Source organism: Diospyros lotus, chromosome 4 (genome assembly GCF_014633365.1).
Source record: "Diospyros lotus cultivar Yz01 chromosome 4, ASM1463336v1, whole genome shotgun sequence".
Lineage (NCBI taxonomy): Eukaryota > Viridiplantae > Streptophyta > Magnoliopsida > Ericales > Ebenaceae > Diospyros > Diospyros lotus.
The window spans coordinates 3208492-3280580 of NC_068341.1; the positions used below are offsets into that span (position 1 = coordinate 3208492).

The window sequence follows — 72089 nt, forward strand, 5'->3', positions numbered from 1 at the left end:
AAAAAATGAAAAAAAAATATAATCATTAACCATAATTAGTTACTAAACACAAGCAAAATCTCAATTTATTTCAAAAAAGTACAAAAGCCAATTAGTCCATGACCTTAGCAAAATTCAACTCATCTTTGACTCACAAAAAGAAATTAGTTTCAAATTTATTTTTAAATTATCGAAGCAAAGTAATCTCCAAAGAATTCATTTTTTTGTCAATAAATACTGTTTTTGATTGAATTTTCAAATACACAATTGTTTGAATTTTCTTTTTTTTCCTTAATAAATATAGTTTTGATTGAAATTTCAAACATTATATTTATGCTTCTAATTTAAAAAAAATTAAATTTTCTCATTTTTCTATTGGGTTAGTGATTATAATTTTTCATTTTTTTCTTTATTTTTATCTCTCAAATTATCAACTAGTGCCACTTTTCACTTAAGGGTTAGTTAAGGATATTTTTATTTTAATTAATTTATAATAATAAAATTATGTGTAATTATTTAAAATTAATGAAGGCATTCTAGTCATTTTATTCTCAAATGCGAATCAAATTTTTTGACTAAAAAATAATATCAAAAAAGAATTATCGATTAAAACTAAAAGGATTAAAGTATAAATTAGTAGACCATTTTTTCAATTGTAATCAATAAAACTTAATTTTAAAAGTAATCTGAAATAAAACTAAAAAGAAGATAAAATATTAATGACCTGGCAGCAAGTTTATCTCCTTCGTGAAGAACTTAAGGCTACGTTCTCTTTGATTTTTAATTTTTAATTTTGAGTTTTGAATTCATTTTCAGTTTTCTGTATTGATAGTCTGTTTTTAGAAAGTTGAAAATACGTTCTCTTTGTCATTTTGAAAAACTATTTCTCAAAATAGAAAATTAGAAAACGCGTTCTCTTTGAAATTTTGAAAATAATTTTTTAATAATATTTTATTCAATAAATTTGATTATTTAGTAAATTAAAAATATTTAATATTTATAAATTATTAAAAAAATATTTACATTTTAAAGTTAATGCATTTTGTAATATTTTTTTCATTATAATAATAAAATATGAATAAATAAATAAATAAATGTGTTTTGAGTTTTAAGTTTATTTTGGATGAAAACACTCAAAATAATTTTTTTGTTGTTTTGAGTTTTTTTTACAAATTTTGTTTTGTTTTCAAAAATATATTTTTAAAAATAATAAAGAAAATATATTTTCATTATTTTAAAAAATTAAAAATTAAAAATAATTTAAAAATAAAAAAGAGAACGCAACTTAAAAGTTTGCAGCTGACTTGTCTATAAAGTAAGGGACGAAAACAATCCAATTCCACCAAGCCGGAGTCTTCCTCATTTCTTCATTCTCCGGAGCAAGATTGGTAAACCAAAATGAAGAGATGGCGCTTGGCAGTCACTGCTATCTACTGTTCAAGGGCCTTCTCGCATTTGTACAAACACGTTACGGCCACCAACAAGAAAAAGGTTTCCCCTGCTTCATCTTACGGCCGCCTGGATATCATCAATGTTGTTGAAGAATCGGTCCCCTGTTTTTCCAACATTAGCCACTCAACCCTTGCCAGTCTTGTGAAGCAAAAAGGCCTTGACGATCTTGTCGACTTCGGCGGGGTCAAGGGTATAGCTTCTGCTCTTAAAACCGATATTAAGTATGGAATTCGAGGTGATCCCGAAGATCTTTCTCGGCGCCACGAGGCCTTTGGCACCAACAAGTACCACAGGCCACCCGAGAAGAGCTTCTTCCAATTTGTGTGGCAGGCTTTGACAGATTTCACTATTGTAATTTTGTTAGCATGTGCAGCTCTTTCTCTTGGATTTGGCATGAAGGAAGATGGTCCGAGAGAAGGATGGTATGACGGCGGAAGCATATTCGTGGCCGTGTTCCTTGTCGTTGCGGTCTCAGCCGTAAGTGACTTCAGGCAAAGCAGGCAGTTTGTGAAGTTATCCAAGGTCAGCAGCGATATCCTGATTGATGTCATGAGAAATGGAAGGCCACAACAGGTTTCAATCTTCGAGATCGTTGTGGGAGATGTAGTTTGCTTGAAGACTGGAGACCAGGTTCCAGCTGATGGATTGTTCATAGATGGTCACTCGCTGCAAATCGATGAATCCAGTATGACAGGAGAAAGTGATCACATTGAAGTTAATTTAGCCCAAAATCCTTTCTTGTTCTCCGGAACCAAAGTGGTTGATGGCTTTGGCCGAATGCTAGTCACCTCTGTTGGGATAAATACGATCTGGGGCGAGATGATGAGCACAATCAGCCACGATTCCCATGAGCAGACGCCCCTACAAGCACGGTTAAATCAGCTTGCTTCATCAATAGGTAAAGTTGGTTTGGCAGTTGCTTTCCTAGTTCTCGTTGTGTTGTTGGCGCGCTACTTTACAGGAAATACAGAAGATGAGAATGGAAACAAAGAATTCAACGGCAGCAGGACGAAAGCAGATGATGTGGTCAATTCTGTGCTGGGAATCATTGCCGATGCAGTGACCATCGTCGTTGTCGCAATTCCTGAGGGCTTACCGTTAGCTGTGACGCTTACTCTGGCTTATTCCATGAAGAGGATGATGGCTGATCAGGCTATGGTTCGGAAGCTCTCTGCATGTGAGACAATGGGCTCTGCCACCATCATATGTACAGACAAAACCGGCACACTCACGCTCAACCAGATGAAGGTGACAAAGTTCTGGATTGGCCAAGAATTTGTTGATGATAGAGGCTCCAGTCCAATTGCAGCCGAGGTTCTTGAATTGCTCCACCAAGGTGTCGGTTTGAACACGACTGGTTCTGTTTACAAGTCTCCTTCGGGATCTGAACTCGAGTTCTTTGGCAGCCCTACGGAAAAGGCAATACTTTCTTGGGCTGTTATAGAGCTAAACATGGACATGGAGGAGCTGAAACAGAGTTTTTCTATTCTCTATGTTTCAGCCTTCAATTCAACAAAGAAAAGAAGCGGTGTCCTGATAAGGAGGAAATCTGATAATAGAGTAAGCTTGCACTGGAAAGGCGCGGCAGAGATGATACTCGCCGTGTGCTCGTATTACTGTGATGCCTGTGGAAATATCAAAGCTCTTGACGACATTGAGAGGAAGAAGATTGAACAAATCATCCAAGGTATGGCTGCTAGTAGCCTGCGATGCATTGCTTTTGCATACAAACAGATCTCTGAAGATAAGAATGAACATGAAAATATGCTGCAAAAGATGGAAGAGAACTGCTTAACCCTTTTGGGGATTGTAGGTATAAAAGACCCCTGTCGACCCGGTGTGAAGAAAGCAGTGGAAGACTGCCAATATGCTGGAGTGATTGTCAAAATGATTACCGGTGACAATGTCTTCACTGCTAGAGCCATAGCCACAGAGTGTGGGATACTCGGGCCTGATCAGGACACGGACAGTGGCGCCGTGGTAGAAGGACAAGAATTTCGCAATTACACGCCAGAGGAACGAATGGTGAAAATCGACAGAATCTGTGTCATGGCAAGATCATCCCCCTTCGACAAACTTCTAATGGTGCAATGCTTGAAACAGAGAGGCCATGTCGTGGCAGTGACCGGCGATGGCACAAACGATGCACTGGCTTTGAAAGAGGCTGACATAGGCCTTTCGATGGGGATCCAGGGCACTGAGGTGGCCAAAGAGAGCTCGGACATTGTCATTTTGGACGACAATTTTGGTTCTGTTGCCACGGTGCTGAAATGGGGCAGGTGTGTTTACGACAACATTCAGAAATTCATCCAGTTCCAGCTCACAGTGAATGTGGCTGCGCTTGTCATCAACTTCGTGGCCGCAGTTTCAGCCGGAGAAGTCCCTCTAACAGCAGTCCAGCTCTTGTGGGTGAACCTGATCATGGACACCTTGGGAGCTCTGGCTCTTGCTACCGAAAAGCCGACCAGAGAGCTCATGGAGAAGCCGCCAGTTGGCCGTTCTTCCCCGCTCATCACCAACATCATGTGGAGAAACCTGCTTGCTCAAGCATTCTACCAGATAGCCATTCTACTCACCCTACAGTTCAAGGGAGAATCCATCTTTGGGCTGAGCAGGAATGTTAATGACACTATGATCTTCAACACTTTTGTGCTATGCCAAGTCTTCAATGAATTCAATGCCAGGAAGCTGGAGAAGAAGAATGTATTCGAGGGTGTACACAGGAACAAACTATTTATGGGGATCATTGGGATAACAGTTGTTCTTCAAGTGTTGATGGTTGAGTTTTTGAAGAAGTTTGCTGATACAGAGAGGTTGAGTTGGTGGCAGTGGGGAGTCTGCGTTGGATTTGCAGCCATGTCTTGGCCTATTGGCTTGCTTTCCAAGTGCATACCCGTTCCAGACAGACCCTTTTTCAGCTACCTCAAAGCGACAGCAAGAAATTTCAAATCAATGTGTTTTGTAACATTAAATAATTTAGTAGTTTGAACAGTTACAAAAAGAGAGTGGAAATAAATTAGTATTAGATGTTCCAGTGTGGAAAATAAGGGGTAAAATTAATATATATTTATTGAACTTTAAAATTATAATTATTGATTCACGAATTTTAAATTATAAATATTTACTCATTATATTTTTTTAAACCTCAACCATCTATCATTTATTACAATTCTGTCCAATGTTATGAATGAAAAATACTAATGAAATCCAACGTAGCTAACAAAATTCAAAATAGTCTAATCAAATATTTATTTTTAGCCAAGTCAGGTCCCGTCAGCTCTAAGTCCATTTGCCAACGCATTTAAGTGAGTTTAATTTACTGGAAGCTTAGAGACGGAACTCTAAGCTTCCAGTAAGTGACCAAATTGAAGAATATAATTAAAATTGAGGGTTCCCGCACAACAATGTCGAGCGGTCAAAGGAGGAGTCCAGAGAGGGGCACCATTTTGCGGCGAGGCTGATCTGGTTTGGTTCGCCGGAGTTCAAGCACTGAATATTTGACTTGAGACAATCGGCGAAGTGGTCGGAAACGCGGTCGTGCAAGAACTGGTAATCTGGGTCATGGCTGTACTGCTGGATGGCTACTCACTGGAATGAGTTGGCAAATGAACTTCAGCTGACAGAGAGCTGACTTGGCTGAAAATAAATATTTGAGTGGGCTATTTTAGATTCTGTTAGTGAATTAGATTTCGTTAGCATTTTTCATTTGTGACATTTAACGGAGTTATTACGTGTAATGGATCATTGATGTTAATAAATTTTTAGTAAATTAATAGTTATAATTTAAAATTTAATAAATAAATAATTATAATTTTAAAATTCAATGTATATTAATTTTACCTAAAAAATAAGTAATGGTGAATTGATGTGATAAATCATGAACAAGTTTGCATATAAATTTCTATATATATGTATATATTTTTGTCAATTATTGGCGGGATAAATTGTATAAATGGTCACTAAACTTTACATTAAGATATAAAAAGATTATTGAATTTCAATTTATAGCGACAGCGTTGTTAAATTTTAATTTAGTATATAATTCTGTAATCATCGTCAATTACTATTAAAAGAGACTAATGAAATATTGACGTTTTTGTATTTTAGTACAAAGTTTAAAGATATTTTTATATTTTAGTGTTATTTTTATTTTTTTTGTAACGTTTAATAACTTTTTATATTGTTTAGCTGTCTACGTTGTTAGTCAAGTTAATATCTCATTAATTAGTTATAAAATTATACATTAAATTAAAATTTAGTGAGCTTTTAATTATAAATTAAAATTTAATAATTTTTTTATAATTTAATACAAAATTAAGTGATTATTTAGGTAATTTAGCCAGCATGTGTATGAATACTTTTCGAGAAATAAAAAGTAAAACCCGGCAGAATCAGTCTCTACTTTTTCATTCTAGAATCATGACTAAGGTTTAGCATCCGTAACACTTGCTCACGCCATGACAAAAGCGATCTTTTAATTCCCAAAACGACGTCGGAAAGTGTTACCGGCGACCGCCACTCCAAGTAGAAGTCAAGCCATAAGAACATAAATATCTATTATGATTGTAAATCTTACTTTACGCATTACATTTTAGATGTTTGATGAAATGGTTTCTTTGGGATTTATTTTTAACTAACATATGATTTTTTTTGTCTCTAATATGTTCCCATTCTCTGTGATTGTTATTGTAAGATAATAATTGTGGTTCCTTGAGGAACTAAATGAGATTCTTTACAAACTCTTATTTCATGACCTTTTGTATTGTATGAAAAAAAAATTAGTTTTAAAAATATATTTCATTTTGAGTTTTTATTTACATTTATAATCATATATGATTATACTATTTTACTCTACACGACTTAAACTTGAGGTGACGTGATTGAAAACTTTCTAGAAAACATTTCTAGCATCGGGTGAGAAAATTTTTAGAATGAAGCTAACATGGTCACAAATGGGACTGCTGAGTAAAAACTTACATTTTCCTTACCGTTTAGGTTCAAGGTGATGTAGTCAGAGACTTTCTAAGAAATACTTTTAGTATAAGTTGAGAAAGCTCTTATAAAGAGACTGATATGATCACAAGTGACATTATAGAGTAGAAACTCGGTCAATAAAATTTTAGTTAAATGGTAACAAGTGAGTATTGCATTGGAAGTGAAATTATCTTGTTATCTTTATAATCATTAATTATCATGTGTCACATGTATTATCAAAGGTCAGTCTAAAGTCGTTACATGTTTACACTACAGAATTTCATGTGTCTCATAAATCTCAAGTTCTAGCTCCAAAGAGACTCTCTAATTCAACTTGAACTAGATTAATTGTGAGCATAGTCTACTAGATCCAATTTATTATCATAGATTAAGTTAATTAAGAATTTCTCTAATATCTCAAAAATCTCTCAAATATTTTAAAAATCTTGAACCAACTATCAAACTAGACGCCCAAATGTCACGGCACATCACCTGTAAATAAGAATGAATTTTTAGAGATATAATCATAATAACGGAAGTTCATTTTATATTAACTCATTTTCACCTAACAAGCTTAAACATCCAAGTTCTCTTGAAATACAAATTAAAGTCTCACCTTCGCAAATACTCGATCGATTGGAGGCAACCCTCGACAATCGATCTAAGCATTGCATGTGGTAAAGCAAAGATTCTGAGATCATTTAGATTTTATGTTTGAGTTCTACTTCGTGCAGAGTAATTGGTGAATACTTTCTTCAACTTCATATTCCCGCTGTGGTGGCAACTTTGGGTAGAACGCGGGCAGTTTTTCATTTCATACACTTGTGCTCTCTTAATTTGGAGAATCTTTATATACACTTAGGTAGGCTTTGTTTGTTTAGGGAAAAGCATTTTTCAGGAAAATACTCTATTTTCTTTTAGTGTTTAAAAGTGAAAAAACACAAAAGTCAAAGAAAAATCAATTTCAATGATCTAAAAATTTACCTTAAAACAACACATAAGTTGAGGAAAACGCTTATTTCCCAACTTCTTTTACTCTAAAGCTGACAATTAGCCTTTTTTCGTATTTGTTATCACCATTTGTTTGCGCCACCATCTACCTCATCATTGTCATTTATGTTTGCCATCTGTCTCATCATAGTCGTTTAAGTTGCCATCTCGCTCCATTGCCAACTCTCTCTTTAGTGCTCTCTCGATTTAGTCTTCTCTATTTCTTTTCTTTTAACTCTCTATCTCTCTATTTGTTTGATCACAATAAATATTTAAATTCTTAAATTAGAGTTAAAATGACAAAAAAAATATATTTTTAAAAAAATTTAAAAAGTTATTTTTTTAAAAAACTTTTTCTCCCAAACAAAGAGCCTTGGTATGTGCGTCCCCCATCCGTTAAATGGTTAAAGTTTTATCATGTTAATCAACAATTTCATATATTAACTAGTGTTATGAAATTTTAATTATTTAATATATAAGTCACTTCAACACCAAACCTATCCAAGAATTTTTTTAATAATTTGTGCCTTTGCCTTGTGCGTAAATTTTGGTGCTACCCATCATCAACTGAAGTGATGTGAGGAATGATACCTGTCACTGACGTGTGGACACGTGGGGGCCATAGTAGAAGCACACGATGGTTCGCCGTGCAACAACCTGCAGGAAAGGTGCCAACTTACCAGGCAGGGAAGAGGTGGTGACAGCGAGCAGGCTGACAGTGGGGATGGGGAGGAAGCACGCGGGCGAGGGGAGACCCTAAGGACAATTGAATTAAAATTATTACAATTATTTATTACTTTTAACTTATTTGTTTTGGGTATTGAAACAATCTTGAATCGAACTCAATTTGAATTAAAATTTAAACACTCACGTGACACCCAAACTTCTTGGTTACCTAATCTTGACAATGTGGGGAAGGATAATGCTACATGTCCTGGAAAAGTTACAGGAAGTTTTACAGGAAATTTTTTAATTTCTTTTTTGATTTTTATTAATCTTTCTCGGCATTTACGCCGCCCCCACCCTATTTAAAGACTTAAAAAATCTGATAGAAAACTTGCTCCCCCACCATATTTAAAAACTTAAAAAGTCTGATAGAAAACTTGCTATCAGATTTCTTGAGCTTATTTAAAAACTTAAATATGATACTGTACAACAAATATTAAGAAATCTGATAGTATAATGCCATCCGCATAATAAATATTTGAAAAACTTAAAAATATTCAATATGAAGCCCAATTTCTTTGCCTTTTAATTTTTTGGCTGCTCATTTGGAGACCTAATCTCTTACAACATTATCAACAATCATGTGGATATGAAAATGAGTTTAATTTCAATTCTTGTCATTGTGCATTTTGTAACTGCCATTTGGTAAAAATTTTAAATAAGGATTTTGTTGGATATGAAAATGAGTTTAATTTCAATTTTTGTTGGCACTAAACACTTATTAAATATATTTTACCTTTTAACGTCAAATTGTTTACCTGGCCTTTTAATTTTTATCTTCTTCCCTACTTCTCTCTTTCTTCCCTGTGCCTTCTTCCTCCTCGTTCGCTCGGCTTGCGTATGATCGAGCTGCCACCACCGTTGTTTGCAGCGGCAACTGCCTCCTTCACCAGTCGCCAGTCGCATCGCCCGTCAACGCCACCCGCATCGATTGGATCCAATTAGACCCGACTAGATCCAACCTAACCCGATTAGATCTAATCCGACCCGACCCAACTAAATCCGATCCAATCTATTTAATAGCCAGATCTATCATGCCAAGACCCTGATCTCGATACGGTGTCTGCATAGTCTTGTATGTCCAATGCACCCCACAGTGCTTATTTACCCCTTACTTTAGCCATGAGAAGTGTGCTATTGATTTTTTTGTCATCTACAGAATTCTTAGTGCAAAAAATATCTCAATTCTCCTGACCCAGCTTTTAGCAAGGGATCTAGGCGACAGCTAGAAAGAGGGGGATCACGGATTCGATCAGTGGAGGCTTGGCATGGGTGAAGGTCGATGACGATCGTGTGTAGGCCGAGCGAACGAGGAAGAAGAAAGCATGGGAAAGAAAAAGAGAAGTGAGGAAGAAGTGAAAAAAATAAGGAAAAAGAAAAAAAAATTAAAAAAATAAAAGGCAAAGAAATTGGGCTTATTTAAGTTTTTAAATAAGCTCAAGAAATCTGATAGCAAGTTTTCTATCAGATTTTTTAAGTTTTTTAAATATGGTGGGGGAGCAAATTTTCTATCAGATTTTTTAAGTCTTTAAATAGGGTGTGGGGGGCGGCATAAATGCCGAAAAAGATTAATAAAAATCAAAAAAGAAATTAAAAAGTTTCCTGTAAAACTTCCTGTAACTTTTCCGGGACATGTAGCATTATCCATGTGGGGAATAATTAATCGATTGACCCTAAAGAAAGGACAGTTGACTCCATTTGTGGGTGGGGGCAGAAGTTCCGTGGAGTTGAGGGTTATTGACGTAGTGAATTGGCGTCAATCCCGCGTTAAAGATGACAAGTCCTGGTTATGATAAAGATTGATATAAGACTTCAGCCAAAGACTTTAGTACCTAGCTCGGTCTTAATTAAATATATTTGAATCAAAACTGGAGAAACATTAACCATGTAGAAGGTCTGTAGATGGAAATCATTAGTGACAGAAAACAAAAAGTAATTTTCCCTGAAGTGAAAGAAAAGAACCTAGATTGTTTAGAAATTTAGATATCGATTGTTAATTAAAATATAGATTCAAAAAAATGAGATATAAAAAATATTATAGATGAAAATATTTTTTATTATATTTATTAAATTTATTTAGTATTTTTTTTTTAAAAAATAACTTGACTTTTTATGTGAAATAAATTAGTTAAATTTATCTCTCCCATCTTTAAATGAATTTATTTTGAACCTTACATATATATATATATAAATGACCTATATGTCACTCAATACATTTAAAAAAATTAAACAAAATAATTTAATAAAAATCTTGTAATACTTCTTAACTTTATTTTAACTATTTCATATCTTAATTTAAAAAATATTTTAATTTTATTTTTATATAAATTTATTTTATCCGCTAACTTAAAACAACAAAGAATGTGAATGTATTCACACTACTTATTTCCTTCACGCCCACAGCTAGATGTGAATGTGTACGCATGTCCCTTTTCCCCACTACTTCCAACTTCCAACCATCTTTGTCAAATTGGAATTTGTTGGCTAGAATTTGTCAACGGTCGAGTCCTCCTTAAATGATTCTCTATTTAAGTATTTTTTTTTTTTTTTTTAGATGATTCTCTATTAAGTTGTTACTATATCTTTGTTTTATATTTATTGTATTATAAGTAAAAACTCAATAAAAAGATTTAAAAAGTTTAAAAGATCAAAATATTTTTTTAAATTAAAAAGATGTAATTTTCTCCTAATTTGGGAGAGAAAAGTGATCATACATAATGCACAATCTAAATAAGTTTGACATTTAAAAATCTCTCTAAGAGGTATACGAATAAAGAGTGTTTATTTTTTAAAATTAAAAAATAAATATTTTTAAACATAACAAAAAAAGTTTATATTTTTTAAAAAAATTAATAATTTATAAAAATAATGCACATGCAACATTGACGGTAATGCTATAACTGTTTAGCCACATCATCCGAAAATTTAATATAATTTTCTTTTCAAAAGCCCAATCCAGATGAAAATATCAAGACTGGGCCGGGCCTATCCAAAAGCCCAATCTAGTTTCACTTCGTTTTATCACCCAAAATGGGGGACACAAGCAAAACGCCTGGTCAAGTTGATGAATGGTTCCAAGCGATTTATATATTTCTAAACGAAAACCCGTGCTTGAAATAGAAAAATTAAAACACGTGTTGAAACACAAATGCAATTATTAGCCCATCTAAGCTAAAGCCTTTGGACCATCAAACCCAAAAACTAAAAGACTATAGACTTTGCATCAAAATTATTTTATTTGACAAGTTGGTTGACAGTAAGTAAGCTTAATTAGAAAAAAAAAATAGCTACAAGAGAAGAGACTCGCCAATTCAAGCTAATTCAAATTTGTTATGAGCATGAAAAACCCTAATAGACCCAGTCTACTCTTATACACCTGATCAATCGAAAATTTCTCTAGTATTTTAAAAATTTCTCTAATCATACGAGAATTTGAATTCAATAACCAAATTACACTCTCAAGTCACTTCACATCCTTTATAAATAACAATAAACTCTTATAAATATAATCATAATAATAGAAATTTATTTTATGCTAGACCACTTTCTCTTTATTAGTTTGAGCGTCGGAATTCTTCCAAAAGAGAAAAATCTTACCTTTATAAATACGCAATTCGAGGTGGAACTTGGTCATTTGTTCGATATCATCAGGTGGTAAACCATAGATTATGAGATAATTTAGGTTTTATTCTTGAGTTTTACTTCGTGTTGAGTTTTTTCTGTACTGTCCACGATGAAAATTTTCTGAACATTCTCCCAATGTATCGTTGGTTTTAATTATTTATTTATTTCTCGCAATCTTGTTCTTCTTTATCTATTAATCTTTGAGATCTGTCCATAACCTAAATTCCCTGGTTGTGGTGGTGACTTTGGGTAGAACCTGAGAGCTATTAAGTTTTTCATTTCATGTACTTATACTTGTGCTCTCCTAATTTGGAGAATGTTTATATATAAGCTCCATATTTTCTCTATTTTTTAGTGTTTGAAAGTAGAAAAATATAAAAGTCAAAGAAAAACTAATTTCAATCATCAAAAAACTTAACTTAAGACACACATAGGTTGGGAAAAATGCTCATTTCTTGACTTTTTTTGTCCGAATGTTCCTCAATTAGCCTCTTTTGTGTTTGTTGTCACTATCCATTTGTGTCACCATTTACCTCGGTGTCTTCGTTGTTTCTATTTGCCGTTATCATTTAGGTCACTATTTAGCTCCATTACTAACTCTTTCTTTGATGCTTTATCTATTTAGTCTCTCTCTCTCTCCTCGTTTGGCTTTTTTTTTTTTAGCTTTCTATCTCTCTCTTTGTTTGTGCACAATAAACATCCAAATTCTTAGATTATAGTCAAACAACAAAAAAACACATATCAAAAAACTTTTTTCTCTGAGAATTATTCTTTTTAAAAACTTTTCCCCCAAACAAACAAAGTCTTAGTATATGTCTCCCTCCATCTTTTAAATGGTTAATGTTTTTATCATATTAATCAACATTTTTATATATTAATTAGTGTTAGGAAATTTTAATTATTTAATATATAAGTCACTTCAAGTATCTAAGAATTTTTTAATAATTTGTGCCTTGCCTTGCGTGTGCATTGTCACTATAAGTGAAAATTTTGGTCCTACCAATCATAAACTGAAGTAATTTGAGTAACGACACATGTCACTCGTGTTTGACGAAGATCGTCGCCCGCATCAGGCAACAGATTATTTTTGATTATTTATAATGCTTAATTTGGAGGGGTGAAAGGAAAAGAATTGAAACGACTGAGGGTGTTCATCCAGTTCAGACTAAATTGATTTTAAATATATTATCCAAACAAACAAACGAGGTGGTTGGCAGGCCACGCCGCCATCGCAACGACACGTGGGGGCCGTGGTAGAAACACACGATGGTCCGCAGTGCTACAACCTGCAGGAAAGGTGGCAAGTTCCCAGGGCAGGGGAGAGGGTGGTGACGGCGAGCAGGCAGACGAGGGAGACAGTGGAGTAAGGAGGCAGGCGAGGGGAGATGTCGACAGCTGGCACAAATAAAAAAACCAAATAATATTATATGCAACAATTTAACAAATAATATTATATGTATATTATTATTAACAAATAATATTATTATAAGAATTTAACATCAAAAATAAACTACGATCAAACCATTACTTATTTGTTGTTGTCGGAATACAACAATTAAAGCTTATTTGTTTCGAAAAAACTTGACAAAAAGTCAACAAAACCTAGTGAGAAGATGGAGTAAAACTTGTGTTGTAGGATGGCATTGGAAAAGGGCCAAAAGCTACTGGAGGGATGACTCGATCCATTGTTTGGAGAGAGCAAATGCACGGGGTGAGACTCGATTTGAAACAACCTAAAAATCACCTCGAGGAAGTCACCCAAAAAAGAGCCACCTGAAGGGTCTTCAAAGTAGAGAGGACCTGAAGGGTCTTCGGCATGGCCACCGGGTGATGGGTCTTTGGGAAAACTATGAATGCCTCTAAAAAAGGGTGTTTGGGAGCTCTAAAAGGCCTTCCAAAAAAGTTATTGTTGTTTGAGAGAGTTGATGGGCATTAAGAGGTGATGCTTGGTCTTTGGATCTATAAGGTAGGAAGTAGTCAAAAGGTATTTAGAGATCTCTCTTGCGTGGGCCCTTTGATGTCTAAGTTAACTATTGTGATGATGCAAGTATAGTATGATATGCAAATGTGGGCTTTGAAAAAGTAAGTACTCTTTGAAAGAGATGCTATAGAGGTGTATGTGCGTTGGTCTTAGGCTTTGAGATCAAGATCTAAAGGGTTGAAAATAGGAACCCCAAAGATATATATAGGTATTAAAACATAGCTTTAACAACTTTGGCTATAAAAAGAGTTTTCTTCATCGAAAAATATTTTGACACTTCTTAATACATTTGATTTCAACCAAACACCCAAAATTCGTGTCAAAATGAATATTTTTCATTTCCAAAGAAAACTTTAATTCATTTTCAAATGCCAAGAAATTAAAGTTTTTTATCATCAAAATATTTATAAAGGCAAAACATCAATCTCCCTCTTTTTTATGATGATGACAAAATTTACAATGAAATACCAAAAAATCTCCCCCTTTTTGTCATAAATAAAAAACGATATATTTCAAATAATTTTTTCACTAGACAAAATGAGAATTGAGCAAAATAACAATAGGGTAAGAATACTTTGGGGCAAAATAAAACTTTACGAACACTCTCTTAATAACATATATCAAAAATATTATTCTCCCCCCTTAATCAAGGCATGTATTAAAGATTTTAAAATCGCTTTGACAAAATAACACCCCCTTAATTTGAGAAATCTGATTGAAGAATTTGAAAAGAATTTTGAAATCAAAATCATAAAGGCAAATTCATAATTCAAAAATCATCCAAACTGGTACACATGGAGAGATTAGGGATATAAATGTACTACTAAGATTTTAATTGATAAAATCTTTCTAACTCTTTTGGAAAAAATTGAGTATTATTTGGGGTTGATTTTATTCTTCATCCCCTTTTTCTTCATGTAAATTGATTATCCATTAAAGACCTGATTTTGAACTTCATTTGGATGTTAAGCAAATCTGTAAAAAATAATTCATTCACAAGTTTTTGGTACCCAAACCTCTTTGGGTCACCATAGTTAGCATTGAAAGTTTCCTTTGGAACTTATATTTGTTTATATCTTGTGGAAAGATTTCTTATAAAACATTTGTTAATAGAATGTCCACATTTTCCACAATAATAGCAAATAATTTTTGAATGTAAGGCAAAAATATGTTTTCTTTTCACCAAACCACCTTGCCTTTTTCTTCTTTTATGAAAATATTTTCTTTGAATCTCAATGGCATTTTTCAATTCTTCTTTTTCTTTGTTGGTTTTTTCAAGAGATAGTTTTGAACATTGATTTTTCTCTTGAGTTCATCATTTTGAGTTTTTGAAATATTATTTCCATTATTCCAAGAATCTTTTTTTCTTCTTTTAATGAACTCACTTCGTCATCTAGATATTTTAATTTCTTCTTTAAAATATTATTTTTTAAACTAACATTTTCAAATTCATTCATCAAATCGTTAAATGCATCATGCAATTCATTAATTAAGAGTAAAATTTGAAATTGAAAAAATAGATTGGAAAGTTACCTCATCTTCTTCCTTTGCCATGAGTTATAGGTTGGCCAATTCTTTCACTTGGGATTCATCACTTGAAGATGAATCTTCTTTCCTCTTGAACCTCTTCTCATATTTCTCTTTTTTCTTAAGTAATGGACATTCGGGTTTGATATGTTCAAATTTTTTACATCCATAGCATTTGACTTTACTTCTATATTTCTCTCCCTCAAATTTATCCTTCTTATTTCTTAGGTTTCTTCTATCTTTTAATTCTTTCAACTTTTTCCCACCAAGGAATCTTTTGAACTTCCTAGTGAGTATTATAAAATCATCATCATCATCATCTTCTTCCTCACTAGAGAAGAATATGAAACCTTAAAAAAAAAAAAAATTCTCATATTTTTTCTCAATTATCATCTTTATTCATTATGATCTCATGAGTCATTAGAGATTCAATCAAATCATCAATAGATAAACTATTTAGATCTTTAGCCTCTTGAATAACTGTTACTTTAGGATCTTATTCTTTGAGTAGATTCCTAAGAATTTTTCTTTCTCTGAAAAAGTTTTTTTCTCGATCCTCTAAACATGTGACAATATTATTAAATCTAGTAAACATATCCCTAATAGATTCCCAATATTTACTAAAAAAAATTCATACTCATGAATTAGTAGATTTACCTTTATTTTCTTGACTTGACTAGTACCTTCATGAGTGACCTTCAATTTATCCCAAATTTCCTTGGCGGTCTTGCAAGTAGACACCTGGTTGAATTCCTCGAGGCATAGAGCATAGAACAATGTGTCCATGGTTTTTTTTTTTTCCCCCTCTTCTGTCCAAGCCTCTATTTTCTCCATGTTTGAAAGCTTGATTTTCTTCTCGAGGGACTGGAAAATGATGATGTATTGCATAAGAAAACAAGACATACGTTTCTTCCAATAACCATAATTAGAACCATCAAAGAAATGAGGATGGGAGGAAGTTGCTTTGATTCATAAATTAAGATGAACCAAAAATATGTGTCATTGAGAATCTTTAACCTTAGGTTGTTAAAACTTTGAAAAAAAATGGAAACTTGGCTCTAATACCAATTGTTGCAATTGTATAGGAATGACATCACAATCCAAGAGGGGGTGAATTGAGTTTTTAAGAAATTGAAAACGTTTTAGGAGGTTTTGAAAGAAAAATATGAAAATAATGAAACACAACCAAAAATAAATGCAAGAGGGACATAAGCGACTTATAGTAGTTCGGGTAAACCCAGATCCACTTATTTATTAGTTCCTTACTAAGGATTTCAAACACTTCACTAAATACTCCTATCACACTTGGTAGGCCCTCTAGCATAGAATGCTAGGAATACAAAATTTCCTACCAAAATCAATAGGCCCTCTAGCTCACAAGGTAAGAAATACGAGAATGATGTATAAAGAGAAAATTTGAGAGATAAATTTCTTAGTTACAATGATCTCTCAAAGATAAATATAAAGACTTGAACAAATGATACAAAAAATAATCAAAACCTTTTAAGAGAAAAATGAAAATACAAGTATAATGGAGAAATAAAAATACAAATGTTATCTCAAATGAATTTATTCTTGCTTGTTGATTTTCTCAAGTGCATCCTTGAATGGTATTTATATGCATCCCAATAGCTTCAAAAGAAATTAGCCGTTAAAGAGCCGTTGGAGCTTGCAAAACTAGCCATTAGAGAGATCTGCGACAAAAACGATCAACATGCTCAAAGAAACGATTGATTAGTTAGTTCAAATATTCAAAATTCGATCGACACTTAATGAAGAATCGTCAACAATATTGATGAACGATTGACAGTTCATGGTGCAGACGCGGTCGATATCAAACAACCAAAAGCTTACATAAAAACGATAAATAGCTTAAAAATGATCGACATTATAAGAGAAAAAGGTTGACTGTTTTCCAAAAATTATTGATAGTTTTTGAATTGTTGACTGTTCCTCAATACTGTCGATCGTTCTTCTTCAAGTGTTGATCGAATTTTGAATATTTGAACTAACCAATCAACCGTTTCTTTGAACAAATCGACCATTTTTGTCGCAGGTCTCTCTAACGACTAGTTTTCAAGCTCCAACGGCTAGTTTCTTTTGAAACTCTTGGGATACCTACAAATACCATTCAAGGATACATTTGAGAGAACCAACAAGTAAGAATAAATTCATTTGAGCTAACATTTGTATTTTTACTTCTCCATTCTATTCGTGCTTTCATTTTTCTCTCAAAAGGTTTTGATTATCTTTTGTATCATTTGTTCAAGTTTTTATATTTATCTTTGAAAGATCATTGTAACTAAGAGATTTATCTCTCAGATTTTCTCTTTGTATATCATTCTCGTATTTCCTAACTTGTGAGGTAGAGAGCCTATCAGGTGTGGTAGGAAGATTTAGTGAAGTGTTTGAAATCCTTAATGAAGAGTTAAAAGAGTGGATTAGGCTGGATTTAGCTGAACCAATATGAATTGTTTATCCCTATTGCATTTATTTTTGGTTGTGTTTCATTATTTTCATATTTTTCTTTCAAAACCTCCTAAAATATTTTCAATTTCTCAATCACCGAATTCACCCCCCTCTTGGGTTGTGGTGCCATTGCTATATGATCTCAACAATTTACACCTATTGAATGACTAGGACACATGCATTCGTGCACAGAGACGCATGGCCCAACCTTTTAGTTGAGGGTGCATGGGTCTTTGGGTGTCCCAGGTTAGACTCGAAAAGCCAAAAAAAAAACCCTCGAAAAATTAGTCTTCAAATGAAAGAGACCTAATAAGGGGGTAGGCCAACTTATTAAGGAACAACGTAGGAAAAGTTAGGGGAGAAAGGTTTTTCGAAGGCCTCGGAGAAGTAGTTTGACTAGATGGCAAACTAGGTGGATAAGCTTGGTTTTCAGGGAAGCGAGTCCCCAAAGGGTCTTCTGTCGAGTCTTTGGGAGTGCCTTGAAGACCTTCCCAAGCAATTTAACCACCTTTAGGGGAGTTACCATTTCGAAGTGGTCCCTAGAAGGATATGTAACAACATATACAAATGAACACAAAAATTTTATGTGAAAAAACTCAAATGAAAACACTACAAGAATTTTGGGTTTTAGCGACAGTGTAACGACCCGCCTCCCGGAGCCCCTGCTAGCATAGAGGATCCGTGAGAGAGTCATTATTAAAATGATATCGAACAATGACACAACTACAACACACTCACAACAACATAACCCTTATTTAAATCATAATCTCTTTTTATTATAACATCTCATAAATATCTTTACAAACCTTTCATCACTTGGGCCCACTTGGGCTTACATAATATGCCTCCATCTCACAAACATAAAGCATTACTTTCATCCAGACACACGACACCCAGGATCTAGTTTCGGGAAAGCTTTGCACTTGCTATCACGACTCGACGGTCTGGACCCAAACCCCGATGAACGCACCTGCGATCTCAGGATATGCTGACCTGGAATGATGTAAAACAAACATGAGTCGCGAGACTCAGCAAGCTCATGAAAGAAAGGTTACAGGTTTAGGATAAGACTTTTCCCATGACACCCCATGCAATTCATGAAAATGCAATCACGCCATGCTATGATCCATACGTACCTTACTTCTACATGCATAACATAAAGTAAACTGCATATAAGGAACCAAGGGCCCACATAAGTCACGCATTGGCACCCGAGTCCTACATACATACCTGTTGGCAACCTTCTATAGGCTATCATTCCATACCATTTGCCTTACATGTCCATTCCTGTCCCTCACAACATACTTTGTTGTCGTGGGTCTCATCCCAAGGTCTTTAAGTTGCCATGGGTCTCACCCCAAGGTCTTTATGTTGCCGTGAGTCTCACCCCAAAGTCTTATCGTGGACCACACCGCCGTGGGTCTTACCCCAAGGTCTTACCGTGACCACGCCTACCACCCATACTTATCACCTAAAACGCACATTCTCACCATGCAACAAATAAGAAATGCAACGGCTTTTGTAGCATAAACGTGATGACAAGGCCCCATAAACCAAGCATCAGGCCATGCTAACGTCCACATAAGAATTCACACATGCGAGATGCCTCTAAATGCATATGCTCACCTAAGGTACCCAAATTGGCTCTTAGACCAACCGGGTCATGTAAATGCTCACACATCCCATCACACACAAAGCATGTCCCCACGTGAATGCAACCCAGCCACTTGTGGCACACATATCATGAAATGCACAAACCAAGGCGGGAATCTGGAGTACCAGCTCTTCTGGCCGTCTAGCGCTTATCGTAACAACCGATGACTGGCGCCCATACATCCAGCCATCAACTGCCACGACCCATGATCAACAGTCAGTGACTTTGTACCCATACCCTTAGACACACTTACTGACACTATTAATTTTATATTCTCTAAACTTACATTACATAACATTTCTCCATAACTTTTCATGTACATAATCCCATGAACATCATAATATCATTCTCATTCTCATCTCTTACAACATGGAAGTGAACCACTTATTTTTCCTAATTAAACTCTTTAACGTAATCCCATAAATCATACCGACTCTTCTAAGAACCTAACCCATTGGGTTCGGCATCATTCCCAAGATAAATGGAACGATACAAAGCTCCGTAACGATCGAAATAAAAGACGGCATGACATCCTTACTTAGCTTGTCTCATTAACAATAAAGTCATTAATAAAATAAAAGTCATAAAATGGTTACTACGTGGATTATTATTATTTGTGCGTAGAACCGAGTCATGGTGAGGGAGGGTTTAGAGTATAAGAAACCTCGAAAACTTTTGCGAGAAATAAATAACGCGAGAGGAGGGTTAGGAGCTTGCCTGTAGACAGCCGATCGTAACTTCTCTCATACTCCCGCTGCGAAGTAAAACATTTAACATAAAATAATAAGTTTACGGCCTATATTAATCAAATCTAACCGTATAAAATTCGTGATTTAAACGTATAATACTTATAATAATTTTACCCACTTACCCGGATATTTTAAACACCGATTAATCCACAAAATCTCTTATTTTTTCTCACTTTTCCTTCCAATTTTAGCTGCCGAGCGCCTGCTGCCCTTCTCGCTCAACTTCTCTCTTCCTCTCCCTCTTTTCCTCTCTGTTTCTCGTCAGCAAAAGTGGCTGAATTGGCCTTCAAATTGAAGCCAATACTTGCTGCCAAAGTTTATCCTATTTATATATCACCTAAGTGGCTTTTAAGCCACAAAATGATATGGCTATGGATGCGCCACGCACAGCACACACAAACACATATATATATATATATTAATTAATTAATTTAATTTAATTTGATTTGATTATCTCTTTTATTATTATTATTATTCTTATTATTATTTCCATTATTATTATTTTTGCCACTATATGTTATTTTATTATTTTCATTAATACTTTCAATTAATTTAATTAATCACCTTAATTTCCTATTTCTTTAAAATATCATAAATAAATATTTCTCAAAAATTTCTAAATATTCTAAAATATCTACAAACATCCAAATTAATTATTTTTAGTTGTCTCCAAATTTTTAGGATGCTACAGACGGAATATTTCCATCACTAAAGCCCAAAAATCTGTCACTAAATTAGTTTAGTAGCGAATTAGCATCTGAACATATCCGTTGTTGAAGTGCTTGTTGCTAAATTTTTGTAGTGACGGATCCGTAGTCAATTTAGCTATAGATTAACGACGAAAATATTTTCGTCGCTAAATGATTTTTTTTTAAAATTTAGAGATGAAAATATTTTCGTCATTGATTCTGTAATTTTTTAAATTTAGCAACAAAAATTTCTGTTGCTAAAGTATATTAAAAATTAAAAATTAAAATAATTATTTTATTAAAAAATAAAAAATATTTAGCGACATAAATTTTTTGTCTCTAAAATATATTTAAAAATTAAATAAAAAATTAAAAAGAATATTTTAATGACAAAAATGATTAAAAAATTAAAAAAATTAAAACATTGAAACTCATTGAATTTAACTTTAAAAATTCAATGTTGACATATAATGAAGTATCTAAAAAGCCAAAAGCAAATGACTACTCTCACTATAATGAGCATCCCACAATATCAAGTTACATGTATAGGCTGCTAAAAATATTTGACCAGTACAACGAGATATAATTATAATCAACCGGAATTAGTCTTGAAAATTTTGAATAGCGAAGATGCATCTTATGATACACAAGTCATGAACTCATCACCTTAGGATATGATGTGACAATCAGGCATCTTTGGGGCCAACATTGAACTTGGCTATGAAGAAGCCAATTGTATCAAGTGGAGAAGACGGATCAAATCTCTGAACAAAATGAACAGAGAAGGCTGCATATATATACAACCTTCCCCTGTCCCTTACAAAGCAGTGTCTCATGCACTAGGGGACACCCTTAGTAAATGCGAATAACCTCTTATTATGCTGATATATTTATACAAAAAGGTCTATAATCCTACCAGAAGTAATATTCTAGATAATTCTGAAATATAAAATAAATATATACTAAACCTAAAATGATTAGGCTCAGTGCTTCATAATCCTATTTTCCCTCCTAAAATACTAAACCTCTTATTATGCTGATTAGGCTCGGTGGTTCAATTTTCTTGATTGTATCAGCAGCAGTGTCCTTGATGCTATCAAAGTTGGCAATAAATAGCTCATCAACCAACTCAATACTTCTCCAGTCAGTGCTCTCTGAAGACTCTAGGGTTTTTCCTTGGCTGAATGTTACAGGAGTGTATATTTGCGATTAATTTCATATTTAAAAAATAGAGAAAAGCATAAAGCTTGATATTTTGAAGCAAACCTACAACTTCAGAACTATACTACCAGAGCATAGGAAAGACATCAAGTCAACAAGTCACAGTACAAAAAACCCAGTTTCCTTTATCCTTCAACAGTTGGATTTACTCGTCCCTCTTCACTGCACTGTTTCAGTTAGATTTATTGTCTATTACACATGGGAATCTATGATATGCATGCTTAATGTGCTGAATAGAACCTCATATTTATCCAAAAATATTCAAAACCCACTGGATCAAGCCCACAGCATTCAAGTGTTAGTAACTCTACAATCATGAACCCATGCCAGGTTTGACACTTGTAAAATTGTGAAGTACCAAAATGGAACACTTTTAACACTTGGAGAATACAGAATGTGACCAACATGTCTAACTGGACAATGACTTTACCTTAAACTCCCATTCCATTAATTAAAAACGCTATATTAGTTTCCAACATTTATCTTAAGTAAATATGAAATTCAATTGTCCCATAAATATGTTGGTCCGGTTAATATAAAATGCAGATGATTTAATTAGAAACATAAGAGAAACAACAAAGGTTTTAAAAACATATGAAAATATATTGGAACAAAACCAATGATAAGATTGATATATGAAAATTATTAATTAGGTTGGTAAAAACAAAATTATCCAAACTTTCATTATTCTCTGAGACCCAAGGAGCAATTTTAATTTTATTTCTAGGTAGAAAAGACCAAATTTGAATTTTGCACAAATAATGTTGATTATAACACTCAATTGTAGTTCAATATATTTTAATTCTATTTCTAAGCAGTAAATATTTCTCAAATTTTTATTTATTATTTAACACCTTAGAAATAAATTTTTTGAAAAAAGAAAGGCAAGTTACTATATTATTTATAAAACTATTGTCTTCATAATTTCATAATTGGTATATGGTTACAAAAATAAATACATTCTACTAATTAATTAGTATTTCAAATTTCAAAGTTAAATATGTTATTTGAAGCCAAGAACCATAATATTGAATTTAAAACCAAGCATAACACAACAACAAAGATTGAACCAAACCTCTCCAGCGAGAACAAGGGAGTGTGCAAGTAACAGATGGAACTTCTCCAGCTACAGATCGAGAGGCAAGGGCGACCTGCGAGCGAGCAAGCTAGAGGTCAGGGTGAGGCAATGAAAGAGGGGTTAGATCGAGGGGTGAGGGCGAGGGCAAAAGTGAGGGTGAAGGTGAGCCGCGAGAGGCAAGAGCGAACACGAGGTAGCTGGCTAGCCGTGAGAACGAGGCAGGGGCGAGAGTGAGGGTGAGGGCAAAAGAATCAGAAAGAGGCAAAGATTAAGGGAGGAGAGGGCGAGAGAGCCAGAGAGCTATGTTGCACGGAAACGGGAGACGTTTCCGATAGAAAATTGAAACACGGAAACAACATTTTTCTAAAAAGGTAAGAAACGGAAACATGGGATAAACTGTAATTTAAAAAATATAGGATTTTTTTTGTAAATATAATTTTTAATATAAAAAAATAAAAAAAATATTCAAATATAAATAATAAACATAAGTTTCATAATGTATTCAAACAAATATAAACATAAAGTGCACAATGCATTCAAACAACTATCAACAATATTTAAAAAGTTCTATTATCCTTACATGACTTATATTTTATGCGCATGAAATATATTAATTTATATATTTAAAATTTAATTTCTATTTCTATAGATAAAAATTTATCCTTACTATTTAAAATCTCATAATCAATTCATAAAATTTAACCTTACGACTGTTTTTATGGTTGCTCTATATATGTTAAGTCTTTTCTTCTCATTATAAAACAAATGATGATGAGTGAAAGAGTGAAGAATGATGGGTTGGAGGAATCTATGGGAGAAATAATATTAGATATTTGGGACTAAGAATTAATGAGGATTTGATTCATAGAATCTTGATCTGGTTTACATTCCTTTCTCGAGAAGAAATAAAAAGAATAAACAATAAAACATATGAAGAAGAAGTATTTTTTTTAATTAATATATGAGGAGACACTCATAATATAATAATATATATATAGGAATAGGATAGTGGTTGATTCATCATATATATGGTAGAAAGCTCGATCGGCAAACAGATTCAATTTTTTAGGCTCCAGCACTATAATCATGCGCTAGAAACGCGTTTTCAGCCAAATTATTAAAATTTTGAAACGGCCCACAAGTCTTTGAAAATTACATAAACGGCTTGAAAAACGTTTCGGGCCATTTTTCGCGTTTTCGAAATGGGAAACGGTTTGGAAATGCCAAAACGGCATCTCCGGACCATTTCCGTGCTTCATAGCCAGAGAGAAAGACGCAGGGAGGGAAAAGAGTTTTCTGGGAGAAGAGAAAGTTCATTTCTTTAATATTTAATATTAAATAAAAATAATATAATTTATTAAAATAATAATAATTATTATTTAATTGATAAAAATAATATAATTTAAAATTATGATAGCTGATAAAATAATTTAAATTATGAAAAATAATGTTATTAATGATTTAATGAATAAAAATAAAATAATTTATGATTATGATAACTGATAAAATAATAATCTAAAATATGGTAATAAAAATAATTTAAATTATTGCATCAAATTAATATTTATTTAAAATATAATTATATTATAAATCTAATAATTCTAATAAATAATTTTGATATATTATAAATCTAAAATTAATTTTTCTTTTTTTATTTTTTGGTATTTAAATAAATATTAAATAAAAATATCACAAAAATAATTTAATGCATAAAAAATAAAAATATAAGAAAAATAAGATTAGGGATGAAAAATATTTATTGAAAAATAATTTATATGTATTTAATATCGATTCAAAATATATAAAAAAAACATCAATTTTAATTTTCAAATTCTGAATAAGCTAATTATTGAATGAATATATCAAACATAGCGGGACGAATTCATAATTAACTTAAATGAATATAACAGATTTGTTTTTAGCCACTTCACTGAAAAAAAATATTTTTGTACAATCAAACAAATTAATTACACTCTATAGTCACTTATATGTAAGATACCTAAAATACCCTTAATGATATTTTAAAATAGAAAGCCCACATTGCCATTAGCCTCATTTACTAAAATACCCTTGTCTCTTTCACTGACATTTCCCCTCTCTCTTCTCTTCCAATATTCACACTCTTACTTTCTTCTCTCTATTGCTGAAACCATCAAACTTAAACATTCTTCATACATTCAATCTTTTGCTTGTTGGGTCATTTAACTTTTTCATCAATCATCGCAACGACCTCATAGAAGTCACATTCACGAGAAGTTTCTCTTTCCAACAAGCATTTAATGTATTGATTTTGATTTATATTTATTTTATTTTTCAAAAGTATTTTTGTATTGACATTGCTTATTAAAGTTGTGTAAAATGGTTGTGGTTGTGAAGAAAATATTTTTAGTAGATATTCATTCCATATCTGTATGGAAAAAAAAATTTCAAAAAAGGCACATCATCATCGAAATTTTTGGAAGTAGCACATTGTCATCGAGCTTTGTTGGAAAGCCTATCGAGCTTTTTTGGGAAGCCTATTGACTTTTTTGCGAAGCTTATTGGGCTTTTTTGGGAAGCCCATCGAGCTTTGTTGCAAACCTATCGGGCTTTTTTGGGAAGCCTATCGGACTTTGTTGCGAAGCCTATCAGGCTTTGTTTCCCACCAAAGCCCGATAGCAATTTCTTGCAAAATTTTTAATTTTACAATTTTTTTTATAATGGGGTTTTTCAATTTGAAAAAAAATTAAATCACTGATTTGGAATTACATTTTCAAATTTAATTTTATAAAATATACTAACATCTACTTAATTCCAATGTAATGTATAGAGTTGTTTGAGATGCATTTTCTGTTTAATTAACCCAAAAGAACATAAAAGAGATCAAATTAGTGGTAATTGAACCAAAAGAAAATTAAAAAAAAATAAAAAATTGGCAAGAAATATCCTAAAGCCTATCGGGCCATGGAGATAGCATATCGGGCTTTGTTGCATAGCCTATCGGGCCATGGAGATAGCATACCAGGCTTTGTTTCACAACAAAGCCTTTCGGGCCATGGAGAAAGCCTATCGAGCCTCGTTGCAAAGCCTATCGGGATTTGTTTCACAAGAAAGCTCGATAGGTAATTTCTTGCCAATTTTTTATTTTTTTTATTTTTTTATAATATGATTTTTTTCCTACTTTCCCAATAGTTTGAAAAAATTAAATCACTCATTTGGGATTACACTTCCAAATTTTATTTTATAAAATATGCTAACATCTATTTGGTTCAATTGTAAACACTTGATAGATAAAAAGAACACTTAATCATCCATCCATTCTACTTAATTCTAATGTGATGTATAGAGTTGTTTAAGATGCATTTTCTGTTTAATTAACCAAAAAGAACGTAAAAGAGATCAAATTAGTGGTAATTGAACCAAAAAAAATAAAAAAATAAAAAATTGGCAAGAAATATCCCAAAGCTTACCGGACCATGGAAATAGCTTATCGGGCTTTGTTGCACAGCATATCGAGCTTTGTTTCACAATAAAGTCTATTGGGCCATGGAGAAAGCCTATTGAGCTTCATTGCAAAGCCTATAGGGCTTTGTGTCACAACAAAGCCCGATAGGTAATTTCTTGCTAATTTTTTAATTTTTTTAATTTTTTTTATAATGGGGTTTTTTTCCTACTTTCCCAATAGTTTGAAAAAATTAAATCATTGATTTGTAAACACTTGATAGATAGAAGCAACACTTAATCATCCATCTATTTTATTTAATTCCAATGTGATGTATAGAGTTGTTTGAGATACATTTTTTGTTTAATTAACCCAAAAGAACGTAAAAGAGATCAAATTAGGGGTAATTAAACCAAAAAAAATAAAAAAGTTAAAAAATTGGCAAGAAATGTCCCAAAGCCTATTGAGCCAGGGAAATAGCCTATCGGGCTTTGTTGCATAACCTATCGGGCCATAGAGATAGCATATCGGGCCATGGAGAAAGCCTATCAGGCTTCGTTGCAAAGCCCGATAGGTAATTTCTTGCTAATTTTTTAAATTTTTTAATTTTTTTTATAATGTGGTTTTTTTTCCTACTTTCCCAATAGTTTGAAAAAATTAAATCACTCATTTGGAATTACACTTCCAAATTTTATTTTATAAAATATGCTAACATCTACTTGGTTCAATTGTAAACACTTGATAGATAGAAGGAACACTTAATCATCCATCCATTTCACTTAATTTCAATGTGTAATATAGAGTTGTTTGAGATGCATTTTCTGTTTAATTAACCCAAAAGAATGTAAAAAAGATCAAATTAGTGGTAATTGAACAAAAAAATAAAAAAAATAAAAAATTGGCAAAAAATATACCAAAGCCTATGGGGCCATGGAGATAGCTTATCGGGTTTTGTTGCATAGCCTATCGGGCCATAGAGATAGCATATCGAGTTTTGTTTCACAATAAAGCCTATCGGGCCATGGAGAAAGCCTATCGGGCTCCATTGCAAAGCCTATCGAGCTTTGTGTCACAACAAAGCCCGATAGGTAATTTCTTGCCAATTTTTAATTTTTAATTTTTTTTATAATGGGGTTTTTTTCCTACTTTCCCAATAGTTTGAAAAAATTAAATCACTGATTTGGAATTACACTTCCAAATTTTATTTTATAAAATATGCTAACATATACTTGGTTCAATTATAAACATTTGATAAATAGAAGGAACACTTAATCATCCATCAATTCCACTTAATTCCAATGTGATGTATAGAGTTGTTTGAGATGCATTTTCTATTTAATTAACCCAAAAGAATGTAAAAGAGATCAAATTAGTGGTAATTAAACCCAAAAAATTTTAAAAAATAAAAAAAAATTGACAAGAAATATCCCAAAGCCTATCGGGCCATGGAGATAGCCTATCGGGCTTTGTTTCACAACAAAGCCTATCGAGCCATGGAGAAAGCCTATCGGGCTTCGTTGCAAAGCCTGCTGAGCTTTGTGTCACAACAAAGCCCGATAGGTAATTTTTTTGCCAATTTTTTAATTTTTTTTATAATGAGATTTTTTTCCTACTTTCCCAATAGTTTGAAAAAATTATATCATTGATTTGGAATTACACTTCCAAATTGTATTTTATAAAATATGCTAACATCTACTTGGTTCAATTTTAAACATTTGATAGATAGAATGAACACTTAATCATCCATCAATTCCACTTAATTCCAATGTGATGTATAGAGTTATTTGAGATGTATTTTCTGTTTAATTAATCCAAAAGAACATAAAAGAGATTAAATTAGTGGTAATTGAACCCCTCAAAAAATTAAAAAAAAATAAAAATTGACAAGAAATAACCTAAAACCTATTGAGCCATGGAGATAGCATATCGAGCTTTGTTTCACAACAAATCCTATCGAGCCATGGAGAAAGCCTATCGGGCTTCGTTGCAAAGCTTATCGGGCTTTGTTTCACAACAAAGCCCAATAGGCAATTTTTTGCTAATTTTTTAAATTTTTTTTATAATGGGGTTTTTTTCCTATTTTCCCAATAGTTTAAAAAAATTAAATCACTGATTTGAAATTACACTTCCAAATTTTATTTTATAAAATATGCTAACATCTACTTAATTCAATTGTAATCACTTGATAGATAGAAGAACACTTAATCATCCATCGATTCCACTTAATTTCAATGTGATGTATAGAGTTGTTTGAGATGCATTTTTTGTTTAATTAACCCAAAAGAAGGTAAAAGAGATCAAATTAGTTGTAATTGAACCCAAAAAAATTAAAGAAAAACAAATAATTGGCAAAAAAATATCCTAAAGCCTATCAGGCCATAGAGATAGCCTATCAGGTTTTGTTGCATAGCTTATTGGGTCATAGGGATAGCATATCAGGCTTTGTTTCACAACAAAGCCTATCGGGTCATGGAGAAAGTCTATCGGGCTTCGTTGCAAAGCCTATTAGGCTTTGTTTCACAATAAAGCCCGATAGACAATTTCTTCCTAATTTTTTATTTTATTTATAATGATATTTTTTTTTCCTAATTTCTCAATATTTTAAAAAAATTAAATCACTGATTCGGAATTACACTTCCAAATTTTATTTTATAAAATATGCTAAAAAATAAAGATAACACATCTCCTGAAAATATTTCTAGTGAGACACCAGAGAGTGATTTGAATTGACCGATTACCCTAAACAAGGGAATTTGACTATATTGTAATTATTTTAGAAATCTTTGACATTATTATTATTATTATTATTATTATTATTATTATTATTATTATTATTATTATTATTATTATCTTTGAAATTAAAAATTAAATGAAAAAACCTAATAATTTCAAAAGAGATACATGTCCCTTAAAAGCTTTGCAACAAAGCCTGGTTTTTCAAATTTATAAAATTAAATTTAAAATGTAATTCCAAATTAGTGATTTAATTTTTTCAAACTATTGAAAAATTAAGAAAAAACCCCATTACAAAAAATATATATATATATAAAATTGAAAAATTGGCAAGAAATTGCCTATCGGGCTTTGGTGGGAAACAAAGCCCGATAGGCTTCCCAACAAAGCCCGATGACGCTGTGCCACTTTCAAAAATTTCGATGACAGTGTGCCTTTTCTGAATTTTTTTTCACACAAATCTGAAATGAATATCTACCAAAAATATTTTCTTCACAACCACAACTATTCTACACAACTTTAATAAGCAATGTCAACATAAAAATACTTTTGAAAAAAAAATATAAATCAAAATCAATACATTGAATACTTGTTGGAAAGTGAAACTTCTTGTGAATGCGGTTTCAATGAGGTCGCTGTGATGATTGATGAAAAAGTTAAATGACCAACAAGCAAAATATTGAATGTATGAAGAATGTTTAAGTTTGATGGTTTCAGCAATGGAGAGAAGAAAGTAAGAGCGTGAATATTGGAAGAGGAGAGAGAGGGGAGATGTCAATGAAAGAGACAAGGGTATTTTAGTAAATGAGACTAATGACAATGTGGGCTTTCTATTTTAAAATTTCATTAAAGGTATTTTAGGTATCTTACATAAAAATGGCTATAGAGTGCAATTAATTTGTTTGAGTGGGTAAAAATGATTTTTTTCAGAAAAATGGATAAAAACAATTTTTTTTGTTTGAGACATGATTAGTTTTTGCAATTTCCACGTGCGATTTATTGAATGAATAGTTTTATCAGGAGAACTAGAAGAGGCGAGGGGTGTTTGTTATAAAAGAATGCAAATTGAGTGAGATTAAGTTAAACTAATTATATTTAGTGTGTTCTATTATTATATATTGAATTTATATTATTATTGTTAAGATATAATAATAACTTTTTTTTTATGTAAGAGAATGTCTCAATCAAGATGTAGGAGAGTTTTTTGGAGTCCTCAAGAGATTTGTAAAAAGAAAAATAAGTTTACGGCACGAATAAAATCACCTGTAAACCTTTTGATGCATAAATTAATCTTGTGTTCGAAATGAAATTATAGTTTCACTAAAATTGTGAACATATCTTAGTTTAGAAAAAAATTCTCTTATTTATAAAGAAAAAAGGGGCTGATAAGGTAGCCTCTATACTTCTTTCTATATAATATAATCCCTCGATATTGTTTTATTTTTGTGATTTTAAAAATTTAAAATAATAAAAATTTTAACAATATTATAGTTTTTTAACTTAATATATTTATTTAAATTAAAATTTTTAAATTTACCAATTATTTTGTTTATATTCATCTCACGTTTAAATATATATTTAATTTTAAATTTATTTTAATTTCTTTATATTTATACATTAATATATTTAATTTTTTTATAAAATTTAAATATTTAAATATTCATCTCAAATTTAAATATTTATAAATTAATTAATTAATTAAAAAATAAATTTAAAATTAAAATTAGCAATGGGTTAAATATTTCGTCGCTACATTAGCTACAAATTCTCCAAATCTATCGCTAAAATTATTTATTTATTTTTTCAATTTAATAACTTACTAACTTTTTTGTTGCTAATTAGAAAATTTATTTTTTAATTTTTTATTTTTTTTAAATTTTTTAAAAAATAGTGACGGAATAAATTTCCATCGCTAAATAATAATTCGTGGCTAAATTTAAAATAAATTAATTAATTTTAATATTTATTTAAATAACAAAAAAATAAAAAAAATTAATTTTAGCGGTAGATTTGGAGAATCTGTCGCTAATTCCGTCGCTAATTTTAGTAACGGAATATGTATTTCGTCGCTAATTTTAGCGATATAAAAATTATCCGTTGCTAATTATGTTTTTTGTAATACCCCGAGAGCCCAAAAAAATTAGTATATATCGAGGATAGTGTAAGAAAGGAAACAACACCAGCTGGATACCTTTTGGGCTGAATGTTGGCAAAGAACTCTCAAGTTAAGCGTGCTTAACCTGGGGTAATCCAGGGATGGGTGACCCCCCTGGGAAGTTCGTGTAGGCCCATCAGGATAAGTTGTTCCGGTCCTTCCTATCGCTCGAACGGGATGTTACAAATGGTATCAGAGCCGACTCCCGAGCCTCTGAGCGCGGTGGTGGGGCAAACCTCAGCGAGGAGGCTGAGTACCGAGGGGGGCGTGAGGCCTCTATGGGGGGTGCGTGTAGGCACCTTAGGCAAATCCCACATCAGCCATGCAAGGGGGGAGATCTGGGACCGGTTGTAAGGTCGCATGACGGGGACGTCATGTGCTTAAGGGGGGGAGAATGTAATACCCCGAGAGCCCAGAGAAGTTAGTATATATCGAGGATAGTATAAGAAAGGAAACAACACCAGCTGGATACCTTTTGGGCTGAATGTTGGCAAAGAACTCCCAAGTTAAGCGTGCTTAACCTGGGGTAATCCAGGGATGGGTGACCCCCCTGGGAAGTTCGTGTAGGCCCATCAGGATAAGTTGTTCCGGTCCTTCCTATCGCTCGAACGGGATGTTACATTTTTAGTGACAGAATATTTTTTTGTCGCTAAATACATAAAATATTTTTTTTTTAATTTTTAAACTTTTAGCGATAGACAATTTTCCATTGCTAAAATTAGCGACAGAATTCATATTCCTTGGCTAAATCAATGACGGAATGAAATTTCTGTCACTAATTTTTTTTAAAAAAATTGTTTTTAATTTTTTTATCACTTTAGCAATTGAATTTTTTTTCGTCGCTAATTTTACAAAATTTTTTTCCCTTCCTCCATCGTTGTTTCGTCGCTAAATAGCGACGAAAATTTTTGCCTCTAAAAATTAGTCACTAAAATCCGAATTTCTTTTAGTGAAAAATTACGAGAAGAAAGAATAAAATATCATTATAATAATACTACTATAATAATTCTTAGGATATTGGGTACCTATTTAGAGATCTACCACTCATCTATAAATATATACAAGAAGGATTTATATAAATTTATATTCTGATTAAAAGACAAGTAAAAAAGAATAAAATTTTAATTATAGATATATTCTAATTTCAATTAAATTTAAATTTCAAATCACAATCATTTATTACTTTTAATTTATTTTGGATATTAAAATAATCTTAGATCGGACTATATCTAAAACTTATTATTGAAGTGATAAATAAGCTGAAGATTTAAAACAAGCTCTCAATTTGAATTAAAATTTAAACACTTCTACAAACCACATGCATGACACTTAAAGTTCTTTGTTACCAAATCTTAACAATGTTGCGAATAATTATTAATTGACCCTAATGACAATTGATTCCATTTGTCGCAGAAGTGTTATAAATTAAGTTGTATTTCAAATGTTTTATAGTGTCTTTTATCCTACATTAATTGGATAGAAATATTTTTTCTTCTTTTTATATATATTGAGTTTATTTGAACTTATAAAAGTTATGAAAGAGTTGAGGGTCGCATGCATGCATGAGATTAGTAAACTCAAGACAAAATTGAGGATTTGCCTTCTTGCAAGTGAGCTAGTGCACGCTTTGCAACTTTTTATTTATATTCTTATTTTTCTTTACAAAATTTATATTAAACTAGTCTTACTAGAGAATGCTTAAAATCAGTATTCAACCATGGAAAAAGAATAGATCTTTGCTAACCAGTTCTTCACTTTTTATCTTTTCTCTTCACTTTTACCTTACCTTCTTATCCATTTGAACCTATCTTTCAGCTGTTGATTTCCTCTCAACTTTCACATTTTTCTTCTATAAAAACAAATTCTTGTTGCACTTTTGATACACTGAAAATCATCAACCATTTCAAGCATTAATTCCTCCTATTCCTTCTGTCGTTACTTTGTTGGGTTTATCTCTGGTTTCTTGCTACTCCTTTTGTTCCCAAAACTTGTGAGTGCATACAAGTTTTGAAGAGATTATTATATTTTAGAGGATAACTACCTAAGCTTTTGCACCATTTATTAAGAGGTGAAAATTATCCTTACAGTTGATGACATTTACTATTATGCTACGTACTTTTATTGTCTACCCTTATCATATTTTTACAAGAAAAAATTTCGTGGAGTTTAGGGTTGTTGTAGTAGTGAAATGGCCTCTATTCTACATTAAAAATAAGAAGTCCCCGTTATGATAAGATTGAAAAAAGGCTTCATTTTTCGAGTCATTAGACTTAGATAAATATATTAAAACTCGGTCTTAATTAAATATAGTTCTCATTAGTCTCTAGCCTTTCATTTGAATCAAAACTCAACTCGAGAAACTTTGACCAAGTAGAAGGTCTGTAGATATGGAGATCATCAGTGATGAAGACAAGAAAGTAATTATACCATATTATATATATATATATATATGTTGCCCTGAAGTGAAGAAAAGAACATAGATTGTTTAGAAACTTAATTAATTAAATGCTCAAACTTGCTACTTTAAGTTAAGTAATTAATTGTTGTTGGGACCTTCACTTGTTTTTATAATACAACGTACTGACCAAGTTGGTCGTAAGTAAACGCAATATTGTAATATTAGCTGTGAGGAATAAATTAATTAATTAAATTAAGTGAAAGGTAACCCCAATTGACCAACCCATGCAATTAGGAATATGAATTTATTTTCCATGAATGAGCAAAGCACTCTGACGTAGCTTGTCTTACGTACTGGGGATTCGGGAAAATTCATGTCACCAACTTGATTTCTTTATTTTTCATGCAAATGGAATTAATTAGCTGAAAATTAACCATCGATCCAGCTCAACTTGGAAAATATGCCAAAAATCATATCAAATTTGTGAACATTGTGTATTTTATGAAATAATAATTATTTATTGTATTTTAATTTTTATCATTATAATTACCATTTTTTGACTTTTATTGACACTTTACAACTAAAATATATTTATATTTATATAATTATATGTATAGATATAATTTTAATTTTATGGATACATTCAAGAATTTTAAGACCCCAACTCTTAATGCATCATTTAGTACATGTGAATCATGTGCACTTTCTTTCTGACTAGCTAAACACCTAGTTAAATTAAAAAAAAAAAAAGAAGAAGATATGACTCCCAACACTTTTTGTGTGGTCCTATCTTTTCAAGATGAAATTTTCTTTAAAATTCAGAAGGTAGATTTACTTAAACACGGGTCCATCAAATGCTCCAACACAATTTTAATTAAAAAAAATATTTAATAAGAACTTTTTCTTATTACTATTCCGAGTAAGATTCTCTGCCCCAAGTTTTTGAAATCTTTTCTGGATATATATTGCTTTTAACCCATAGAATTTGCTGAGAAATTCCTCTGGTTGGCGGGCTGGTCACTTCCATACCAACCCTCAAATGAAGCTGTTGAGAATGAGAGATCCAATCACACTTAAATACAAATACAAGAAATTTTTATATAATTTTTTTTTAAAAAAAATTATGATTGCTAGGATGACGAAGAAAAAAATATTACTATGCAATAAAGTTTATAATTATAAAGCTTAATATTTTTTTTTAAACCCAAGTTCTAATTACACTCAATTTCTAACTCTTATTAGTCTCTCATAAGTGATTTGCATACCTTGAATAGCAAGTTATGCATTCTATTTATGGACTAGTTTTCTTGTTCATCAAGGTTAATATTTTCTTACCGAATAACAATTAACAATTGACTAGTAAATAGGATTACACACTAAATAAGAAACTAATATTAGGAATAAGAAATAATCTTCAAAACTAATTAGGATTTCTCGCTGAAAGTCCCAACAAACCACTACCTTAGCGAGAATTCCTTAAAAACATTCGTCTATTCTCCAACGACAACCATGACTATCTATTATCGATAATCATCGTGATCTCAATCATCAAGATCACCGCACCCTACCATAAAAGATACAACCACTTAGGCACATATTGCTCTAAGATTTTCACAGCACAATTTCAAAAAATACCTTGCCGGAAAACTATGGTGCAACCCCTATGCTTGGCTTCCTTGGGAGCTCTTCAGCCATCGACATCTTTTCCCCCACACACCTTGCATCACTACCAAGCCAATACCCGTGTGCAAACTTGTGCATCTGCTAGAAGTATCATATCATCTTTCATGGAAACTTTATTGGTTTGGTGATATGCCATGAGGATGTATCCATCTTTTTAGAGGACATCTTCATCTCCCAAAATATTGAGAGACGAACTTTCAGCGTCACAATCTTTGGCGCTCTTTGCCAGACTTGCTCTATTAGTTAAACAATCCCCTTTTCACATGACCAGATTGTTTGCACTTCCAACAAATCACTTTACCAGATTTTTTAGAGACTTTAGGAGTTGGTTTGCCCTTTAACACCTTGTGTAACCCGTATTGGATCAAGATATCCTTGACTTGAATTTGTCACAAGCCAAAATTGATTTTCCCATCGAATTTTTCACAATCAAACTTCAACATGCTTGATATATCTTTTGTGTACTAGATGACCGATAACCAAAACTCTGATACCACTTGTTGAAACATAAGATGAGAAAACAAAAGATCCAATTACACTTAAACAAAAGATATTTTTATGTGAAAAACTTTAAAAGAGAAAAATCACGGTCATCAGGACAACAGAGAAAAAATATTACTATATAGTAAAGTTTATAGTTACAAATCTCAATATTTTTTCTCTAAATTCAAGTCTCAATTACACTCAATTCCCATCTCTCACTGGTCTTTCACAAGTAATTTGCACATTTTGAATAACAAGTCAAGCATTCTATTTATAAACTAGTTTCCTAATTCATCAATACTAATGTTTTCTTACCCAACAACAATTAACAACTGACTAATAAATAAGATGACACATTAAACAAGAAACCAATATTAGGAATAGAAAATAATTTTCCAAAACTAATTAAGATTTCTCCCAACATAAGCAAAGTGTTATTTGGGCCGTCCCAGGCCCAATCTCGACCCCTCCTCCCAGGCCCAACCTCGGCCCCTTCTCAGGCCCAACCTCGGCCCAATCTGATCTTCCTTTTAGACCTAGCTTTGGCCCAGCGTCAGCATGCCACGGCATCATTGCAAACCCACTAGATATCGGGGCAGTAGTCTCAAATCCCATCCCCATTAATGACGGATCTCATCCACATTAATGAGGGTTTCATTGCCACCTTACTACCACTTAGAAACCCCCATCGGAGCCGGATAACCAATCTCATCACCTGCAAGAGCACACGTCTCATGCATGCAAGAGAGTATCTCCTTCTTCTATATTAATCAGCTATCTTCAGAAATAAGGTATGTTCTCGCCTCTGACCTACTGATACACTGTCTTATCTTACTCTCTTGCTCACTCAACCGTCGAAGTCCTTACAAGTGCCAACCGCCCTCCAAACAGACCCGTCGTCGAAACTCGCGCCCCGCCCGATCCTCCCCTATTTGATCAAGGAGGAACATTATTCTAATGCTACTTTTGTACCAACACGTTGAATTAATTAGACAACATGAAAAAGTATCGTTTTCTTTAATTATAATAAAAAATTAATTAATATTGGGTGGGTTGTTGGTGTTCCGCGCTTCATAACGTTGTTGATTTAACTTTTTCACATCGTTTAATGTAGATTTTTTAAAAATAAAAAACACAAGATAATTTATTTTTAGAACAGACTAAGATATAATTTATAGAAAAAGTTTAATAAGATAAAGATAATTTATTTTTAAGCGATTATAATAAGTCAATTTTGTCTAAATTGAATTAATGAGAGAATTAGTGAGAATTGAGATTAGAATTTTAATGGGTCTTCATCTCTGAAGCCTTATCTTAAGATTCAAAAGCATAAGATGCATTGTTAACTTGAAAGATTAAGAAGACTGGTGACACAACAAAGCATGAAGATTCAAATTTTACAAGTAATAAGGTATTTTGGTTTGTATAAGATAAATAGATAAATATATAAGTAAATTAATTATTTTTTATTTAAGATAATTGACAAATGCGAGTTATCTCATCTTATCAATGATAGAATTTATTGATGTGATTTATTTTATTATATTAAAAATAAGATTTATCTATTCACTTATCTCGAACAAAAAGTAGTTTAATTATCTACATCACTAATTAGTTATAAATAGATACAACATAGATTGTTTAGAAACTTAATTTGAGCATAAAGTAATTAATTGTTTGGACCTTCACTTGTTTTTATCATACAACGTACGCGCTGACCAAGTTGGTCGTAGGTAAACGCAATATTGTCATATTAATTGTGAGGGATAAATAAATAAATAAATAAATTAATTAAATTAAGTGAAAGTAACCCCAATTGACCAACCCATGGAATTAGGAATACGAAATTTCTTTTCCATGCATGCGCAAAGCAGTCTTACGTAGCTTGTCTTACGTACTGGGGATTCGGGAAAATTCAGCTCACAAACTTAATTGAACTTTCATGCAAATGCAATTAATTAGTTGAAAATTAGCCATCGAACCAGTTCAAATTGGAAAATATGCCGAAAATCATATCTAATTTTTGTTATAATTTAACTTCTCTTTTAATAGCTAAATAATTTTATTAATTAATGATAAATATATGATATTTTGTATCATTTAATCAACTGATAAAATTATTAACATATTAAGAATAAGAGACAATAAATACACTTTATTTAAAAATTAAGTGTATTTTGACTACTTAATCATTATCATTAAGATAATAATTATAGTATCCTTATAATAAAACCATATATATTTTGAAAAAAATTATTGGTATATCATTGTATACACTTTGAGCTACACAATGATACTAAAATGTCTAAAATGTCCCACACACAAGATAGTGAAGTGAGGCGATGAGACGAATAACTAAAATATCTCACTTAAAACGATGAGGCGTAGTGAAGTGAGGCAAAGAGACGTGGTGAATATTTTTATCATTTGTAATGTATTATATAGTCTAAAATGTACATAAAGATGAACCTATAACATGATTCGTATATTTTTATCTAGTCAAGATGCTTACCGAATGCTATTTGGATTAGGTAAAACATAGGTAAATTAAAAAAAAAAAAAAAAAAAAGAAGATATGGCTACCAACACTTTTGGTGTGGTCCTATCTTTTCAACCACGAAATTTTCCTTCAAATTCAAAAGGTACATTTACTTAAACATGAGGTCCATCAACTGTTCTAACACAATCTTAATTAAAAAAAAATTAATAAAAACTTTTTTCTTTTATTAATTAAATTGATAAACTAAATATATAATATAATTGCTTATTTTAGGAGAGCTTTCAAAGTCTTTACATATTTATATAATTTTAAAATTATACATAACATAATTCTAAAGTAGTGGTATAAAGTTTCAATTAATCTATAAAACTTTTTACTAGTAAATTAAACCTATCATTTTGTCCTGCTATTTGTAAGAAAATAATCACTTGTTCCATGACACTCATATTTGAGGTTGATTGTAATAATTTGAGTGTTTTTAAGCAATCTCACAACTGGTAAAATGTTCTTGGTGTCATATTTGTTGATCGCTTTTAGGGTGAAGATAACCCCCAGTATTTTAGGATTCAAAATAATAGAGAAGTAATACTTTAATTTGTTGTTTGGCTCTCTCTCTATTACTTTTAATCTTCAAAGTATTGGGAGTTATTTTTAGTCGTTAAAGAGGGTGAACAAAAAAATGTGCTTGCGCTTTTTTGACTTCAGCATCTCACTTAGCTACAATTATAGATAAAATTTAATTAAGATAAAATTAATTTAATTTTAAGCCATTATAATTAGTCAATTTAGTCTAAATTGAATTAATGAGAGAATTAGTGAGAATTGAGATTAGAATTTTAATGGGTCTTCATCTCTTATGATGCATTGAAGACTACTCGTGACACTACAAATTAAGCATAAGATTCAAATTTTACAAGTAATAAGGTATTTTCGTTTTGTGTTATGTTCAATATGCATGGTACTTGTGTGCATTTAAATTCCAACGGATGGTTCAATCCCTTTGCAAATATCTAGGTATATATTTAAGATAGAATAGGCATGAATATTTTAATAAGTAGATTTGAAAAATAATGGTTAGAAATATAATTGGGTTCATGTGGACTAAATTATTTATTTGTAATAATTATCTTGTATTTATATAAGATAAATATATAATAGATAAGCCAATTAATTATTTTTTATTTAAGATAATCGACAAATGCAAATGATCTCATCTTATCAGAGATAGAATTTATAGATGTGATTTATTTCATTATATTAAGATTTGTCTACTCATTTATTTAAAAAAAAATAGTTTAATTATCTATATCACCAATTAGTTATAAATAGATATTTTTTTATAATAATTATATCTGTAAGCATTGAAGACTTACTATTTTAAAATATCTAGAATCTCATTGTTGTACGGATCTCACCTTGAAGTTCTCAAGGTATATAAACAATATACTTTTTTCCTATACATTATTTACAAAAACAATCATATTATGTGAGTTTTTTGTATTATAAGTTATTATTAGAACATTAGATTTCCTTATTTTTAAATAAAAAAGTTGACAGATTCTTATATAATAATAATGACCACAAACTGAGTTTTAGAATAATGATCTGTTACTTGTCTCGGCCCAAGAAGGGGGGAGGGTCCCCGATGACCAACATAGTATTGCTCATTTAATTTCTCACGTTTCGATTCTTTATTTTTGAGTTTTTGTATAGAATTAGATAAATTGACAGATAAGTTTACAGAATGAAAGGTAAAAGATTAAAATGTATTTACCCACATTATGTTAAAAAAAATATAATATAATATGAGTGAAGATATTTTGATCTTTTAATTTTTATTCTGTAAGCTTCTCAATTAACCTAGTCTCAAAAATTTTCCCCATATTCATTTATCAAAGCAAAGAGTCAAATATCCCATTGTGGGGAGTCATGAAAATTTCATGTGAAATCACTCTACAATTTAATGCTTGCGTGTTTTCTGGTTCCAGAAAACACGCAAAGAATGGTTATAAATGAATTCACAAGCAAATTTCAACACAAAATCAGAATTCACAAGCAAAGTTGCGGCCAAAGGATGGTTATAAATGAACCATTGCAGAAACCACAATCCCACTCAGCGAGTTCTCTAACATCTAATACGTACGTGTTCTGTAACACCTGTTCATCTTTCACTTGGCGTTCTTAGAAAGAAAGATGTTCCTTTTTTCTCCAGAAAGCATGAACCAGATCGAGTTCATACTTGATTTTCCCACCAGTAGTAGCGGAAGAAATCTCAAGAGATGGCATTTGGCGTTTACCACAATCTATTGTTCGAGGGCCTTCTCTCATTTCATCAAACACGTGGTGGCCACGAATAAGTGTACGGCTTCCTCTATTACATCACCACATAGCGTACTTATCAATGTTGCTGAAGAACCACCCCCCTGCTTTTCAAACATTAACCAGTTAACCCTCTCCGGTCTCGTGAAGCAAAAATACATAAACGCTCTTGCAGAAGTTGGCGGCGTTGAGGGCATAGCCTCCTCTCTCAACACCAACCTTGAGCATGGAATTCGTGGTGATCACGTAGATCTTTCATATCGACACGAGGCCTTTGGCACGAACACGTATTCCAGGCCACCGGCAAAGAGCTTCTTCCGATTTGTTTGGGAGGCTCTGACGGACTTCACTATCGTAATTTTGTTGGTCTGTGCGGCTCTTTCCCTTGGATTTGGCATGAAGGAAGATGGCTTGAAAGAAGGATGGTATGACGGCGGAAGCATATTCGTGGCCGTGTTTCTTGTCGTTGCAGTGTCGGCAACAAGTGACTTTAGGCAGAGCAGGCAGTTTGTCAAGTTATCCAAAGTCAGCAGCAACATCCCAGTGGAGGTCGTGAGAAATGGCAGGCGACAACAGGTTTCGATTTTCGAGATTGCTGTGGGAGACGTAGTCTGCTTGAAGATTGGCGACCAAGTTCCCGCTGATGGGTTGTTCATAGATGGCCACTCACTGCAACTGGATGAATCCAGTATGACAGGCGAAAGTGATTACGTTGAAGTTAATTTAGCCCAAAATCCCTTCTTGATCTCCGGCACCAAGGTGGCTGATGGATTTGGCCGAATGCTAGTGACCTCTGTGGGGATGAATACGACTTGGGGAGAGATGATGAGCACGGTCAACAGCGATTCGCATGACGAGACGCCGCTACAGGCACGGCTGAATAAGCTTGCTTCTGCCATAGGTAAGGTTGGTTTGGCTGTTGCTTCCCTTGTTCTTGTTGTGTTGTTGGTGCGCTACTTCACAGGAAATACAGAAGATGAGTATGGAAACAAGGAATTCAACGGCAGCAAGACAAAAGCTGATGATGTGATAAATTCTGTGCTGGGAGTCATTGCTGATGCAGTGACCATTGTGGTCGTCGCAATTCCTGAGGGCTTACCATTAGCTGTGACGCTTACTCTGGCTTATTCCATGAAGAGGATGATGGTTGATCAGGCTATGGTTCGGAAGCTCTCTGCATGTGAGACGATGGGCTCTGCCACAACCATATGTACAGATAAAACCGGCACACTTACACTCAACCAGATGAAGGTGACAAGGTTTTGGCTTGGTCAAGAGTGTGTGGATGAAAAAGTGGCCACTTCAATTGCAACCAACATTCTTGAATTGCTCCACCAAGGGGTCGGACTGAACACGACGGGTAGTGTTTATAAATCCCCTTCGGGATCTGAACTCGAGTTCTCTGGCAGCCCAACCGAAAAGGCAATACTTTCTTGGGCAGTTTTGGAGTTACACATGGACGTGGTGGAGCTGAGGCAAACATTTGTGGTTCTACATGTTGAAGCCTTCAATTCAACGAAGAAAAGAAGTGGGGTTCTAATGCGAAGGAAATCTGATAATAGGGTTAGTGTGCACTGGAAGGGCGCTGCAGAGATGATACTCGCCATGTGTTCGCATTACTATGATGCCAGTGGAAATGTCAAGTCCCTTGATGATGTAGAGAGGAAGAAGTTTGATCAAATCATCCAAGGTATGGCTGCTAGTAGCCTGCGATGCATTGCTTTTGCACAAAAGAAAATTTCAGGGGAAAGGAACGAACATGAAAAATCGCAGCAAAAGATGGAAGACAACTGTTTAACCCTTTTGGGGATAGTAGGTCTAAAGGACCCCTGCCGACCTGGTGTGAAGAAAGCAGTGGAGGATTGCCAATATGCTGGAGTGAACGTGAAAATGATTACCGGTGACAATGTTTTCACGGCTAGAGCCATTGCTACAGAGTGTGGGATACTTAGGCCTGACCACGGAATGGAGAGTGGTGCTGTGGTTGAAGGAGAAGAATTCCGCAATTACACGCCAGAGGAGCGAATGGAGAAAATTGACCGAATCTGTGTCATGGCAAGATCCTCTCCCTTTGATAAACTTCTAATGGTGCAATGCTTGAAACAGAAAGGCCATGTTGTGGCAGTGACTGGTGATGGCACAAATGATGCACCGGCTTTAAAAGAGGCCGATATAGGCCTTTCTATGGGGATCCAGGGAACTGAAGTGGCCAAAGAAAGCTCAGACATTGTGATTTTGGATGATAATTTTGGTTCCGTTGCCACAGTGTTGAAATGGGGCAGATGTGTTTACAACAACATCCAGAAATTCATTCAGTTCCAGCTCACGGTGAATGTGGCCGCACTTGTCATCAATTTTGTGGCTGCAGTTTCAGCCGGTGAAGTCCCTCTAACAGCTGTCCAGCTGTTGTGGGTGAACCTGATCATGGACACCTTGGGAGCTCTTGCTCTTGCCACTGAGAAGCCCACCCGAGAGCTCATGGAGAAGCCGCCCGTGGGTCGTACTTCCCCACTCATCACCAACATCATGTGGAGAAACCTGCTTGCTCAAGCATTCTACCAGATAGCTGTTCTGCTGACTCTGCAGTTCTGGGGAGAATCGATCTTCGGGCTGAGCAAGAATGTCAATGACACGTTGATCTTCAATACTTTTGTGCTATGCCAAATTTTCAATGAATTCAATGCCCGGAAGCTGGAGAAGAAGAATGTATTCGAGGGCATACACCGAAACAAGTTGTTTATGGGGATCATTGGGATAACAATTGTTCTTCAAGTGCTAATGGTGGAGTTCCTGAAGAAGTTTGCAAGCACAGAGAGGCTCAATTGGTGGCAATGGGGGGTCTGTATTGGATTTGCAGCCATGTCTTGGCCAATTGGGTTTCTCGTCAAGTGCATACCTGTTCCGGATAGACCATTTTTCAGTTACCTCAAATGGCAGAATGTAAAAAACATGCAGATACGACCGCATAGGTAGAATATCAATATTTTCCCGTACGTGTAAAGCTGGTTTTATTATAGTTTCATTCAACTCCTTTATATGTAGAAGCATTGCAATAAATTAAAACAAAAATATTTGTTCTTGGCAAATTTAGCAAAATTATGTTGTGGCTTGAGGCATGACATCTGGAAAAAAAAAAATATTTATTCCAAACCAATGATTTGTTGTCTCCTTATCCTATTTATGAAAAGGTTATTCTTTTTGGGATAAAAGCTACATTCTTTCTTTTAGCTCGGTTAGTTCCTTTTGAATTCTACCAACTATCACTCATCTTGTTGCTTGCTTGCATCTATTATCAGCATTGTTCCTGATTTGAAAAGATTAAGATTGTGTTCTCTTTATTATTTTTAAGTCATTTTTAGTTTTCAGTTTTGTAAAACAATAAAATTGCGTTTAATTTGTCATTTTTAAAAATACATTTTCGAAGATAAGAAAACAAATTTGTAAAGAAAACTCAAAACAACAAAATGTTATTTTGGTTATTTTCAACCAAAACAATCTCTAAATCTAAAATATAGAAAACACAATCCATTTTTCATGTTTTGAATCTAAAAAAAGTTGGGGGGGGGGGGGGAAGAAAAAAAAATTCTTAAATTTTAAAAACATAGTATATCTATATTATAATTTAAAAATATTAGATAACATATAGTATATTATTAAGTATATTATATATATTATGTATAATAATATTTAATATAAATTATCACTCAAATGTCAATGATTTATTAATCAAATTTATTATTTTATTTTAATAGTAAAATTTTATTAAAAAGAGTTAATTTTAGCATTTAATAAAATATCATAAAATAATTTTTTAAATTCATTGAATAAAATATCATAAAATAATTTTTCTCAAAATTCTAAAATAAACACATTTTCTAATTTTTTGTTTTAAAAAACAGTTTTTTAAAATGACAAAAAAAATACGTTTTCAATTTTATGAAAATAGACTATCAAAATAAAAAACTAAAAATTAATTTAAAACTTAAAACTAAAAATTAAAAATACAAAGAGAGCACAACCTAAACATCTTGACTTTCAAGATAAAAGAAACACTCTAACTTGCTCTTACACCATCCAATTTACAAGGTAGAAGAAACATCTTGCCTTTCAAGGTATAACATCACTTGTCCAATTTACAACTAAGATCCAAATTGTTAGTAATTTGATTGTTATGTGCTTCTGCAGATGGCTACATATGACAGAACTCAGAAGCATTCTTCGATGCCTCAGATAGAGGCCTTGAGATTTTCTCCATACTGCAGACACCAAGGTATCATTTCTTTGATGTTCCTCTTAGTTGGCGAATAATATAGTAGCGACTAAGAATGATGGACTCATGGAGATTCAGAGTAAACAAAGTTTTTGAGTAGGAATTGTGTTCAAGTTTAGTACTCAATGTTGAGTTACATAGATCTTATCATATGCGCAGCGGAAATTAAAATTTAATTTGGAGGTATCCCGTTTTTCAGAAATTATGGTTTAATAAAACGAAGGCATAAACGAAAAATACCTCTTTGATGAAATCTTATTTCACCGTTAGATTTCCCGCCGTATAATCCTCCAAGTGTAGGATGCCGAGTCGGTCCACCCGAAATCACTTCTATTCAAGAATATCAAAGAGAGAAGATAAGTAGAAGAAATTTTTCACAAAAATTTCTAACTTACCTCTTGGATTCAAGAACACTTCTCCAAAATTCTCTCTACATTCAAGTGAATCAAGAAGACACTTATGAGAGAAAATAAGAGTTTGGAGCTATTTATAGTTCCAATTAAAAACTATTCTTCATTAAATGGGTTGGGCTTCTCAAGCCCATTCCATTTAATGCAATTGGACCAAGCCCAATCCAATGGAATTTATTTGAATCCAATAGTGCCATTGGGCCAAGCCTAATGTACTAGCAAAAGGCCCAACCCAATCTATGATTAAATAATTACATTCATAATATAATTATTTAATTACTCTTATTTATCCAATAAATAAATGCACTATAATTAGTAATTATAAAATTACTAATTTATTTATTTTCTCTTTGAAAGTAATTTCTTTTTGGGTGGGACTTTCTGGGTCCACAAATAAATTGGCAACAAGAATAATCAACAATTAATTCTCGTAAACCATGAGTGACATCTAGCAATATATCATGATTACCCAATTTATTGTGAAGCGGGTATTGTGAACCTTTTACTACGTTACCATACAATACGGTCCTTCTATCATCCTATATCCCGACAAGATATGAGATCATGGTCAGTAGGTCGAATCTCTTAATCTTGTCATATGACCAAATCCAAAATCAATCTTGACAAATTATGACACAACCCGTATGGAACAAATTCCATCGTCATATTACCTCGGCCAAGGATTTATCGTCAAGTGATTACTGGATCGCATAGGATATCCTCCTCATAAATCTCGAGGTGATAGATTCCATGTCTAATGCACACATACCTCATGTATCACTGAATCAGGCACATAGATACGTATGATTATCCTTGATTAGAACAACCACATGATATCGTTGATATCCTAATCCACCAATACACAGATATCCATGTCATCTCAGGTCTAAGGACTAGTTGTAAAATCGCAGCTAACATTAAATCATTGACCCGTGAGAAATAACCCATGTGATTTAATGTTAACAGTCCCGTTCAGTGAACTCGTTCTTGTAACGAGCACCCACTTATCTTCCTTCTATAGCTCATACAGAATGGCACGAGACTCACCAACCTTATCTTTCAGTATCTCATACTGAAACAAGGAGGAAGACAATGTGCTGGCCTTTACGAGTTGCTATCATCCATGATAGGAATTCTATGGCCAGGAACATGTTTATAGTATAACAAATTGTGGATTATCCGTAACTCGTATTCTTAACACTTAAGAATGGTATCCACTTCTTATTATACTAATGGATATATGTTTTATAATTTAAACCATATTGCAATTTAAATAAAAACATAAACTTGCCATTTAAATAATATTTAAAGAATTACAAGATCGAGTCCCTTTGTGTCACTGGAACTGGTCTTTAGGGCTCATATCTAACAATCTCCCACTAGCACTAAGACCATTCAGTGTGGTATCTCATACCCCACCTATCTAGATGAAAATCTAGTTGCTTCTGGTTCATGGCCTTAGTCAGTGGATCTGCTGCATTCTGTGATGTATCTATTCTCTGCACATTGACATCTCCTCTACCAATGATCTCTCTAATGAGATGGAAGCGTCTTTCAATATGTTTGGACTTCTGGTGAGACCTCGGTTCCTTAGCTTGCGCTATGGCTCCATTGTTGTCGCAAAACAAGGGGACGGCAGACTTTATAGAAGGAACCACTCCAAGTTCTGTCACAAACTTTTTGACCCAGACTGCTTCCTTTGCAGCATCCGATGCTGCAATATACTCGGCTTCTGTTGTAGAATCGGCAGTCGTATCCTGTTTGGAACTCTTCCAACTGAATACTCCTCCGTTGCAGGTAAACACATATCCAGAGATAGACTTTCTATCATCAACATCTGATTGAAAATCAGAATCTGTGTAACCCTCCACTTTCAATTCTCCTTCACCATAAGTAAGGATCAAATCCTTAGTTCTTTTCAAATATTTAAGGATATTCTTAACGGCAATCCAGTGTTGCTCACCTGGATTAGACTGATATCTGCTTGTAACACTTACAGCATGAGCAATATCAGGCCTAGTACATAGCATTGCATACATTAGGCTTCCTATTGCTGAAGCATAAGGAATCCTAGACATGCGTTCTCTCTCTTCTTGTGTCTTGGGGCACATATCACGAGAGAGGTGGATTCCATGTCTAAAGGGCAACAGTCCTCTTTTGGAATCTTCCATGTTGAACCTCTTCAACACTCTTTCTATGTACTTATTTTGGGAGAGTCCTATCAATCTCTTGGTTCTATCTCTATAGATCCGTATACCGAGAATATAGGCTGCTTCTCCCAAATCTTTCATGGAGAACTTACTTGACAACCAGACCTTTATTTTTGACAACAACCCTACATCATTCCCAATGAGTAAGATATCATCTACATATAAGACCAAAAATGCTATTGCACTCCCACTAGCCTTTTTATAAACACAGGGTTCATCAACGTTTTGTATGAAACCAAACGATTTGACTTCATCATCAAAACGAATGTTCCAACTTCTGGATGCTTGCTTAAGACCATAAATGGATCTCTTAAGCTTGCATACCTTCCCTGCGTTAACTTTAGGTGTGAAGCCTTCAGGTTGTTCCATATAGATTTCCTGATCTATATAACCATTTAAGAAAGCTGTTTTCACATCCATTTGCCAAATCTCATAGTCATAATGAGCAGCAATGGCTAGTAAAATTCTGATGGATTTAAGCATGACGACTGGAGAAAAGGTTTCTTCATAGTCAATCCCTTGTCTTTGTCGATAACCTTTTGCCACAAGTCTTGCTTTATAGGTCTCTACCTTTCCATCTGAACCTATCTTCTTCTTGAAGACCCATTTACAACCAATAGGTACTATACCTTCTGGTGGATCTACAAGAGTCCAGACTTGGTTCTCATACATGGAATCCATTTCAGATTTCATGGCTTCTAGCCATCTTTTCGAGTCGATATCTGATATCGCCTCTTGGTAAGTGGTAGGATCATCTGAGTGATCATTGTCTCCTACAAGGAACAACTCTTGTTCATTTAGAAAACCATATCTCTCGGGTTGATGGGGTATCCTCTCACTTCTTCTAATGGGACGTGCAACACTCGACCCTGGCTCCTCAATTGGTACTTGGACATCTCGTGGCATAGTTTCAGGCTCGGTGAACCCTTCACCAAGTTCTATTTTCCTTTCATTGCCTCTTTCTTGAATAAACTCTTTTTCAAGAAAAATGGCATTCCTGCTTACAACTACTTGTTGCAGTTCAGGAATATAGAACTCATATCCTAAGGTATCTTTAGGATAACCCACGAAACTACCCTTTAAAGATCGTGTCTCAAGTTTCTCTGATTTAAGCTTTTTCACAAAAGCTGTACATCCCCAAATCTTAACATGTTTAAGACTGGGCTTCCTATCAAACCATATCTCATGTGGTGTTGTAGGAACTGACTTGGAAGAAACTCTGTTTAAGATATATATTGCAGTAAGAAGGGCGTGTCCCCATAGAAACAAAGGTAAGTCTGTACAACTTAACATACTTCGAACCATATCTAATAAAGTCCGATTCCTTCTTTCTGAAACTCCATTCAGTTGAGGCGTTCCTGGTGGGGTCCGTTGTGAAATAATACCTGAGACTTTAAGAAAATCTTCAAACTCGTTACTAAGATACTCACCTCCACGATCTGATCGTAAGGCCTTTATCTTTTTACCAGTTTGATTTTCTACTTCAGCTTTAAAATCTTTGAACATTTCAAAAGATTCAGATTTATGTCTCATGAGATAAACATATCCATATCTAGACATATCATCTGTAAAAGTTATAAAGTATTGATAACCTCCTCGGGCTATTACATTAATAGGCCCACACACATCCGAATGTATAAGTCCTAACAATTCTGTGACCCTTATACCTTGCCCAGTAAAAGGCAATTTGGTCATCTTTCCAAGGATACAAGATTCACAAGTTGGATATGGTTCAGAACCTAATGGACCCAAAAGCCCATCTTTCTCCAACTTAGTGATTCTGTCATCCCCTATATGACCCAATCTGTAATGCCACAGAATTTTAGAATTTGGGTTATCACGTGGTCTCTTATTATTATTTGATACATGCAGATGCTCACTATTATCAACAGTCACATTCAAAATGTAAAGACTATTGACAAAATTACCAGTAGCAATCAATTTATTTCTAAAATAAATTTCACAAACATTATTCTTAAAAGAAAATTCATAATTTTCTTTCACCAATACAGGAATAGAAATAATGTTCTTAAAAGCTCCAGGTACACATAAACAATTGTTTAAAATTAAACTATGTTCATGTGATAAAATTAAAGATACAGTGCCGATAGCTGTGGCTGCAACTCTTGCCCCATTTGCTACCTTTAGCACAATCTCATTATCTGCAAGCCTTCTACTTTGTTCCAGATCCTGTATAGATGCACAAACATGAGTTGTCGCTCCAGAATCTAGAATCCATAAAGTAGAAGAGTAAGCAATGGAAAAATACTCATGAACTATCATCATACCTGTCGCTTCCTTCTTCAAGGAACTAAGGTAATCTTTACAGTTCCTTTTCCAATGTCCCTCTTTGCCACAATGGAAACATTTTCCTTTGGCAACAGTTTTTCCCTTCTTCTTTTCAATCACTTTAGTTGCTTGGGTGGCCTTCTTTTTACCTTTCCCCTTTCTAGTCTTACTAGTAGAGGACACAGCCATCACAGTGCCTGTTTTCATGGTACTCTGGGCCGTTATTAGCATATTCATAAGTTCCGCCGGGGTACACTCAATCTTGTTCATATAGAAGTTTGAAATAAAACCCCCATACGAATCTGGCAAAGACTGAAGAATTGCATCTATTTGAAGATATTGATGCATTGGAGCATCTAATTCATTCAGTTTATCCATCCAGGAGATCATTTTGAGAACATGGTCTCCAACTGATCCTCCAGCAGACATCTTTGCTCGAAAGATTGATTTAGATATCTCATATCTAGCACTTCGACTTCGCTCACCATACAACTCTTGTAAACGAGCAATAATCGAATACGCATTTGGCATCTTATTATGCTGCCGCTGTAACTCTTGACTCATAGTAAGCAAGATGTAACTCTTAGCAACAAGATCATCATCTTGCCACTTATTGAGTGTATCTTGTTCCTCCTGAGTAATATGTTCAACAGTTGGCTCAGGGATAGGCGTTTCCAAGATATATGTGATTTTTTTCAAGTTTGTAATCAATTTCAAATTTAGAAGCCAGTCGTTGAAATTTGGTCCAGTTAGCCGGTTTGCGTCAACAAATTTAGAAAGTGCATTTAGTGAAGCCATTTGATATATCTGCAGAAAATAAGTAGATTATTAGATATCTTGTTTTCTTAACTATCTGATTTTGGTCTTTAAATCAAACAGTACCTCCCACTGAGTTTTTCAAATTCCTTACTCCCATTTAAAGGAACAAGCAAATTCACATTGGCATGAATTCTAGTGGGTATTTGGATTCTTATTAATTTTATTACTCCTCACATAATAGATTCTTGGAATAATAAATTCAATAAGTGGACAACGCTTGTCCAGTACATCTTATGTACGACCCAAATATTTTGTTTCGGCTCCCAGTCCAATATACCTCACATAATAGTTTCTTGGCAATTGAACATAGTTAAATCATACCATCACGCTGACAAGTCTACACAGTTGAATATCGATTGCCTCACATAATAGATTCTTGGGTCACGATATTTGTGCATCCCCATCTCATCAAATGTTTTAAATAGAAATTAAAGTATTTTAATCAATGTGCAACCCCTATGTATCCATAGCCGATCAACACACAAATTAAAAAGCCCCAATTTCTACCGTGATGGAGAGCCCCGATTAGATTGTCTTAACTCTTAAGGTCCAACCGGTTACAATTTAATTTTATAAATATGGGAGATTTTTTAATTAATTGGTCTCACTTTTCACATGCAACGTTTTAACATACATCAACTATGTAAATAAACATTGCATAAAATTAGTCGATATGGTCATGGACTCAATCATGCATTCTAAGCGCAATTCCAGCCATTGGAATTGTGCGGTGCATTCGTGGGTGAATAAATAAGGAAACGCCTATAACTATTACAAACATAACCCTTTCACATAGGGTCTTCATTTCCTTGATTATTTTGCCATCAATGACTTCACTCCAAGCCGTGCCTCGATTGATGTGAATCCATTGCTTTTACAATTTACTATAAACTACTTTTACAATAAAATTAAAACAATAAATAATTATTTTACAACCGTCATGAAAAAGACGGCTACCTTCGGCACGCAGGCCGTTAAATAAAATAATCCATACATCCACATCACACATACATCATCCATGTAGTGTCCTAAGTCCATGACCATTACCGATATGCAACAAGGCATCCACAACATGCTATTAACAATTAAAAGCATATTATAAGCAATCATATGATTATTGGACAATTGTATAACTAATTATACATTGGTATTTTTTTTAAATAATAAAATAAATAAATAAAATAATAATAACAATTATTATTATTTATTTTATTCATTATTATTATTATTTTAAATAAAACAAATAAATAAAACAAATAATAATAACAATTATTATTATTTATTTTATTCATTATCATTATTATTTTAAATAAAACAAATAAATAAAACAAATAATAATAACAATTATTATTATTTATTCTATTTTTATTTTTAAATAATAAAACAAATAAATAAAACAAATAATAATAACAATTATTATTATTTATTTTATTATTATTATTTTTATTTAAAACAATTAAAAATAATAATAAATAAATAAATCTGCCAATGGCAGACAGAGGGGGGGCCAGCCCCCACTGCGCGCACAGTGCGCGCGCATAGTGCGCGCACTGCGCGCGCATTCCGCGCGGTGGTGCGCGGGCGGGGCCCGCGCACCCACCAGCGCGCGGCGCTGGTGCGCGGGCCCTGCCCGCGCCCCTGCCCGCGCGGCGCGGGCTAGCCCCGCGCCTTGCGCGCATCTGGGCGCGCCCATGCGCGCCCAGCGCGCCCAACGCTCGCGTCTGGGCGCGCTGGGGCGCGCCCAGCACGCACCCAGCGTGCTGGTTGCCCCCCGGGATGCACCCGGTACTGCCCGTCCGTCCCGAAACAAATTTCGATACTTCCAGCTACGCCAAAACTGATTCCAGCACTGTCTAACAGTGTTAAATCAGTTTTAAAACGCTGCCGGCATGCAACTCTTCTTCGGATCTCATCCAAAATTGTTTTATTTTTCAAAATACCAATTCAATGTCCAATAATCACATGAATAAAACCATAAAACTGAAAAACGATGTCTCTGATACCACTGTTGAGTTACATAGATCTTATCATATGCGCAGCGGAAATTAAAATTTAATTTGGAGGTATCCCGTTTTTCAGAAATTATGGTTTAATAAAACGAAGGCATAAACGAAAAATACCTCTTTGATGAAATCTTATTTCACCGTTAGATTTCCCGCCGTATAATCCTCCAAGTGTAGGATGCCGAGTCGGTCCACCCGAAATCACTTCTATTCAAGAATATCAAAGAGAGAAGATAAGTAGAAGAAATTTTTCACAAAAATTTCTAACTTACCTCTTGGATTCAAGAACACTTCTCCAAAATTCTCTCTACATTCAAGTGAATCAAGAAGACACTTATGAGAGAAAATAAGAGTTTGGAGCTATTTATAGTTCCAATTAAAAACTATTCTTCATTAAATGGGTTGGGCTTCTCAAGCCCATTCCATTTAATGCAATTGGACCAAGCCCAATCCAATGGAATTTATTTGAATCCAATAGTGCCATTGGGCCAAGCCTAATGTACTAGCAAAAGGCCCAACCCAATCTATGATTAAATAATTACATTCATAATATAATTATTTAATTACTCTTATTTATCCAATAAATAAATGCACTATAATTAGTAATTATAAAATTACTAATTTATTTATTTTCTCTTTGAAAGTAATTTCTTTTTGGGTGGGACTTTCTGGGTCCACAAATAAATTGGCAACAAGAATAATCAACAATTAATTCTCGTAAACCATGAGTGACATCTAGCAATATATCATGATTACCCAATTTATTGTGAAGCGGGTATTGTGAACCTTTTACTACGTTACCATACAATACGGTCCTTCTATCATCCTATATCCCGACAAGATATGAGATCATGGTCAGTAGGTCGAATCTCTTAATCTTGTCATATGACCAAATCCAAAATCAATCTTGACAAATTATGACACAACCCGTATGGAACAAATTCCATCGTCATATTACCTCGGCCAAGGATTTATCGTCAAGTGATTACTGGATCGCATAGGATATCCTCCTCATAAATCTCGAGGTGATAGATTCCATGTCTAATGCACACATACCTCATGTATCACTGAATCAGGCACATAGATACGTATGATTATCCTTGATTAGAACAACCACATGATATCGTTGATATCCTAATCCACCAATACACAGATATCCATGTCATCTCAGGTCTAAGGACTAGTTGTAAAATCGCAGCTAACATTAAATCATTGACCCGTGAGAAATAACCCATGTGATTTAATGTTAACAGTCCCGTTCAGTGAACTCGTTCTTGTAACGAGCACCCACTTATCTTCCTTCTATAGCTCATACAGAATGGCACGAGACTCACCAACCTTATCTTTCAGTATCTCATACTGAAACAAGGAGGAAGACAATGTGCTGGCCTTTACGAGTTGCTATCATCCATGATAGGAATTCTATGGCCAGGAACATGTTTATAGTATAACAAATTGTGGATTATCCGTAACTCGTATTCTTAACACTTAAGAATGGTATCCACTTCTTATTATACTAATGGATATATGTTTTATAATTTAAACCATATTGCAATTTAAATAAAAACATAAACTTGCCATTTAAATAATATTTAAAGAATTACAAGATCGAGTCCCTTTGTGTCACTGGAACTGGTCTTTAGGGCTCATATCTAACACTCAATACCTAAATAGAGGCTGAAAATAAGCCATTTGACAGTGATCTGATGGGGTATGCATTGTTCCACTATCTTGTCTTTCAATTTTGTTTTATGTGGGAAGGTAATTAAGTACTTGTGCAACTGATGAGAAAAAGCAATGGTTGGAACATGTCTTGGCAGATTTCATATTTCACTCTTAATTAGACGTGCTTTACTTATCCTAATCTAGAGGGATTTTGTTAAAGGGATCTCTTTTGAAAAATGTGTCACCATGGTTGTGATTCACTCCCAAGAGACCTTATACATAGGTACTATATATTAAAATATTTTTTAACCAATGCTTATAAGATCATAATTATAAATTAACAGAAAACTCAAAAAAATAAATTCATCTGCAGCTAAGTAAATGAGAGAGAAACTGATTGAACTAATATTAAATGTTCTTCAATCTTAAATAGGGTCGACTTAAGGGATAGGCTGACCTATGTTTAGGACCCCAAAAAAGTTATTTTTTAGGTCCAGACACTTGAACCATCCCTTGTTGAATGCTCTCCTCGAACACAATAATATTAATCACGATGAACTAGTGAAGACGACTACTACACCTTGGTGAAATGCAAGGTGGTGTTGTTCAATCATCTCCTTTGGATGCTAGACAATGCCCAACCCCAACTTGCCATTGATTTCGTGCAAGAGCTTGCCTAACTCTATGCAATCAGTGCCGACCCTGAGGGTAGGCAACCAAGGCAGTTGCCTTGAGCCCCCCACTAAGGCTGGTCTTGGTTTTGTTGGCATGGGCCCAAGTGGCTTGTAAGCATGGCCCATCTCACATTATATATATATATATATGTATATTATAATATTAAATAATATTAGGGGCATGAGATGTTAGGGTTCATATAAAATTTTACTTAGGGCCCCTAATTTTTCAGGGCCGACCCTGTGTGCTATCAATGATGTAAGATGCATTTCAATTTAAGTCTATGTCCTGAATAAAATAATTTCGGATTGAGATTGCTACCATGCATGTCTATGAGAAGATTCACTGCTTCCGGAGGTCGTCAGCCACACAAGACCACATGGAGGAAACGTTGATCGATCGACAAAAAAGGGAGGAGACGGTGAATGCCGACGAGATGCGGTCGCCGGCTACAAACACGCTGTCATTAGTCAAAGTGCACACAGATCCAGGATGGTGGTTGGCGAGTGAGAGAGAGAGTGAGGGTCGCTTGCACTGCTACTCGCTATCAACATCCGTCGTCCGACTACCTAGGGCCCCACCAACCTTTGAATCAACCTTGATCTTAAAATGGCATCCTCATCGTCAATTAATTCGGGTATCTAATTTTATATTTTATGATATATAATTTAATATGTAATTAAGTTGATTTTTTTTTAAATTACACGCTATAACTCGTGCCTCCGCACTCGTAATTATGTTAATTTTATCATCTTAATTATGTGTTTAAGTGTTTATGAAACATACAAATTATGATTACAGCGCAACTCAACAGATTCGTTATGGGAATCTGGACAAAGGAGAAAGGACAATGCGTTCCAATTGAATACTTGGTCATGCTTGGAATCAAAGAACTTTTCCTTTGGCAGATGTTGGACTCCGTCTGCATTCACATTCGTGTACCTGGAATTTTTCAAGTCAACGTCAAGGGAGGAGAGGATCCACGAGCTGGCTTTCTAGTAATACTGCTGCCTAACTCGACCAAGTCCCGGGAGTGACCATAAATACCCACCGTCGCCACTGGAGGATCCCAATTCCATCAAGCTTCGCTCTTTTAACACTTGTTCTCAGGCTCAGCAAGATGTTTCTCCGATGATATCTCCAGAAAGCCAGAACAGGGTCGAGCTTGTGCTCGATTGATATTTCGACCAAGAAGAAGAGAAGGCGTTTCCCCTATTAATTTCATCTTACAAGGTAGTTATACTTTTATCAATGTTCTCGAAGAACAGCTCCCCTGTTCTTCCCACATCGACAGTCATGCCTCACTAGAGGGTCGGGAACCTTGAGCGTGGAGTTTGCGGCGATCCTAAAGATCTTTCGTGCGGACACGAGGCATTTGGCACCGACACGTATCGCAGGCCACCTGCGAAGAGGTTCTTCCAATTTCTCATCGGAAGAAACTTGGAAGAAACTCTCTGCAAGTGGCCTGCGATACGTGTTCGTGCCAAAGGTCTTGTGTCGACACGAGAGATCTTCTGGATCACCGCCAATTCCATGCTCACGGTTAGTGACTCTCTAGTGAGGTTTGGCTGGTGAATGTCGGAAGAACAGGGGAGCTGTTCTTCAAAGCTTTCTGGAGAAAGATTTGTGTTGAAGAAAAGAAACGTTAAAAAGGGTGGTCGGGGGTTTGACAGAATTGGGATCTCTCCTGTCCCGGGAAGAAACTAACGTCAAAAAGGGTGTGCTTGGTGGCATTGTAATATATTTAGATACAATTTTGTTTATGTTTGAAGAGTCGCAGTAACGAATGCGATGCAATGCATGCTAGCAAGCAAGCTTCCTTAATGTCTTGTCGATGCTTCTACCTAGGAATCAGTACTGATTGCGATTGGCGTTGTCGTTGTTCATGCGTACTTAATTTCCAAAAGTTTTATTCATTTGGAGATCCTTAATCTAAACAATAGGGTCGTGGCATGGCATGGATATTCCCTTCTCTCTTTCTCATAAGCAAATTTGTTTTTGATTTGTCTCTCCCTCTGCTAAAGGTTTATTCAAAATATATACTATAATTGTCGTTGGCTCCTGAGCTTCAACTTAATTTCATTCACATACTCTTCTTCTACTACTACTACTCTAATGTTGGACACATGTTGCAGTGATTACTCAATCAAAACCAGTTAAAATTTATAAGTGGAGCGATATCGGATCAATCTAGACTTGAATTTAAATACCCCAATTAATAAGAATTCACGTACAAATAAATGGACTATGTGAGAGATGACAAGAAAAAAAAGAATCATATTAGAATTTGATTTTTAAATTAAAATAATAAGTTGCACACATGTTGTGCATGTCGTGCTGCTAATTTAATAGAATATGAACTCTTCATAAGACAAAATAATTTGTCCATTCATCTTAAAATTTTATTTGAAATTTTTTTTTAAGTATATAAAAAATAATTTATCTAAGACTTTACCGTAATATAATTAGATTTGAACAAACTCTCTCTTTTAATTTATAATGTAATTAAAAATATTAATTAATTAAACTCTTTCTATGTGCTACCTACATAGACGGTCCATCGCATGCACTTAAAAGTTTGAAACACTATGAAATTATAGATAAATTATATAATTATCTGTTTCTCTTTAAAGTATTAAAACAAATATGACAACTGAAGGCCAAATTATTTATGATCAAGACCTCTTGAGTTGGAAGAAAGAGAGGTTCATCCACGAAAGAGAGAGAGAGAGAGAGATCGTTGTGAAAAAAGATGGCACTCTCAACAAAAGTGAGGCCATGAGATACGGAGGGTGGAAGATGGACAAAGTGGCCAACCCTACTCAAATGGGTAGGTGGGTCACCCCTACCCATCTTGCTAGCGATTTTTTTAATTTTTTATGATCTAAGTGCTTGGACTTCACCCGTCTAATTCTAGAGAAAGCCGGCTTTACCCCTGGTTTGGTTTTCGAATAAATTGAAAGCGGTTACAAACTTATATACTCCTAAGCAGATATGCGGTAAGTCTCCACCAAATGAGACATTTTTGTCTCCATCAAGAGTTAACCTCCCGCCACTCTCAAAAAAAATTTAAGAATTTTACCACATGCGTCATGCCCTAAAAACATCTTGCCAATAATTTATTAGTAAACAATCGCATCACTTTAATGATTCATATTATTTATTTTAAAATTTTAATAAATCTTGGTAGATATGGTACCTTAGTTGACCAACCTCACAATAATCATAAAAGATATATATTACCTATACTTTGGCCCCTTATATTTTTATGTTTTCTGTATTTATTTGAATTTTTTTATTATTTTAATTATATTTTTAAATATATATTTTTAAATAATTTAAATTTTATATTTTAATTTTTTCTTTATAACAGTTGAAATTTTTCATTGTTTCAATTACATTCCTAAACTTGTACTTCTAAATCAATTTAACACATATACTTTGATGTGAATAAAGTATAATATGTATTTTATTATCTCATTTTATTTTTTTTACATATAAAAGTACGTAAATTAAATTGAGTAAAAAATACAGACTCTGAAGTATAATCGAAACAATAAAAAATTTAAATTGTCACATGATAAAAAAGTCAAAGTAACGGAGTGAGTAAAATTTTAAGTTCATCTATTTAATATGACTTTTCTCTTATTGGTAATCTCACTTCCATAATAACGAGGAGTGAGTAAAATTTTAGTTTAACTAAAATAATCAAAATAAATAGATTAAAATTATTAGTTTAGTTTGGTTCAAATTAAGAGTCAATTTGCTTCGGTTTTCAAATTGAATAATTTTAATTATTTTGGATCAATTCAATTTTTGTATTAAACTAAAATCAAAAGGAATAATGGACCGACCGATTATTCGCGTAGAATTTTGATTACTCGATTAAAATTTTATGTTAATCGAGTACGATATAATAATTACACGTTTAGTTTTATGAATTAATCAATTAATATTACTCGTTACTATTAATAGTCTAATCACTATCTATTCTGAAGATTAATATTCATTATTATTCAAAATTAAGAAAATCAATTTCAAACCCAAACCCGTTTGAGAAATCAAATAATATCTTATGGGCGTGCCCAAAATAACCTGCCTTGTTCTACGGTCACGGGGATTCTAGACCTTTCAATGTTCAGAACCGACCCCGCTTCGCATCACAATAAGCGCAGCACCCCATTTCTTGCCATGCTGTAAAATGTAAATTGCCACGCGATGGGGAGGCGGAGCTTTGGTTTGTGGAAAAATGGTGGAGGAAACTTCATATATGCGCATTTACAGGAAGCATTAGTCTGCCGCTCAAAGCAACGCTAGCCAATACAGTTCGAGGCACTATATGTACACACGAAAGCAAAGCATTGGTAGCTACAGCCAGGTAGCCATTTCACCACCACAGAAGGCACCATAGCTGTTCCCCGCAAGTATGGGCTGAATCTTGGAAATTCACGATGGCGAGTTGATGCCCATTTTGAGCAGAGCACAGAAGAGATGGCGTCTTGCTTTTAATGCAATCGTCTGGATCGAGGCCTTGCTCTCCGAGGTCAGGGGCATCATACCTGAAAAGTTTTTGCGCGTTCCATCCTGTACCGGGCTCGATGTGGAGCCAGACTACCCTGCTGGCATAAACCAACCAGTCCTAAAACGGCTTGTTTGAGGAGAAGGATCTGGGCAAGCTTCTACAGCTCGGAGGGATTCAAGCTAGCTCTCCTCTCTGAGCTAGAATCCCATGCAGAGAACCGAGAACGGGATCCAAGGCGATGTTGGAGATGTTGCAAGACGCAAAATTAGCTTTGGCTACAACTCCTCGAACCAAAAGCCACCCCCTGCAAAGATGTTTCATCTTGGGACGGGTGTTTAATTTCTTGGAGGCGTTCAAGGATCCCATTATAATAATTGGGACGGGTGTTTAATTTCGCTTGTCTATGGGATTAACAAGCATGGATGGGAAGGAGGCTCTCTAATGGTGGAACCATTCTTGCTGCCCTCGCACGAGTGATCACTGTCTCTGTGTTTTAACAACTTCTGGCTAAAGGAGCAATTCAACAAAGTTATCCCAAGCCATGGAGAATACCCTGGTTGATGTTACACGAAATGTGTAAGAATTATATTGTAATTCATGAGATAATTAATTTTAAATATTTTATGAGATAAATCAGTAATAATTATAATATAATTATCTGCTATATTATAATATAATTAATCAAATATAATTTTGTTAATTATAATAAAAAGATTTAATAAGATAATTAATTATTTTATAATTCTATTTAATTTAAAAGATGATGATAACTTCTAAAGAGTATTGATAGGAGATTATTTTTATTATTATAAATAAGAAATTTGATCGTCTTTCTACTCAACACAAAAAAGTAATTACAATTATATTTTATATCTATCATTATTGTTGAGGTCAAGAGAGAAAAATCAAATTTCACTACTTTTGTGTTCGGCTAGTAATTCATTTTAGGATTTAATTTTTAATAGATCTATGTATATGTTTAATTATCGATGTATCGACATAACTTGAAATTATGTGTTATGATTATACATACAATATTATAGTTTAGATGTTGTATTTGAGTTTAGAATACAGGATAAGTGGTTAGATCATGATAAATTAAAATTCGTATCACTAAATTGTAGGTTCGATTCTTTATCTTACGTAATAAAATAAAATCTCTATTTATAATTTATCTTATTTATCGAAATTGAAGATACAAGCAAGACATCGGGTAAGGTTGATAATTTTAAGATCTTGTATCTGAAGTCTAAACTAAGGTTTTATGACACTCCTTATTTTTGGTTTAAAATTATTTAATTTCTGTATTTGCATAAATTAATTTATACGTAAATAATTAATGAAATTCCACCTAATCTGTTCGGTGGGTGGTTGGGCGTGAGTTTCTGTCTCTTCCGTCACTCTTCTTCTTCGCTCTCAAGTTTCTGGTTTTCTCTCTCCCTTGGCCGAAATTGAGTTCTGATCTTCTGACTTGGACGGAATTGATTACCGTTTTGTGAGCGTAAATAATGGTGAATTCAAAGTGGCAGGAGGAGTGTTCGTCCGCGTCGCCAGCGGCCATGGGCGTCGTTACCATGGCCGATGACGCGTCGTCGCAACCGAAAGGCCACGGCCTTATGGCTTCTTCTGGCACTGTCTGGCCAAGGGGTTTTCGTCCTCGCCATGGCAGATCTAGCGGACCGATCGGCCACGGCCTTATGGCTTCACCGTCGGTTCCTGCTTCTTGCCGTGGCCATGGGTGTCGCCGATTTGATGGCCGACCGTCGATTTCAGATTCGCCATGGCCGATCGGTCGAAAGCTGCTCTCTCCTTGTTGGAAAAGGCGGCCGAGGGTTGCGAAGGGAATGGGTTTAGGGTTTAGGGTTGAAGGCTTGATGGCCGCCATTAAAGGAGGCGAGCTGGAAGCCAAAGCCGCCGGCAATGAAGGAAGAAAAGATGCAGAGGCGGTGGTGGCGGCGGCGCACAAATGGGGTTGAGAACCCTACACGAAGGTTGAAGATAATGGACAAAGTGGCCAACCCTACGCAAAGGGATAGGTGGGTCACCCCTGCTCATCCTGCTAGCAATTTATTAGTAATCAATCGCATTCGCATGACTTTAATGATTCATATTACTTAGCGCGTTATATATTTTATAGAAAATTATCATTCCAAACAAATCGTTCGATTCATATTTCCTTTGTTATTCTCTTAAACGTCTGAATCTAATGCAATTAAAGGACGCCAAATGCTTACTTCAAACGTTAAGAAATTCAGAAATCATTGCAAAATATCCTTTCAAGGATCCAAGCAACAATTTATTACTCCCACCGCCTCAAGGAACGGCCCCTCCGACCTCTGGCCGACTTCTAAACCTCCTCCTTGTAGTTTCCGAACAAAGTTCAATTGAATTTCTCCTATGTCAGCATCCAATGAAAATACATTTATCGTCTGTGTACAAGTCAGCATAGAATGAGAATACAAACAAAGATGGCTGCACAACGCGGCGAAGCAAAGATGGATATAAATGAACCATTGGAGAAACCACAATCCCACTCAGTTTGTTCTTTAACATCTATCACGTATGTGTTCTGTAACACTTGTTCTGTACAGAGCAAACATTTCACTTGCGGTGAGTTTGATTATCTATATTTTTCATGGAAAATAGTCATTTTTCACCTGAATTTTAACTTTTGAGGTGTTTAATTAGTCAATTTTTCTAGACAAATTATTTTATAACTTTTAGTCACATGATGCGAAGTTCTCATTTTTGCTGAAAATGATTTTCTAGGTAATTTTAATTTTTCAGGGAAGTTCTCAACACTTTCTGTCGACCCAAATTTCATCGTGCATTGCCAATTTCTCTAGGGTTTTTCTCTCTAATTCGACATCAACTTCGTGTTCGTCGCCATCTTCACAGAAGACCATCTCCGATTCCGAGTTCTAGACTGCCGACGCATCGTCATCTTCTTTCACGATAAGGTTTTTGGCCACGTTCTTTTCTTATTTTTGTATATCCGGCGAATAATCTTGGTCTTCGTTCACTGAACTTGATTTTTCTCTCCCATTCAGCGAGCGATCTTGATCTTCGTCCACCGCCCCTTTCCCTTCGTGTTCGTCGCCATCTCTGCCAAAGTCAATCTCCGATTCTGACTTCCAGATTGTTGTTCATCTTCGTCTTTGTCCACGGTAAGCTTTCCGGCCCTTCTTTTCTGGTTTTCTGCCACATTCCAATTGACAGCCGGTGCCCTTTGTTTTCTGGTTTTGCATTTTGCTTTATCACTCTGTTTTTAGTATCTATTTTTACCTTTTAATTGATATTTTGTTCACATAGGGTTTTTATTCACTTTTTTTTGGAGAAAGTATTTTGTATGTATCTTATGTAAATATTCTATAAAAAATACTGACAATTAAATATTAAAAGTTGGGAAAGTATAACAAATTCTAAGTAAAAAATTAAGTCGATCAAACATCATTAATTGATAATTTATATACAAATAATTTCTAGATAATTGAATTGTATAAAATTTATTTTCTTTTCATATAAATTTTATGCTTGCAATGAGGCCTTGTGTTCTTAGAAAGATGCCCCTTTTTTCTCCAGAAAGCATGAACCAGATCGAGTTCATACTTGATTTTCCAACCAGGAGTAGCGGAAGAAATCTCAAGAGATGGCATTTGGCGTTTACCACAATCTATTGTTCGAGGGCCTTCTCTCATTTGATCAAACACGTGGTGGCCACGAATAAGGGTAGGGCCTCCCCTATGACATCACCACATGGCCTACTTATCAATGTTGCTGAAGAACCACCCCCCTGCTTTTCAAACATCAACCAGTTAACCCTCTCCGGTCTCGTGAAGCAAAAAAACATAGACGCTCTTGCAAAAGTTGGCGGCGTTGAGGGCATAGCCTCCTCTCTCAACACCAACATTGAGCATGGAATTCGCGGTGATCACGTAGATCTTTCATGTCGACACGAGGCCTTTGGCACGAACACGTATCTCAGGCCACCGGCAAAAAGCTTCTTCCGATTTGTTTGGGAGGCTCTGACGGACTTCACTATCGTAATTTTGTTGGTCTGTGCGGCTCTTTCCCTTGGATTTGGCATGAAGGAAGATGGCGTGAAAGAAGGATGGTATGACGGCGGAAGCATATTCGTGGCCGTGTTTCTTGTCGTTGCAGTGTCGGCAACAAGTGACTTTAGGCAGAGCAGGCAGTTTGTCAGGTTATCCAAAGTCAGCAGCAACATCCCAGTGGAGGTCGTGAGAAATGGCAGGCGACAACAGGTTTCGATTTTCGAGATTGCTGTGGGAGACGTAGTCTGCTTGAAGATTGGCGACCAAGTTCCCGCTGATGGGTTGTTCATAGATGGCCACTCACTGCAACTGGATGAATCCAGTATGACAGGCGAAAGTGATTACGTTGAAGTTAATTTAGCCCAAAATCCCTTCTTGATCTCCGGCACCAAGGTGGCTGATGGATTCGGCCGGATGCTAGTGACCTCTGTGGGGATGAATACGACTTGGGGAGAGATGATGAGCACGGTCAACCGCGATTCCCATGACGAGACGCCGCTACAGGCACGGCTGAATAAGCTTGCTTCTGCCATAGGTAAGGTTGGTTTGGCTGTTGCTTCCCTTGTTCTTGTTGTGTTGTTGGTGCGCTACTTCACAGGAAATACAGAAGATGAGTATGGAAACAAGGAATTCAACGGCGGCAAGACAAAAGCTGATGATGTGATAAATTCTGTGCTGGGAGTCATTGCTGATGCAGTGACCATTGTGGTCGTCGCAATTCCTGAGGGCTTACCATTAGCTGTGACGCTTACTCTGGCTTATTCCATGAAGAGGATGATGGTTGATCAGGCTATGGTTCGGAAGCTCTCTGCATGTGAGACAATGGGCTCTGCCACCACCATATGTACAGACAAAACCGGCACACTTACACTCAACCAGATGAAGGTGACAAAGTTTTGGCTTGGTCAAGAGTGTGTGGATGAAAAAGTGGCCACTTCAATTGCAACCAACATTCTTGAATTGCTCCACCAAGGGGTCGGACTGAACACGACGGGTAGTGTTTATAAATCCCCTTCGGGATCTGAACTCGAGTTCTCTGGCAGCCCAACAGAAAAGGCGATACTTTCTTGGGCTTTTTTGCAGCTACACATGGACTTGGAGGAGCTGAAGCAGACATTTGTGGTTCTCCATGTTGAAGCCTTCAATTCAACGAAGAAAAGAAGTGGGGTTCTAATGCGAAGGAAATCTGATAATAGGGTTAGTGTGCACTGGAAAGGCGCTGCAGAGATGATACTCGCCATGTGTTCGCATTACTATGATGTCAGTGGAAATATCAAATCCCTTGATGATGTAGAGAGGAAGAAGTTTGATCAAATCATCCAAGGTATGGCTGCTAGTAGCCTGCGATGCATTGCTTTTGCACACAAGCAGATTTCAGAGGAAAGGAACGAACATGAAAAATCGCAGCAAAAGATGGAAGACAACTGCTTAACCCTTTTGGGGATAGTAGGTCTAAAAGACCCCTGCCGACCTGGTGTGAAGAAAGCAGTGGAGGATTGCCAATATGCTGGAGTGAACGTGAAAATGATTACGGGTGACAATGTTTTCACGGCTAGAGCCATTGCTACAGAGTGTGGGATACTTAGGCCTGACCACGGAATGGAGAGTGGTGCTGTGGTTGAAGGAGAAGAATTCCGCAATTACACGCCAGAGGAGCGAATGGAGAAAGTTGACCGAATCTGTGTCATGGCAAGATCCTCTCCCTTTGATAAACTTCTAATGGTGCAATGCTTGAAACAGAAAGGCCATGTTGTGGCAGTGACTGGTGATGGCACAAATGATGCACCGGCTTTAAAAGAGGCCGATATAGGCCTTTCTATGGGGATCCAGGGAACTGAAGTGGCCAAAGAAAGCTCAGACATTGTGATTTTGGATGATAATTTTGGTTCCGTTGCCACAGTGTTGAAATGGGGGAGAGGTGTTTACAACAACATCCAGAAATTCATTCAGTTCCAGCTCACAGTGAATGTGGCCGCACTTGTCATCAATTTTGTGGCTGCAGTTTCAGCCGGTGAAGTCCCTCTAACAGCTGTCCAGCTGTTGTGGGTGAACCTGATCATGGACACCTTGGGAGCTCTTGCTCTTGCCACTGAGAAGCCCACCCGAGAGCTCATGGAGAAGCCGCCCGTGGGTCGTATTTCCCCACTCATCACCAACATCATGTGGAGAAACCTGCTTGCTCAAGCATTCTACCAGATAGCTGTTCTGCTGACTCTGCAGTTCAGGGGAGAATCGATCTTTGGGCTGAGCAAGAATGTCAATGACACGTTGATCTTCAATACTTTTGTGCTATGCCAAGTTTTCAATGAATTCAATGCCCGGAAGCTGGAGAAGAAGAATGTATTCGAGGGCATACACCGAAACAAGTTGTTTATGGGGATCATTGGGATAACAATTGTTCTTCAAGTGCTAATGGTGGAGTTCCTGAAGAAGTTTGCAAGCACAGAGAGGCTCAATTGGTGGCAATGGGGGGTTTGTATTGGATTTGCAGCCATGTCTTGGCCAATTGGGTTTATGGTCAAGTGCGTACCTGTTCCGGATAGACCATTTTTCAGTTACCTCAAATGGCAGAATGTAAAAAACATGCAGATACGACTCGTATGTGTAGAGCTGGTTTTATTATAGTTTCATTCAATTCCTTTATATGTTGAAGCATTGCAATAAATTAAAAAAAAAAATATTTGTTGGCAAATTTTATGAAATTATTTTGTGGCTCTGATGCATGACATCTGCAAAACAAAAAAAAAAAATATATTTGTTCCAAACCAATGATTTGTTGTCTCCTAATCCTATTTATGAAAAAGTTATTCTTTTGGGGATAAAAGCAGCATTCTTTCTTTTAGCTCGATTATCAGTTTCTTTTGAGTTCTACTAACTAGACATATCGCTGTTTTTGTTGCTTGTTAGCATCTGTTATCGGCATGGCTCCTGCCTTGAAAAGACTAAACATCTTGCCTTTCAAGGTATAAGAAACACTCTAGCTTGCTGTTACACTATCCAATTTACAAGGTATAAGAAACATCTTGCTTTTCAAGGTATAATATCACTCATCCAATTTTCAACTAAGATCCAAATTGTTAGTAATTTGATTGTTATGTGCTTGTTCAAATGGCTACATATGACAAAACTCATAAGCATTCTTCGATGCCTCGGATAGAGGCCTTGAGATTTTCTCCACACTGCTGACACCAAGGTATCATTTCTTTGATGTTCCTCTTAGTTGGCGAATAATATGGTAGTGACTAAGAATGATGAACTCATGGAGATTCAGAGTAAACAAAGTTTTTGAGTAGGAATTGTGTTCAACTTTAGTACTCAGCACCTAAATAGAGGCTAAAAATAAGTCATTTGACAGTAATCTGATGGGGGTATGCATTGTTCCACTGTCTTGTCCTTGAATTTTGTTTTACGTGGGAAGCTAATTTAGTACTTGTGCAACACTGATGAGAAAAAGCAATGCTTGGAACATGTCTGGGCAGATTTCATATTCCACACTCTTAATTGGACATACTTTGCTTATCCTAATCTAGAGGGGTTTTGTTAAAAGGGATCTCTTTTGAAAAATGAGTCACCTTGGTTGTGATTCACTCCCAACTCCCAAGAGACCTTATACATAGGTACTATATATTAAGATATTTTTTAACCAAAGCTTATAATATCATAATTATAAATTAACAGAAAACTTACAAAAATAAATCTATCATAACGAGGTCGGCTTAAGGCATAGGCTGGCCTATGCCTAGAGCCCCAAAAAGGGAGCCCCAAAAAAGTTGCTAGCCAGATCCAGACACTTGAACCATCCCTTGCTAAACGCTCTCATGGAACACAAAAAAAAAAAATATATTTATTCCAAACCAATGATTTGTTGTCTCCTAATCCTATTTATGAAAAGGTTATTCTTTTTGGGATAAAAGTCGCATTCTTTCTTTTAGCTAAGTTATTAGTTCCTTTTGAGTTCTACCAACTGGACATATCACCCTTCTTGTTGCTTGCTTGCATTTGTTCTCAGTATGGTTCCTAGCCTGGAAAGACTAAACATCTTGCCTTTCAAGGTATAAAAAACGCTCTAACTAGCTGTTACACCATCCAATTTACGAGGTATAAGTATGATATCACTCGTCCAATTTACAAGATCTATCCCGATTGTTAGTAATTTGGTTGTTATGTGCTAAGAATGATTGACTCATGGAGATACAGAGTAAACAAAATTTTTCAGTAAGAATTGTGTTTAACTTAGTACTCAACACCTAAATAGAGGCTGAAAATAAGCCATTTGACAGTGATCTGATGGGAATATACATTGTTCCACTGTATTGTCCTTGAATTTTATTTTACGTGGAAAGCTAATTCAGTACTTGTGTAACACTGATGAGAAAAAACAATGCTTGGAACATGTCCTTGAGGGATTTCATATTTCACACTTTTAATTGGATGTGCTTTGCTTATCCTAATCTAGAGAGGTTTTGTAAATGAGTCACCATAGTTGTGATTCACTCCCAAGAGATCATATACATAGATATTATATGTTAAGATATTTTTTAACGAATACTTATAAGATCATAATTATAAATTGATAAAAAACTCATAAAAATAAATTTATTTTAACAATTTTTGCAACTAAGATTGGAGCGGAAAACTGATTAAATTGAGATTAAATGTTCTTCAATTTTAAGATGACATTCTCATCATCAATCAATTTGAGTACACAATTTTATTTCTTATAATGCAGAATCTAGTATAAAATTATATTAATTTTATGATCTTAATTACGTGTTCAAGTGTTTATATGAAATAAACAAATTATGATTACAGCGCAACCCAACAGATTCGTTTCGAGAATCTGGACAAAGGAGAAACGACACTGCGTTCCAATTGAATACTTGGTCACGCTTGCATTCACATTCGTTTACTTGGAATTTTCCAAGTCAACGTAAAGTGAGGAGGATTCACGAGCTGGCTTTCTAGTAATGCTGCCTAACTCGACCAACTCCCCAGAATGACCATAAATACCCACTGTCACCATTGGAGGATCCCAATTCCATCAAGCAGCCTCGCTCTTTTAACACTTGTTCTTAGGCTCAGCAAGATGTTTCTCTGATGATATCTCCAGAAAGCTAGAACAGGGTCGAGTTTGTGCTCGATTGATTTTCCGACCAAGAAGAAGAGAAGGCGTTTCCCCTATTAATTTCATCTTACAAGGTAGTTTTACTTCTTATCAATGTTCTCGAAGAACAGCTCCCATGTTCTTCCCACATCGACAGCCATGCCTCACTAGAGGGTCGTGAACCTTGAGCGTGGATTTTGCGGCGATCCTAAAGATCTTTCGTGTGGACACGAGGCATTTGGCACAAACACGTATCGCAGGCCACTTGCGAAGAGGTTCTTCCAATTTCTCGTCGGAAGAAACTTGGAAGAAACTCTCTGCGACTGGCATGCGATACGTGTTCGTGCCAAAGGTCTTGTGTCGACACGAGAGATCTTCTGGATCACCGCCAATTCCATGCTCACGGTTCGTGACTCTCTAGCGACGCTTGGCTAGTGAATGTCGGAAGAACAGGGGAGCTGTTCGTCAAGCTTTCCGGTGAAAGATTTGTGTTGAAGAAAAGAAACGTTAAAAAGGGTGGTCCCTGGGGTCTGACAGAATTGGGATCTCTCCTGTCCCGAGAAGAAATTAACGTCAAAAGGGTGTGCTTGGTGGCATTATTATATATATATTTGGATACAATTTTGTTTCTGTTTGAAGAGTTGCAGTAACGGATGCAATGCAATGCATGCTAGCAAGCAAGCAAGCAGCTTCCTGAATGTCTTATTGATGCTTCTACCCAGGAATCAGTACTGATTGCGATTGGGGTTGATGTTGTTCACGCGTGGTTAATTTCCCAAAGTTTGATTCATTTGGAGATTCTTAAACTAAACAATAGGGTCGTGGCGTGGATATTCCCTTCAAGGGCTGGAATTAGTGCGAAGAGATCCATCCATGCCTTTTTAACTGTAAAATGCTTGACCGAATGCCCCAGAGGGTCTCCGCTCTGTTAACTTCTCAGTCTAATGAAACCTTGCCTTCAAAATCACTGTGCAAGTTTGTTTTTGATTTGTCTCTCTCTCTGCTAAAGGTTTATTCAAAATATACACTATAATTGTCATTGGCCTCTTAGCTTCAATTTAATTTCAATCACGGATCTACTACTACTACTACTCAAATGTTGGACACATGTTGCAGTAATTACTCGATCAAAAACCAGTTAAAACTTGTAAGTGGACTGATATCGTATCAATCCAGCCTTAAATTTAAATACCCTAATTAATGAGAATGCACATACAAATAAATGGACTATCTGAGATATTACAGAAAAAAAAAAAAGAAACATATTAAAATTTAGTTTTTAAATTAAAATAATAAGTTGCACGTGTGTTGTTGATCTTATTATTTTAAATTAAAATAATAAGATCTTAGATAAATTATCAACTCTGCGTCAGACAAAACAATTTGTCTATTCATCTAAAAATTTTATTTATATCGCACGCACTTGAAAGTTTGAGACATCATGAGTTATTTTTAATCTCTGTGTAAAACTGTATAATAGTATGTGTCTATCCAAGAGTAAGTCCCAAACTTTGACCCCTGTCGAATTTATTCATTTACCTAGTGTCATGGAACATAAATTTTAAAAGGAATAGAATAGTTCGAGTGGAACTCTACTTGTGATCATCAAATCCCTCTCAAGCTTGAAGAAAGAGAAGTTCATCCGCGGAAGAGAGAGAGAGAGAGTGCGTGAAGCCGTTGTCAAAAAAGATGGCAGTCTCGGCGAAAGAGAGGGTGGAACCGTGGAAGAAAGGAATGGTGTGGTTGAAGCCGTTGCGAAAGGACGTTCATCCGCGAACAGACCGTGCGATGCGGCGCGCGGCGCAAGATAAAACAAGAAAAAGAAAAAAAAAGAGAGATAAAAAAGTACTCATCAAATGGGTAGGAATTTAGATAAAAGCCTCTACTCATCCTGCTACGAATTTATTAGTAAACAATCTAATGATTCATATTACTTATTTTAAAATTTTAATAAATCTCCATAAATATCATACCTTAGTTTGGAAGCAATGATTTTTCCTTTTTCTTTACCAATATGTATAATTTTTTTTTGTTTGAAAAAATTTCATGAATCCATCTAAATTGCCCTTTCCTTTCATACGAATTAGACAAAAATTTATCACCATAATCATAAAAGATATATATTACTTAGATTTTGATTCTTGTATTTTTATGTTTTTTTATGTAGTTGTTTAATTTTTTTATTATTTTAATTACATCTCAAATTTATATTTTTAAATTAATTTAATTCATATATTTTAATATAAATAGAGTGTAATATGTATTTTGTTATTTTATTTTATTTTTTATATAAAAAAATATATAAATTAAATTAACTTAAAAATACGAATTAAAAAATTTAATTAAATAATAAAAAGTTTAGATTATCACATAATAAAAAGATCAAAATAAAAAGAGTTAAATTTATTTAAAAATATAATTAATATAAAAAATTTAAATAATTATATAAAATATATAAATATAAATTTGTCTTTATCTAAAGAGATCTCACCATCCAAAACAGTGGACATAAGATGGCATCAATCACACGATCCACAAACCCCACCTTGCGTCAAGAGATACTTCATGCTTGACGCAGGCCACGTGATGGACGCGGCGTTGACCAGTGCGAAAATTGCTACCAAAGTCAATTTAGATAACCCGAGGACTTATTTTGGATTCAACAATGTTCACATTTATTCGACCCTCTTTTTCCGTAGATAAAATTTAAAAAATTAAGGTTGTATTTTCTTTAATTTTTAATTTATTTTCAGTTTTCTGTTTTGATAGTCTATTTTTAGAAACTGAAAACACGTTCTTTTTGTCATTTTAAAAAATTATTTTTTAAAATAAAAAATTAGAAAACACGTTCTCTTTGAAATTTTAAAAATATTATTTTAATAATATTTTATTCAATAAATTTGATTATTAAGTAAATTTTAAACATTTAATGTTAATATATTATTAAAAAATATATATACATTTTAAAATTAATGAATTTTGTAATATTTGTTTCCATTATAATAAGAAAATATGAATAAATAAATAAATAAATGTATTTTGAATTTAGAGTTTGTTTTGAATGAAAACAGTCAAAACAACTTTTTGTTGTTTTAAATTTTTTTTATAATTTTTTTTTTCAAAAATACATTTTTAAAAATAGTAAAGAGAACGCGTTTTTATTATTTTAGAAAACTAAAAACTAAAAATGACTTGAAAACAATAAAGAGAACGCAACCTAATGGTTTCAAATTTATTAAGAGTTTAATAAATTTAAATATTT

General features: G+C 34.4%; 5 protein-coding genes across 12 annotated transcripts in view; 4 read left to right on the top strand and 1 right to left on the bottom strand.

The window, feature by feature from the left end:
- Positions 1-1316: 1316 nt before the first annotated feature.
- LOC127798723 (putative calcium-transporting ATPase 13, plasma membrane-type) lies at positions 1317-4715 on the top strand. 4 transcript variants are annotated; one of them, XM_052332279.1, is made up of 2 exons: positions 1317-3118; positions 3245-4715. In XM_052332279.1, the coding sequence occupies exons 1-2, from the start codon at positions 1378-1380 to the stop codon at positions 4417-4419; spliced, it is 2916 nt and encodes a 971-aa protein (XP_052188239.1). In that variant the 5' UTR covers positions 1317-1377; the 3' UTR covers positions 4420-4715. The 4 variants fall into 4 exon arrangements, with proteins under 4 accessions (XP_052188239.1, XP_052188240.1, XP_052188241.1 ...); XM_052332280.1 differs by having other exon boundaries at positions 1317-1621; positions 1796-4715; XM_052332281.1 differs by having other exon boundaries at positions 1317-1621; positions 1805-4715.
- Positions 4716-12798: 8083 nt separating this feature from the next.
- On the bottom strand, positions 12799-20409 carry LOC127800178 (uncharacterized). Of its 2 annotated transcripts, none has more exons than XM_052334638.1 (4): positions 20248-20409; positions 20094-20130; positions 15937-16117; positions 12799-13140 (listed from the first exon to the last, which is right to left on the bottom strand). In XM_052334638.1, exons 2-4 carry the CDS (start codon positions 20121-20123, stop codon positions 13025-13027), a joined length of 327 nt encoding a protein of 108 aa, XP_052190598.1. In that variant the 5' UTR covers positions 20124-20130; positions 20248-20409; the 3' UTR covers positions 12799-13024. The 2 variants fall into 2 exon arrangements, with proteins under 2 accessions (XP_052190598.1, XP_052190597.1); XM_052334637.1 differs by having other exon boundaries at positions 15911-16117.
- Positions 20410-40581: 20172 nt separating this feature from the next.
- On the top strand, positions 40582-43965 carry LOC127799245 (putative calcium-transporting ATPase 13, plasma membrane-type). The gene has a single exon (XM_052333088.1). The coding sequence runs from the start codon at positions 40680-40682 to the stop codon at positions 43776-43778; it is 3099 nt and encodes a 1032-aa protein (XP_052189048.1). The 5' UTR covers positions 40582-40679; the 3' UTR covers positions 43779-43965.
- Positions 43966-61555: 17590 nt separating this feature from the next.
- On the top strand, positions 61556-66431 carry LOC127799246 (putative calcium-transporting ATPase 13, plasma membrane-type). 2 transcript variants are annotated; one of them, XM_052333090.1, is made up of 2 exons: positions 61556-61704; positions 63251-66431. In XM_052333090.1, the coding sequence occupies exon 2, from the start codon at positions 63256-63258 to the stop codon at positions 66346-66348; it is 3093 nt and encodes a 1030-aa protein (XP_052189050.1). In that variant the 5' UTR covers positions 61556-61704; positions 63251-63255; the 3' UTR covers positions 66349-66431. The 2 variants fall into 2 exon arrangements, with proteins under 2 accessions (XP_052189050.1, XP_052189049.1); XM_052333089.1 differs by lacking the exon at positions 61556-61704 and adding an exon at positions 62723-62835.
- Positions 61556-72089, top strand: part of LOC127799244 (putative calcium-transporting ATPase 13, plasma membrane-type) — a 28727-nt gene continuing 18193 nt past the window's right edge. Inside the window, exon 1 of one of the 3 annotated variants that reach the window (XM_052333086.1) lies at positions 61556-61704. Coding sequence is in view for 1 of the 3 variants with exons in the window: in XM_052333084.1 (XP_052189044.1) it covers positions 62119-62278 (160 nt within the window). In the remaining 2 variants the exon portion in view is untranslated. Of the gene's footprint in view, positions 61705-62118; positions 62279-62727; positions 62836-72089 lie in introns of those variants that run through there. The other 2 variants (XM_052333084.1, XM_052333085.1) reach the window with 2 other exon arrangements.

Coding starts and splice junctions, on each gene's coding strand:
- LOC127798723 (XM_052332278.1), top strand. CDS start 1,378: ATGAAGAGATGGCGCTTGGCAGTCACTGCTATCTACTGTTCAAGGGCC.
- LOC127800178 (XM_052334637.1), bottom strand. CDS start 20,123: ATGAGAGAAGTTACGATCGGCTGTCTACAG. Junction 16,118..20,093: donor TTACGATCGGCTGTCTACAG/GCAAGCTCCTAA, acceptor ATCATTTTCCAG/TCCCTCGAGAAGAAAATCAA. Junction 13,141..15,910: donor GTCAAGTCAAGAAAATAAAG/GTAAATCTACTA, acceptor TATTTGTGCCAG/CTGTCGACATCTCCCCTCGC.
- LOC127799245 (XM_052333088.1), top strand. CDS start 40,680: ATGTTCCTTTTTTCTCCAGAAAGCATGAACCAGATCGAGTTCATACTT.
- LOC127799246 (XM_052333090.1), top strand. CDS start 63,256: ATGAACCAGATCGAGTTCATACTTGATTTTCCAACCAGGAGTAGCGGA.